The 72,089-nt window shown below is 40.5% G+C and overlaps 1 protein-coding gene, 1 non-coding gene and 1 pseudogene across 3 annotated transcripts; 1 reads left to right on the top strand and 2 right to left on the bottom strand.

Moving 5' to 3' along the window:
- Positions 1–90: 90 nt before the first annotated feature.
- LOC142434444 (elongation factor 1-alpha 1 pseudogene) lies at positions 91–1,620 on the bottom strand (annotated as a pseudogene).
- Positions 1,621–33,607: 31,987 nt separating this feature from the next.
- Positions 33,608–58,786, top strand: RLIM (ring finger protein, LIM domain interacting). 2 transcript variants are annotated; one of them, XM_075539296.1, is made up of 5 exons: positions 33,608–33,814; positions 35,637–35,701; positions 48,702–48,894; positions 50,224–50,307; positions 52,022–58,786. In XM_075539296.1, exons 3-5 carry the CDS (start codon positions 48,726–48,728, stop codon positions 53,596–53,598), a joined length of 1,830 nt encoding a protein of 609 aa, XP_075395411.1. In that variant the 5' UTR covers positions 33,608–33,814; positions 35,637–35,701; positions 48,702–48,725; the 3' UTR covers positions 53,599–58,786. The 2 variants fall into 2 exon arrangements, with proteins under 2 accessions (XP_075395411.1, XP_075395412.1); XM_075539297.1 differs by lacking the exon at positions 35,637–35,701.
- A 10,530-nt stretch (positions 58,787–69,316) lies between these two features.
- LOC142435169 (U12 minor spliceosomal RNA) lies at positions 69,317–69,428 on the bottom strand. Its single transcript, XR_012781283.1, has one exon. It is a non-coding gene; the product is annotated as a U12 minor spliceosomal RNA (small nuclear RNA).
- Positions 69,429–72,089: the final 2,661 nt, after the last annotated feature.

The following is a 72,089-nucleotide window of genomic DNA, read 5'->3' as shown; positions in this document are numbered from 1 at the left end:
AAACATACGGTCCACAAACATTCTTTTCCTTCTGAAAGTTTTACGATGCATTGTCGTCATCAACCAGTCTTTCACTATGAAACTTAAAAGGCCAATTGAGAAAAACAGTGCTGAGACCGTTCTTCCACCCCTGATTAAGACTGGAGTGGCAGGTGTGATGGGTAATATTCATTTAGCCTTCTGAGCCTTCTGGGCAGACTTGGTGACCTTGCCAGCTCCAGCAGCCTTTTTGTCCACTGCCTTGATGACACCCACAGCAACTGTCTGTCTCATATCTCGGACAGCAAAACGACCCAGAGGAGGATAGTCGGAGAAGCTTTCCACACACATGGGCTTGCCAGGCACCATGTCAACAATGGCAGCATCACCAGACTTCAAGAACTTGGGGCCATCTTCCAACTTCTTGCCAGAACAGCGATCAATCTTCTCTTTGAGCTCAGCAAACTTGCAGGCGATGTGTGCAGTGTGACAGTCCAGTACAGGTGCGTATCCAGCACTGATCTGGCCTGGATGGTTCAGGATGATCACCTGAGCAGTGAAGCCAGCTGCTTCCATTGGTGGGTCATTTTTGCTGTCACCAGCCACATTGCCACGGCGAACATCTTTGACAGAGACGTTCTTGACATTGAAGCCTACATTGTCCCCAGGCAGAGCTTCACTCAAAGCTTCATGGTACATTTCAACAGACTTCACTTCAGTGGTAACATTGACTGGAGCAAAGGTGACCACCATTCCAGGTTTCAGAACCCCAGTTTCCACTCTGCCCACAGGGACAGTCTCCGATACCACCAATCTTGTACACGTCCTGGAGAGGCAGGCGCAGGGGCTTGTCAGTTGGGCGGGTGGGTGGCAGGATGCAATCCAGGGCTTCAAATAGCGTGGTCCCACTGGCATTGCCATCCTTGCGGGTAACCTTCCACCCCTTGAACCAAGGCATATTAGCACTTGGTTCCAGCATGTTGTCACCATTCCAACCAGAAATTGGCACAAATGCTGCTGTGTCAGGGTTGTAGCCAATTTTCTTAATGTAGGCGCTGACTTCCTTAACAATTTCCTCATCTCTCTTCTGACTGTGGGGTGGCTCAGTGGAATCCATTTTGTTAACACCAACAATTAACTGTTTCACACCCAGTGTGTAAGCCAGAAGGGCATGCTCCCGGATCTGCCCATTCTTGGAGAGACGAGCTTCAAATTCACCCACACCAGCAGCAACAATAAGGACAGCACAGTCAGCCTGTGATGTGCCTGTAATCATGTTTTTAATGAAGTCTCTGTTTCCGGGGACATCGATGATGGTCACATAGTACTTGCTGGTCTCAAATTTCCACAGGGAAATATCAATGATGATGCCACGTTCTCGTTCGGCTTTCAGCTTATCCAAGACCCAGGCATACTTGAAGGAGCCCTTCCCCATCTCAGCAGCTTCCTTCTCGAATTTTTCGATGGTTCTCTTGTCGATCCCACCACAGTTGTAGATCAGGTGACCAGTTGTGTTGGACTTGCCAGAATCGACGTGTCCAATGACGACGATGTTGATATGGGTCTTTTCCTTTCCCATTTTGGCTTAGGCTTTTGCGATGGTTTTCACCAACACCTATATTCTGGCGGCAAACCCGTTGCGAAAAAGGAGTTAAATCACTTTTTAAAGAGTTGTGTATTTACCATCCCAATCAGTTCTAATTCTCCCTCTCCCTCCTGTATTCATTGTTTGCTCCACAAATGCATTCCTTGTTTACTCTCCAAATTGCCTCACACTCCTCCCTTTCCCCATATAGTCTCTATGCACCCACTCCTTCTGTGTGTTACAAACTGGAGAACCTAGAAGAAACAATATAAAACAAAAACAAACAGCAAGAAGAAAATAATAATATAAAGATAAAAATGAAAGTAGAGTGTCTGAAAGAAGAGACCACTGCCAATTATTTTAAAAGCTAGAGAAGAAATTTTTGTCATGGAACAAGCGAAATATATTTGAGCCTAGAGTACATCCAGGTTGCGTCCAGAGGGAAGCCAGCTGAGCAAGTATCATTATACCATTGTTCGATCAATCATAATGAAGTTTACAATAATCTATGTCTAACAGTAAAGCTTTTTTAGTCTCTCACCTTAGCTAGAGGGGATCCGCCAGGCACACAGTAATCTGACAGATGTTGGGTACCCACTGTCCTCCACAGCCTTCTACAAAATGGACGCTCACAATTTAAGCTCTGATACTTTCCCCCTCGTCATATTTGGATTTTGTTCTCATCATCTTTGGATCACATAAGTTGATGTGCTTCTTCCATGTGGACTTCATTGACACATCACTTAGATGGCTGCTTGTTTGGATTTAAGCCTTTAGAACCCCAGACACGATTCCATTTGATAGCTGGACACCATGTGCTTTCTTCACTACACTTGACTAATTACATGAAAGTAAGTATTTGGCAGGGCCATGTTATAAGAACTAACTGTTCGTAAAAGAAGAAAAGAGAAAAAAATGATTAGGGCAAAGACTGTACAGATGTGCTTTATACAATTGATGTATGTATATGTATGAACTGTGAAAAGAGTTGTATGAGCCCCAATAAATTGTTAAAATAAAAAAAAATAAAATAAAAAGAAACATAAAAAAAAAAGAACTAACTGTTCTTGGATTGGGGCTACAATTAAGTGGACGCCCAGAATCCATCTGCTTGTCTCTGGCAAAGTAAAGTCTTCTTTACTTTGGTGGTCATATTATGACAAAAATAAAACCAATACCCAACAAGAACAATAGCAACAACAAACAAAAGACAGAAAAACAAAGAAACAAAAAGGAAAACATTGCCAATCATTTCCCTGGGGTATAATGCGATTGCATTGATAACATCAATAATTTATCCAATGACATAGAATTTAAGATAAGGTTGAGAGGAGGAGTTTACATGAGTATAGCCCAACTGCTAGCTACAGGCCACGAGTTGTTCCCTTGTACAGATTGATTGCTTAATTGATGGAACTCTGTTTACATTGAGCATGGAGATTGGTGCTAGGAGAAATTTTCCTGTACTATTTCTTACAAGTGCAGATTCTTGCATTTTGGATTAGGCACAGACCCACGGGGTTTTGAGGGGCTGGAGGCTTTTGGCTTACCTCAGTGGAAGCTGGATGGGGCTTAACCATGGCACTGTCTCCGCTGGAGCCAGGATCATTTGGAGTCTGTAGGGGGACTTGGTCTCCACACAGCCACAGTTTGCTGCCACCTACTTGAGGGCAGGGAATCGACCCTTGAAGCTCCACAGGCAGAGATCAGGGTTCAGATACATTGTTACTTTTGGTTCCATCTCTGCTCTGTATCCCTCCCCCCCCCCCACAGTCGTGGAGGGCTGTGCAGGGGCTTTTTCTCAAGTCAGCCACAGCTTGCCGCCACCTTTGGGGAAGGGACTAAACAGTGGCAGCACCATGAGTGAGGATCAGGACTCAGCTACATTGTTGCTTTTGTTTCCCTCTCTTCTCTATATCCCCCCAGAGTCTATGTTGGCTTACTTTTTAATTTTTTTCTCCTCTTTCTCTCTTTCCTGTTCTCTCACTCTTTCCGGCTAACTTCCAGACCACTCCCCCTAGCCTAGGGGGATAGGAAAGAAAGAAAAATTCCTCAAGATAATACAAACTATATATGAAAAACCAACATCCAATGTGGTAGTCAATGGAGAAAAGACTAACACAATTCCACTGAAAAGGGGGACCAGACAAGAATGTCCCTTGTTCCCACTCTTATTTAATATCATGCTGGAGGTTTTAGCTAATAGCATAAGCCAAAGAAAATACATCAAATGTATTTGCCTGGTGAAGGAAGAAGTGAAACTACCATTATTTGCATATGATATGATTTCATATATGGAAAATCCCAAAAGTTCCGCAAGGGGAGTACTGGAAGCAATAGAGGAGTTTGGCAGAGTGGCAGGATACAAGATCAACAAACATAAGTCCATAGGACTGTTATACACATCAGATAAGACCACAGAAGGGGAGACCAAAAGGTGAGACCCTTCACAAGAGCCAAACACAAATTGAAATATCTAGGGATATGCCTGACTAAAAGAACAAAATATCTACATGGGGAAAACTACAGAACACTATTACATGAAACCAAGAGCGATCTCAACAAATGGAAGAATATCCCATGCTCATGGATTGGAAGACTCAATATAGTCAAGATGGTCAGTTCTGCCAAAGGCACTATATAAGTTTAATGCAATCCTGCTACAATTACTCTCATCTTTCTTCAAAGAAATGGAAAAGCTAATGACCAACTTCATATGGAGAGGGAAGAAGTCCAGAATTAGCAGAGAACCCCTCAAGAAGAAGGACACAGTGGGAGAGTTTGTTTCACCTGGCTTTAGCACATACTATACAGCCACAGTTGTCAAAAACGCATGGTATTTGTAAAATTACAGATACTCGGAACAATGGAAAAGAACTGACAACCAAGAAATAAAATCATCAGCATACAGACAACTGATTTTTGATAAGGGCCCCAAAAATATCCAATGGGAAGCAGATGCCCTCTATAACAAGTGATGCTGGAAAAAAATGGATATTTATGTGCAGAAAAATGAAGCAATATCCTTATCTCACTCCATGCAGAAGAATAAACTCAAGGTGGGTCACAGACCTTGAAGTTAACTCCAAACTATTAGGGCCATCAATGAGGGAATTGGGACCAACTTGAAAACTTTGGCACAGGGAATACATAGGCTAACAGAAATAGGGAAGGACACAAACACAGAGGAGGCACAAATTGACAAATGGGATATACTGAAGATTAAACACCTGTGTACATCAAAAGAATTCACCAAGAGAGCAATAAGAGAGTCCATGGACTGGGAAAACATCTTTAGCAATGACCCATCAGACAAAGCCCTTATTACTAAAATCTACAATACTCTGCTCACTTCCAAAAAGAAAAAAACTAATTGCCCACTGACGAGTTGACCAAAGGACCTGAAGAGAAGTTTCACGGGGCCAGAAATCCAAATGGCTGACAAACATATGAGAAAATATTTCTGATCTTTAGCCATAAGAGAAATGCATATTAAAACAACAATGAGGTACCACCTAACACCCTCAAAGGTAGCCCAATTCAAAAAACAAGGGACAAGTGTTGGAGGGGCTGGGGGGAGACAAGAGATCTTATCCACTGCTGGTGGACTTGTATCTACAGCCACTATGGAAATTGATCTGGTGATATCTAAAACAGATGGCTATCGAGTTACCATGCGACTCAGCAATCCCCCTATTGGGTATATACCCAGAAGAGGCAAGAAGCAGACCAAGTCTAGACATCTGTGCTCCAATGTTCATTGCTGCATGGTTCACAGTTGCCAGGAGTTGGAAGCAACCCAAATTTCCATCAACTGATGATTGTATTAACAAACTGTGGTATATACATTCAATGGAGTACTACGCATCGTCAAAAGCAGAGATGTTGCACATCCCTGCATGGGAAGAACTGGAGGAAATCATGCTAAGTGAAGTAAGTCAAGCACAAAAGGACAAGTATAACATGAGTCCTCTGAGGTAAGCTTTAATAAAAAGGCAAAAAGGGGCATAGGGAAAAAGCTACTGTATACAAACATTCCTGGGGTGAGGACCAGGTAACATGGCAAGAACCAGACCAAATACAGGAAGATACATGGTAGACAACTTAAAAAGGAGGTGGGGAAATGGAAAAAATAATAAAGAAATGGGTAGCGGGGGTACAGGGCACTGACCCACCCAAGGGGAGGGTATTGTTTATATCTCCACAGGGAACAAGGGACCAGACTTCAACACAGTGCTCCAAGATGTGAATGCACCATGCCGGCATGGAGTAGGGAACCAGTGGAAAGGTTTGGTGAGACTTGTCCCAATCCCAACTACTAAGTAGACACCTGCCCCTCCCCCCAGAAGAATTTATTTCAAAAAATGTCATTGAATCTGCAGCTCTGAGAGTAGGACATATCTCATCAGATCACACAGGAGCAGATGAAGGGGGAGGAGGAGAGAGTGGAGCACATCTTGGCCCACCAGGTCTTGAGGATGATGTTCCCAATTAGAGTCGCCAGTCCACAGAGAGGACCACATGGCCAGCCCCACTATGAGACATGATGCCCCTCACTGACCCATAGCCCTACAGAGGACAACACTGGAGACACAGTGTGGGAATTGCATCTGATCTGATCCCGCCACACCGAGGAAAAACACTAAGGGGGTGCAACAAAACAGCAAAGTAATGGAGCAGCAAGGTAACCAGGGAATGCTGAAGGTGGACTTCGGGGTCAGGGCATTGTACCCCAACAGACTGGACTGGAAAACACTCCTAAAGGCCAACAAACAATCCTTGAATGAATTACAAGCTTTTCTTTCTTGTTGTGTTTTGTTTTGTGTTTTTGTCACTGGCATGTTGTTGTTGTTTGGTTGTATATTGTTGCTTGGTTTTGCTCTGTCTTGTTTTTGCGCATGTTATTATCTCTGCAGGTATGTCTAAATAAGATAGGCTAGATGAATAATCTGGAGGAGAAAACAATGGGGTGGACAGTTCCGGGGGGACATGGGAGAGGGGGAGTTGGTAGGAAAGTTAGTGGTGTTAAAAATCCCAGGGATAAGGGAACAAAAGTGATCCAAATCGGTGGTGAAGAGGGTGTGGGAAGCCTGGTACGGCATGATCAAGGGTAATGTAACCAAGAGTAATTGCTGAATCACTGCTGGGAACTGAGCATGTTAGTAGTACAGGAGGAAAGTGAAGCGAAATAGAGGAAAGAACTGGGAGGCAAAGGGCATTTATAGAGGTCTAGATAAAGACATGTATATTCAAATGTATTTATGTATAAGGATGGGGAAATAGATCTGTGTGCACATATTTATAGGTTCAGTATTAAGGTAGCAGAAGGACATTGGGCCTCCAATCAAGTACTCTCTCAGTGCAAGAATACTTTCTTCTATTCAATTGGCATTCTGTGATGCTCGCCTTTCTGACACAATCACTGAAGACAAAGCGGGTAAATAAGCAAATGTGGTGAAGAAAGCTGATGGTGGCCAGCTATCAAAAGATATAGCGTCTGGGGTCTTAAAGGCAAACAAGCAGCCATCTAGCTCAGAAGCAACAAAGCCCACATGGAAGAAGCACACCAGCCTGTGTGATCACGAGGTGCTGAAGGGATCAGTTATCAGACATCAAAGAACAAAAAAATCATATCATTGTGTGCTCACCTCCATGATACCATCACTGAAGATAAATGGGTACATAAGCAAATGTGGTGAAAAAAGCTGATGGTGCCTGGCTATCAAAAGATATCGCATCTGGGGTCTTAAAGGCTTGAAGGTAAACAAGTGGCCATCTAGCTCAGAAGCAACAAAGCCTACATGGAAGAAGAACACCAGCCTGTGCGATCATGAAGTGTAGAACGGATCAGGCATCATCAGAACAAAAAATCTTACCATAGTGAATGAGGAGGGTGAGTGCTGAGTGGAGACTCAAAGCCCATTTGTAGGCCACTTGATATCCCCTTACAGAAAGGTCTCTGGGAGATGAGCCAGTCAGAGTGCGATGTAGCAAGATGAAAAATACAACTTTCTTCTAGTTCCTAAATGCTTCCTTCCCCCCCCCCCCGCCCCCAACTATCATGATCCCAATTCTACCTTACAAGTCTGGCTGGACCAGAGGATGTACACTGTTTCAGATAGGAACTAGAAACACAGGGAATCCAGGGTGGATGATTCCTTCAGGACCAGTGGCATGAGTGGCCATACTGGGAGGGTAGAGAGAGGGTGGTTTGGAAAGGGTGAACCTATTACAAGGATCTACATGTGACCTCCTCCCTGGGGGATGGACAACAGAAGAGGGAGTGAAGGAAGACGTCGGGCAGGGCAAGATATGACAAAATAATAATTTATAAATTATCTAGGGCTCATGAGGGAGGGGGCGGGGGGAGGGGGAAGCGGGGAGAGAGGGGGAAAAAATGAGGACCTGATGCCAGCAGCTTAAGTGGAGAGCAAATGTTTTTAGAATGCTGAGGGCAATGAATGTACAAATGTGCTTTACACAATTGATTTATGTGTGGATTGTGATAAGAGTTGTAAGAGCCCCTAATAAAATGATTTTTTTAAGGAAAGAAGTTTGGCTGGAATACTCCTTAGAAGTGAAGAAGGCAAAACTTCACGTATTTGGACATATTATCAAGGAGGAACCAGTCCCTGGAAAAGGACATCATACTTGGTAAAGTAGAATGTTGGTGAAATAAAAGGAAGACTCTCAAAACCATGGATTGACTGCAACAATGGATACAAACCTTACAACTATTATGGGAATGATGCAGGTCGGTAGTGTTTCATTCTGTTGTACATCTCGATGGCACCTCACAACAAGGATATGGTTGTGCAACTAGCAAGTCCCACATCTTGGTGTGTCAGACATTAGGCTGGAGGCTTCTTGTGGTTTACGTAGCTGCAGGGTCTGACAAGTACAAGATTGACAGGTAAAATGGTAGCTGATAGCTCAAGTGCAACGATCCAGGGGTCAGATGATGATGACTCAGAAGCAGAATTCAATTCGAAAATAAAGCCAGAGAATTTTGCTAAAATGTCCATATGTATTGGATGCAGGTCAAATTCATGAGGGAATTACCTTTCAATTGCTTAGCTGTTTAAAGCAGACCTCATCATGGAAATGATACCCTATCTCATCATGGGGAATAACTACATCATTACATAACTACCAAACTATATCTTAACTTCCCCATCACTGAGAATAATGATCATACCAAGCTGACACACAATATCATACCAAGTAACATATGTGGGTTTTAACTCTGGATACACATACATACACACACATATAAATTTTATTGTAGTTTGGGTGAAAGTTTACAGAGCACATTAGTTTACAATTCAAAAATTAATATACAATATGTTTCATGTCAGTTGAAATGATTTCAATGTAACGGCATCTTTCTCACTTTCTCCCTAGGTTCTCCCTTTCCATTTGTCCTTTTTCCCCACCCCTACCTGACTTCTGGACTTTGTTTTTGGATAAACATTTCCATTTGATATTGCATGGTCTATTATTATGAGGCATTTTTAAAAAGTGTTTTTGGGTTTTTTTGGGAAACAAAAATTGTATTCACTTGAGGCCTGGCTTTGGGACTGGGAGACCAATGCTATTAGAAGCAGTATATACCTGATTCCAAACTTGTCTCCATTGACTAGTTGTCATGTAATCTTGAACAAAATTTACTTTTATTACTGGCTTTTCACTGCTTTGGGTTTTATTTTCCTCGCCTATAAAATGATCATGACATTTTCCAAGGTTCTTAGTGAGGATTAAATGACCTAATGTGCACCCAGTAAGGACACAGTAAATAGTTGCTATTAATGTTTTAAGGAGCCTTGAGGGTGCCATGGTTCAGCACGTAGTCCCTCAGCACAAGGTCAACAGTTAAACCCTCCAGCTGCTTGGTGGGAGAAAGATGTGGCAATCTGCAGCCATCAAGGTTTTAGCCTTGAGAACCCCACGGAGCTGTTCTACTCTCACAAGAGGGTTACTGTGCATCAGAATTGACTCCAGGACAATGGGTTGGGATTTTTTTGGTTGTTGTTGTTGTTGTTGTTGTTGTTTTTATCATTTATCTATGCCAAGAAATTTGGAGGATAACTACCTCACCAACTGACTAAAAGAGATACATATTTGTGTCTATTCTATATAAATATGATCCAACAGAATGTGAAAATTATCAATAATCAACCATTTAAGATGGAAAAGGCAACATTTACCCAGGGACAGAGGATTGGGAAAGAAGAAAGAACGGATAGAGGAAATTCAGGGGAGAAATGAGATAACTGATGGTACATTGAGGAGATAAAGGTGGATGAGGTTAAACAAAATGAATATAATTTGTTAATATAAGATTGAATATTGTAAACCTTCACCAAATCACAATTAAAATGTGGAAATTATCAAACAATATCATTCACATCACATTCAAGTAAAATTTTGCTAAAGATCATTTAATATGCTGTTGCAGCAACACATTAACAGGGAACAGCCAGAAATATAAATCATTGCTAATGTCAGATAGCTCTTTGCTGAAAGCAGAGAATAACAGAAAGGTGTTTATTTGGGGTTTTCCAACTATGCAAAGGCATTCAACTGGGTGGATCATAATAAATTATAGATAGCATTGTGAAGAATGTAAATTACAAGATACTTAGTTGTGCTCAAGAGGAATCTGCACATAGATCAAGAGGCAGTTCTTCGAAAAGAACAAAGAGATACTAAGTGAGTTAAACCCAAGAAAGATTTGGTTCGGGTTGTATCCTTATATCATAATTATTCAATCTCTATACTAAACAAAAAGGTAGATTATATAAAGAAGAACATGGTATCAGGATTTAAAGAAGACTCATTAACAACCTGAAATACGCAAATGACACGATCTTGCTTGTTCAAAGCAAAGATAAATTGAATTTACTGATGAAGATAAAAAATTACTGCTTTCAAATGAGCTGATACCAAGGACTCAAGTAGAAAGAAAATAATTTGAAAATGATTATGGCAACATATACACAAATGTGCTTGACAAAATGGATGTATGTATGGATTGTGATAAGAGCTGTAAGAGCCCCCAACAAAATGATATTTTAAATCACTGCTTTAATTATGAATTACATCTTAGCATAAAAAAATCATCACAACTGGATCAATAAGCAACATCATGATGAACAGAGAAAAGATTGAAGTTGTTAAGGATTTCATTTTACTTGGATCCTAATTAAACACCCATGAAAGCAACAGTCAAATGACATATTGCAGTGGACAAATCTGATGCAAAAGACTTCTTTGAAGTGTTAAAACTCACATCTCGCACTAAAGTGCACCTGATCTAGGCCATGACATTTTGAATCACCACATATGCATGAAAAGATGGGCAATAATTCAGGAAGACAGAAGAATCATAATATTGGCAAAGAATTTTGAATTATAGCATGGATGGCCAGAAAAATGAAAAAAATCTGTTTTGGAAGAAGGACAGTAATAATGTTCTTTAGAATTAAGTATGGTGGATCAGGCATCAAAGATCCAGAACAAAAAATTATACTGATGTGAAGGAGGGGGAGGGTGGAGTGGAGTCCCAAAGCCCATCTCTAGACAATTGGACATCCCCTAACAGAAGGGTCCCAAAGAAGAAATGAGCCAGTCAGAGCGCAGTATAGCATCACTGAAACATATAACTTTCCTCTGGTTCTTTAATGCTTCCTTCCCTCCCACCACCACTATCATGACCCTAATTCTACCTTACAAATTGGGCTAAACCAGAGCATTTACACGGGTACAGATAAGAGCTCACAGCAAAGGGAATCCAGGACAGATAAACCCCTCAGGGCCAATAATGAGAATAGCAATACCAGGAGGGGAAGGGGAAGGGGGGGAAGGAAGAGGAAACTGATCACAATGATTGACATATAACCCCCTCCCAGGGAACAAACAACAGAAAAGTGGGTGAAGGGAGACAACAGTCAGTATAAGACATGAAAAAAATTTATAATTATCCAGGGTTCATGAGGGAGAGAGGGTGGGGGAGAGGGGAAATGAGGAGCTGATACCAAGGGCTCAAGTAGAAAGAAAATGTCTTGAAAATGATGATGGCAACATATATATAAATGTGTTTGACACAATGGATGTATGTGTGGGTTGTGATAAGAGCTGTAAGAGCCCCCAATCAAATGATTTCAAAAAAAAGAATTAAGTATGGTGAGACTTCATCTATATCATATGAATATGGTATCCAGAGGGACCAATTCTGAGAGAATGACATAATTCTCGGGAAAAAAAGAGGGTCAGTCAACAAAGAGGAAACCCCTCAAGGAAGTGGATTGTTATAGGGCAGCAACAGTGGGCTCAAGGATAGCAGCTGTGTCAGTCTGGGTAAACTATGGAAATAAATCCACAGAAACATATATATATATATGTTTTATATAAAGGATAAGTGTACATTACGAAAGCATCCCAACCCAGTGCTGTCCAAGCTCCTAAGTCCAACATTAACCCATATATCCACACTGATCTACAAAGTCCTCCTCAATCTCACAAAACTCACGCAATGACTCCGACTGTAGGAGGAAAGCTAAATCAGTGAATGTGTAAGCATCTCAGCACTGGCAGAGGTCTCCACCGGCTGCTCCAGCACCCAGGCCTGCACTGTGGCTTCTCCTTGGGGGTGTCTTGCAGGAAGTTATCCTTGCCAGCTGAAGTGGGGAACTGGCTAAGGCAGCTGACCCTGGTCCTACCCTCAGAAAGCAAGAGACTCGAGAACTAGAAAGGCAAGCGAGGCTCACCGAGCCATTTATCTCTCCACCCTTCAATTAATCCCACATGTGTTTATCGGCCAGGTTGGCACAATAAACCTTAACTATCTCAGCAACAATGGAAAGGATGATGCAGGCTAGGTACTGTTTCATTCCGGTGTGCCTGGGTTTACTGTGAGTCAGAATCGAGTCGATGATACATAATAATAAAACCAAAAATGTTTTCACTTATGGTATGTCCATTTCCCAGGTTCTTCTTGCAGAATCTTCTGGAGAGTTTATTTAAAATGAAGAGTTCTGCCCTAAAACATCTGAATCGGAATCCTAGGGTGAGACCTAGGAATCTGTATTTTAATAAAGCCCCCCCCCCCTTTCTTCCTTCATCTGGAATACGAGGAATGCTTGAGAAGACGAAAAGAAATGCCTGCACTTCAGATGATTTTCTCAGTGGGTCTTTGAGGTAAGGGAGGTGCTTTGGGGAGCTGACACTTTTCAGTCAAAACGCTAATGAAAGACCGTCCTATGAAGACATCAAGAAAAGTAGGGGGATGTATTAGTCTTGAATATGAGGTCCTCGGGGCCTGGTGGGAAGTGGTTGGGGGTGTGGTGAAGAACAATGCATATGGAGGTGACAGTGGCTGTAAGGAAATGAGAGCACGATGGTGTGGGAGAGCAGCTGGACCTGAGGTTTTTAGGGTGACTGAGGAGGATCAAGGTGAGAAATTGGGACAGAGTTGATCCTGTCTCAGGCCTCCAAAGAGAAATGTATTATACCTAGTCTATTTCAAGCATTTTATTCTTTATAATTTAATTAAATGGAAGATAATCCATTTATTAAAGTAGATTACTAATTCAAGATGGGTTTCTCACTCACTGCCATCGAGTAGAAGCCAACTCATAGCCTCCGTCTAGGACAGAGTAGACCGCCTCTATGAGATCCAAGACTGTAACTCTTTACAGGAGTAGAAGTTCCATCTTCATTTTGAACTGCTGACTTTGTGATTCAAAGCCAAGTGTGTAACTACTACACCACCAGAGCTCCTAAGATGCGTAAACCTTCTATAAATACAAGCTTTCTGTCTCCTGCCTACTAATGCTGCTTTAGATGATTAATTTCTAGTTGTATTGGCATGCCCTTTGCTATCTAAATCAGACCATCTGAAATCTTTATGTTTGTATATGTAAAATGCTTAATTTTGCTTGAGTAGGCACATTAATTTTATATTCCCAGAAAGCATAGACTAAACAGAAAGGAGGGCGCTTTCCCTGCTGCTCTAGTAGCAGGGGAAAATCGGCATGGTAGTACATGAGTTCTGAGTTCCTCTGCTACAAATGCAATTAACCAGGTCCCAATACATATTTTGTTCCTACTATATGTGAGTGAAGGAGTCGTGGTGTCACAGTGTATTAAGCATTGGTCTCCTAACTCCAAGGTCATGATTCAAATCTACTAACTGCTCCATGGGAAAAAGATGAGGCTCTTTGCTCTCATAAAGAATTACAGTCTCAGAGAAGATGAATTGACACAGTGGGTGTAACAATGGGCTCCAACGTAAGAACAATTATAAGGATGGCACAAAACAGGGAGGTTGTGTCCTTCTATTGTACATAGGGTCGCTGTGTATTAGAACCAAATTGATGGCACCCAACAACAACCACAAGAGAACTGTGGGCATCACCAGTGCACTCAAAACCAAACTCACTGCCATGGAACCCATTCAGACTCATAGCGACCCTGTAACACAGGGTAGAACAGTCCCTGTGTGTTTCTGGTATTATAAATCTTTACAGGAGTAAAAGATCTCATCTTTCTCCTGAAGAGAATCTGATGGTTTCAAACTACTGACTTTGTAGTCAGCAGCCCAATGGATAACCCACTACACCATCAGGGCCCCTTTACTGCACTAATATGTGCATAATGGAAATCAAGAAAGAAGAAGAGGAGGAGGAAGAAGAGAAGAAAAAGGTGAAGACAGAATATTGGAAAATATCATTATTGAAAACAACCTAAATTTGATTAAAAACATTCCTCTAGACATCCATGAAGTTTTAAAAACTCTAGATTAAATTCAAAGATACTCAAGACACAGCATAATCAAATTGCAAAAAGCAAAGGGAAATGTTTTTTTAATTTTAAAAAAATGTAAAGTAACTCATCACAATTCATCTGTCTTCAACAAGATTAATAATTTACTTATCATCATAAACCATGAAGTCAGTAGCATGACATATTCCAAGTACTAGAAGAAAAACTGTCACCAAAGAATTCTATATCTGGTAAAACTATCCTTCAAATAATGAAGGAACATTCAAACAAAAGGGTGACTAGAAAGATGTCTTGTCTGAGGAGGAACACTTAGGGGAGCGCTTTCAGCTGAGATGAAAGACCACCAGAAGATAACTCCAATCCAGGAAAGAAAGAAAGAAAACATGAAAGGTAGTATTAATGTGTTTTTGTCTATTTGATTGGAAAAACAACTGCATAAAATAGTCATTGTAAATTTATGCTGATAGGTAAACAAGGGATAAAGATGTACTTTGTGATAATAGATATGAAGGGGCAGATCTATATGGGGACAGCATTTTTGTATGTTACTAAAATTAAATCCATATTAAAATTTTTTTTTAAGATTTACAGTTTCAGAACTCATAGAGCAGTTCTTTGTCCTATATGGTAGCTATGAGTTGGAATAGACTTGAGGCAGTGCATTTGGTTTGGTTGCACTTATTCTATTTTCAGAGTATATTTTGCTGGAGGATAACAACCCTAGTTAATTAACTTGTTTGTGTAAATAAAAAATATATTGCTGCCCCTCCCCTGAAAAGAATTTGTTTCAAAGGATGACATTGATTCTGCAGACCCGGGAGATGGACATATCTGATCAGAGCACACGGGAGCAGATGAAGGGGCAGGAGGAGACAGTGGAACACAGCCTGGCCCACGAGGCCGTGAGGATGATGTTCCTGAGTAGAGCAGCCAGTCCACAGAGAGAACAACATGGCTGGCCCTACTATGAGACATGATGCCCCTCAGTGACTAAGGGCGATACAGGGGACAGCACCGGAGACACAGTGTGGGAATTGCACCTGACCTGATCCCACCACACCGAGGCAAAGCACTTGGGGAGTGCAGTAGAACAGCAAGGGAATGGAGTGGCAAGGTCCCCAGGGAATGCTGAAAGTGGACTTTGGGGCCAGGGCGTGGTGCCCCAACAGACTGGACTGGAAAATGCTCCTAAGGGCCAGCAAACGATCCTTGAACAAACTACAAAAAAATATATATTGCTACAAAATCCCAGAAACCTTTATTAAAGAAAATATCATATTGTGAAGCTATTGTTTCTCAATATATCCTTCATCGAGTTCTATACATCTCTGCAGGTCATATTTCTGTCTTTCTAATCTTTACTCAAAGCATTCTGTATTCTTTGATTTACAGCAGATCAACATGACAGTTTTGGCTTCTTTGAGAGACTCATGTCATGTTCTTTTAAAAGTGCTCTTTGAATTTTGGGAAGAAAAAGAAGTCTGAAGGGGCAAGATCAGGAGTGTAGGGAAGGGGGGGTAAGGTTTCCCAATGAAATCCTAATGCAACAGTCCTTGCTATCCCCAAAGAATGAGCAAGTGTATTGTTGTGATGGGGGAAAATCTCGGATGCAACGTCCCTGGCTTCCCCCCACCAATTCAGGTTTTAGTTTTCTTAAGACTTATTTCATAATAAGCCTCAATGTCCTTTGAGAAAAATCTATCAAAATTCTTCCCCCCAAAACAGTCAGTGTAACCTTTTGATCTGAACTCTCTGGCTTGAATTTAATTAGCAACAGATGCACTTGGAAGTCAGTTTTGATTGGACTTTTTAAATAAACAGTTTTATTTGTGCATAATCCATATATCATACATTTTAATAGTTCAATCATATCAAGAATTATACAATCAACACCACATTCAATTTTAGAACATTGTCTTCTTTCCTGTATTCCTTGCTATTATCCCCCAACCTCCCCTACAGTAACCCCACCCCACCCCTGCCAAGAAACCATCAATTACTGTCTCTATAGATTTACCCAACCTGGGTAAATTTGTGTACTGAAAATTATACAAAAACAAAGAATCAAAAAGCTAACAACAATAACAAAATAAAACAAAGACAACCCCAGTTGCAAAGAAAGCAGGAGCTAGTGAAACTAGAACAGCCTTAAAATGTGTCTAAAGGGAGCACTCAAATAAGACTCAGACAAGTTAATACATGGAAAGAACCTATCTGCAATCTTCCACTGATCACAGAGACATTAATTTTTTAAATAAACCCTGCCTGTATGAATTGGAGCCCCTCATATAGGGCAGTTGCGGGAGGAACAATATACAAGTTTACCTTTTTCAAAGGCAAACAATTGAGTTCTAGAGCAACTAAAAGGTTTTGAATCACAATTCTAGTATAAACATGACACTGAGAATGAAAGATAAAAACAATTCTAATCTTTTTGACAAGCCTCAGTACTTCTCTCAGCAACTAATAAAAATGAGATTATACAAGATGTTGTTCTTAAAGCTTTTGGGTTTAAAAACCTTGAACTGATGGCCAAGATAAAAGGGTTTTGCTATTATGCTTGGTGTGTTTCACTCCCTAACCTTTTCTTCACTGTGGAATCACTAAGTTTAGTGTCCTGCAGGATGGTCATTCCAAGTGTCATCCTCCCCATGGACCTCCTCTCATATCAGACAATACAGAATCCTTAGCAGTGCCTATTGGCAATTTACCAATAGAATAATATGTGATAAAAATTGTTGCAAATTACATAAATACAGCATTTATTAGATTGTATGAATATTAACAAGATTCTTTTGTAAAAATCTTTCTACATTGAATTACAATATTATTGCTTACCTTACTAGGAACGCCAGAAAATTTGGCAAAATGAGTGACTATAAAAATACCTGAAGCAAGAGATCCAAACCAAAGTCCAACGAGCACCAATTCCATAACTTTGGGATAGCAGTCTCACCCTAGGATAGTCCCACATGAGGGTAGCTTCTCACACTAGGGATGTTCCGCCTTAAGTCCAAGGGAGTATGTCAGTTCCCCAAATCTGCTGCCTTTGATTTAAGGTAAAGCTCAGTTCACTTAGTGAAATTTTGACATGAAATTTTTCTGATGTGGCCTATGATGGATGTGGTGTACCTTGAAAAGACAGAGGTCTAAAATCTAATGAAAAGGAGGAAACAGTATTAGGGCTTACACTTTGAATACCCGGTTTGCAAAAGGCCATGATGATGACAAGGGAAGCCCCAAATCCATTTGCAACTTCCCCACATGGATGAAACCTGCCATGAATTCCCTCTGACCACAGGCCAAGGATGTGAAGAGCCTCTCCATCAGACAGAGAACATTGTAAAGTGGAGTATGGCCGATGTAGGTAGGTTAAAAGGTAATACCTTGATCATGTGATCTCCCTTTTGACCCATTTTATTATTTTATTTTTAAATCGTTTTCTTGGCATATAATTTCATATTATACAATGCAATCGTTCCGTCATGTTAAGAAGAAAGTTGTATGATCATCACCACAGTCGATTTTAGAACATTTTCTTCTTTCTTGTACTCATTGTTATTTTCTCCCCATTTCCCCCGCAACCTCCCCTGCCATAACCACAAGAAACCATTAATCCAGGTACTGTCTCTATCTTCGAATTCATATATAGAAAAACAGACAAACAAACAAAACAATAACAAAGTAAAACAGAGGAAAAAGGCTGAAAAGAAAGCAGAAAATATTTTAAAATAGAACAAATTTTTAAATGGGTCAAAAGTGAGATCAAATGACAAGGTGTTACATTTTAACCTAATTGCATCTGCAATTATCCACATTCTGATGCAGTCTGCATGGTCAAGGTTAATTCACATTCCTAGTCTATGGTTAGAGGGGATTCACCTGAGGCTGAATCCAGGTGTTACGTTTTAACCCAACTGCATCTGCCATAAGAGACTTTCCAATGCTCTCTGATAGTGAGGCTAGTCACAACCCGCGACTATGATGGACCCAGTTTGTAATATTTTCTGCTTTATTTTTTATTGAGATTTTTCTCTATTTGTTTTAGCATTGTTGTTGTTGCTTCGTTTGCTTCCTGTTTGTGTTTTGTATGGTTTTCTGTTATGAAATCCAGGATAGGTAAATCTATAGACAATAACTGGATTGATAATTACCTGGGGGCATGGTATGGGAGGTGGGGAAAATGGGGAGCTGACAACTAGTAGGAAAAAGAAGAGCATGTTCAGAAACTGATCGTGTGATTGCACAACTCTTCTTAATATGATCGAATGATTAAATTGTATGCTATGTGAATTATATGCTAATAAAACTATTTTAAACTACCTGAAGCAATGAAAACAGTAGCACATGCTTGCAGCATTTTGTACAGTGAAAATGTGTTGAACGAATGATTTAATTAAATGAATGAATCACTTATTATAGTACACATATTTTTCATCTTGCCATTCCTTTCCTCAGGCGAAATGAAAAAAAACATTTGGAATTCATTCAAATTCTGAATTTTGTTGTGAACTCCTAAAGGATTGAACTGTGGCAAAAGAGAAGTATGGAGACAGACATTAGTTTTCTGATTAAATTCATTTTGGCCAGTGATCTTGTTCAAACAATAAAAAGATTAGACACTAAAAAGAGACAATTTCTAAAATAAATAAGCAGTTATTATGAATGTCATTTTCCAGTTTCTTAAGGGTAAAAAAAGCATACTGAGAGCAGTGAGAAGTTAAATTGAAAATTTTGTTTTGTTTTTGAAGAGTTTTAAAAAGAGAAGGCATGGGGGAGTAGTGGGGAAGAAGGGGAGGCAATGAGGAGCTGATACCAAGGGCTTAAGTGAAGAGCAAATATTTTGAGAATGATGAGGGCAACGAATGTAAAAATGTGCTTGACACAATTAATGTATACATGGACTTTGATAGGAGTTGTATGAGCCCCCAATAAAATGATTTTTTAAAAAGCGAGAAGGCATATATGGCTTAATATATATATATATATATAAAGAGCTTTATGACCATTATGTGTTTGACTATTTACAGTGGATAAGCTTACTGTTTTAAGACTGATAATATAAAAAGTTATCAGAATTTCAAAACAGTAAGCTTATCCACTAAAAGGGAAAGTACAGTTTCAAGCACCATGGCCATGAAGATCTTTAAAATTAAAAATAAAAGGACAATATATGGCTCATCTTTTTTTAAAAACATTTTATTAGGGGCACATACAACTCTTATCACAATCCATACATATACATACATCAATTGTATAAAGCACATCTGTACATTCGTTGCCCTAATCGTTTTCAAAGCATTTGCTCTCCACTTAAGCCCTTTGCATCAGGTCTTCTTTTTTTCCCCCTCCTTCCCCGCGCCCCCCTCCCTCATGAGCCCTTGATAAATTATAGATTATTATTTTGTCATATCTTGCTCTATCCGGCGTCTCCCTTCACCCCCTTTTCTGTTGTCCGTCCCCCAGGGAGGAGGTCACATGTAGATCCTTGTAATCGGTTCCCCCTTTCCAACCCACTCACCCTCTGCTCTCCCAGTATCGCCCCCTCACACCCCTGGTCCTGAAGGTATCATCCACCCTAGATTCCCTGTGCCTCCAGCTCCTATCTGCACCGGTGTACAACCTCTGCTCTATCCAGACTTGCAAGGTAGAATTTGGATCATGGTAATTGGGGGGGGAGGGAGCATTTAGCATCTGGGGGAAAGCTGTATTCTTCATCGCTACATCGCACCCCGACTGACTCATCTCCTCCCCTAGACCTCTCTGTGAGGGGATCTTCAGTGGCCGACAAATGGGCTTTGGGTCTCCACTCTGCACTTCCCCCTTCATTGACTATGGTAAGATTTGTGTGTGTGTGTGTGTGTGTGTGTGTGTGTGTGTGTGTGTGTGTGATGATGCCTTATACCTGATCCCTTTGGCACCTCGTGATCGCATGGGTTGGTGTGCTTCTTCCATGTGGGTTTTGTTGCTTCTGAGCTAGATGGACGCTTGTTCACATTCAAGCCTTTAAGACCCCAGACACTATCTCTTTTGATAGCTGTACACCATTAGCTTTCTTTGCCACATTTGCTTATGTACCTGTTTGTCCTCGGCGATCGTATCATGGAGGTGTGCAGCCAATTATATGATTTTTTGTTCTTTGATGCCTTATAACTGATCCCTTTGGGACCACGTGATTATACAGGCTGGTGTGTTCTTCCATGTGGGCTTTGGTTCTTCTGAGCTAGATGGCCGCTTGTTTATCTTCAAGCCTTTAAGACCCCAGACACTATCTCTTTTGATAGCCAGGCACCATCAGCTTTCTTCACCACATTTACTTGTTCACCCTCTTTGGCTTCAGCAGTTGTGTCGGGAGGGTGAGAGTCATAGAATGACAATTTAATAGAAGAAAGTATTCATGCATTGAGGGAGTGCTTGTGTAGAGACCCAAGGTCCTTCCGCCATCTTAATACTAAACCTATGAATATAGACATATAGATCTATTTCCCCATCCTCATATATATATTTGCATGTACATCTCTTTGTCTAGACCTCTATAAATGCCCTTTGCCTCCTAGCTCTTTCCTCTATTTCCCTTGACTTACCTCCTGCCCACTATCATGCTGCGTCTCCACCTGGGTTACAGCTATACCTCTTCTTTATGTAACCTTACCCTTGATCATTCCCTACCAGGCCTGCCACTCCCCCCTCACCACCAATTTGGATCCCATGTTTTTCCCTTGTCCCTGGGTTTGTTAACACTACTTCCTTACCCCCCCACATCCCCATATCCCAAGTCCCCCTGGAACTGTCGGTCCCATTGTTTTTCCTCCAGATAGTTCATCCAGCCTGTCTTATTTAGACAGACCTGTGGAGATAATAACATGCACAAAAACAAGATAGAGGAAAACAAAATAACAGTATACAACCAGACAACAAAACAACAACAAACCACTGACAAAGAACAAAACACATCAAGAAAGAAAAGATTGTAGTTAGTTCAAGGATCATTTGTTGACCTTTAGAAGTGTTTTCTAGACCAGTCTGTTGGGGCATCATGCCCTGGCCCCAAAGTCCACTTTCAGCATTCCCTGGGGACCTTGCCGCTCTATTCCCTTGCTGTTTCGCTGTACTCCCCCAGTGCTTTGCCTTGGTGGGATCAGGTCAGGTGCAATTCGCACACTGTGTCTCCGGTGCTGTCCCCTGTAGCGCCATTGGTCACTGAGGGGCATCATGTCTCATAGTGGATCCAGCCATGTTGTCCTCTCTGTGGACTCACTGCTCTAATCAGGAACATCGTCCTCATGGCCTGGTGGGCCAGGCTGTGTTCCACTCTCTCCTCCTCCCCCTTCATCTGCTCCTGTGTGCTCTGCTCAGATATGTCCCTCTCCCAGAACTGCAGAATCAATGTCGTCCTTTGAAACAAATTCTTCTCGGGGGAGGGGCAGGAATCCACTTAATTTTTGGTGCTGGGTGGCTCCTCTTTTTAAGATATTTCAAAAGCAACAACAAAAACCCAACTCTGACAACCTTCCACTGCTCTTAGGGTAAGATCCAAAGTCTCTTATATCAATTATAAACCAATTTATTGATTCATTGAAGAAATATGCATTGATCACCTATTATGTATTTTAGGCTAGGCAAATACAGCAGGGAAGGAATTGTGCAAGGTTTCATTTCTCATGAAGCTTACAATGTGAGAGGTGAGGAGGGCTAGTGGTGAAGAGCACTGGTAGATATGTACAATCGGCAAACTGGATAACCAAAAGTAAAACCCAAACCATACTTACTGTCATCGAGTTGAGGTGGACTTATAGTGACCCTATCGGACAAGACAGAGCTGCCTTCCAAGACTGTGATTCTTTTTACAGTAGAAATCCCCTTCTTTGTCCTTCAGAGAACCTGGTGGTTTCAAACTGCAGACCATACCGTTCTCAGGCCAAGTCCTAACCAGTATGCCACCAGGGCTCCTAAATAGCCAAATAGACATGTTACATTCCAAAGTGATGAGTGCTACAAAGAAAATAAAGTAATGTGATTTGTTAAAGAAAATTAGCTATTCTTTAGCCAGGCCCGACCTTCTCTCCCAAGGAATATCCTTCCAGAGTTCCTTCCCCACAGTGTTTCCTTCCCTAACCATCATTTTCCTGTAAGTCTCAGCTACACAAAGCAATGGTATCTTCTCTAGATTAAATGTTCCCCTCCCCCTCCCCACCCCATAGCACTTAGATGTCTCCTTTGTTCATGGCATTTATAAGGATGTAGTCACTGAGTGTCTTCTTGCCTATAGTCTACTTGGTACATTCCCAGAGACTAATACAATTGAGACCACTCCCCATCCTGTTTAGCTCTGTGTCACTTGTAAATTCCAGACCTTGCCCCAGGATATGAACTGTGGTCACAGACTGTTGGAATGTAAACATCATGTATTACCCATAATTAACTTGTACTTTCCATCCTGATAACCTATCTTTTTGAGTCTTTTTTTCTACCTGGGAAAGTATTCCATCACAGCCAGTGAGTCTTGATTTTGACCAGATGTGGCCTGCCAAACATGTGCCGAATGGACAGTTACAACCTTCTGATTACCCTGGAACAAATCTACTTTGGTTAAGGAACCAAAAGTTAGTGTAAAACACCACTAGACCAACTGGAAATACATTGAAGGCAAGAGGTCCAATAAGCCATATCCTGTCAAGAATCATAACCCCATCCTAATGCATATTCTTGACCATGCCTGAGAGGTCTATTACAAATTGATAATCCCGTTGATTTATTTCCCTGTGTTCACATATACAACTGTACACCGCCTTTGCTCAGCGGCTTGCCTTAGCTACTCCTTGCTTGACCAAGTAAAGTAACACTGTCCCCTTTCACTCTGCTTCTCGGCCACGCCAAGTGAGACAGGGGTTGGGAACACGCAGTCATGGGCAAATCGTAGGTGATCGCTACATTTTCTTGAATACATAACCAACAGGAAGACTGGGACATTATCTTACTTTGTTCTTTCAAGGTCCGCGCTACATTTTGTTGAAAACATAACCAACAGGAAGACTGGGACATTATCTTACTTTGTTCTTTCAAGGTCCATGTGACCAAGAAAGCTAGAAAAATAATCACTGATGATTACAAACCCGTAAAAGGCACCTGGGAGGGAGATTGAATGAGGTCAGATGAAAACCAGATGGGAAGGATTCAGCAGTTGCTGCAGAGGTTGCTGTGGGAGCACCGAATGCCACCAAGAGTACATTTTTTTGAGAAAAAACAAGTCATCTCCTAGATATTGAAATAAGCAAACCCAAGCTTAGGAGAGGAAACATGTAAACATGCAAGGGCTGAACTAAATGAAACATGGATGGAATAAGTGCACAGGAAGATAATGTGTTGTTGTTTTCAAGATTCAGACACACTTTTCTTCAAAATGATTTTGGCTTGTCACCTCCACCTCAGTCTCCCAAATGCCACGCATTACATATACATTATAAAATATTTAAGATGATATAGGAAGGGATAAAAAAGAAAATTAAAATGACCACTAATACTGCCATATATGTGTGTATTTATCTAGATTTTTCTATGCGTATACATATTCATAGTCTTTTGCAAAATTTTTTTCATTAGAAATACACATACAAGCTAAATATATTTTGAGGTCTAGTCACTCATTTTTAACCAATGTATGGGAGTCCATTATGTACATGTACGATATAAAGTATGTAATTCCCTATTGTTGACTTTTTCTGAACTTTTAATGTTATAAATCACATTAACATTTTTCTGATTTCATTAGATACATTTTTGCAAACTTGTCTACTTTCTTTAAACTGAATTCTTGTATGTGAACTTGCTGGTAAAACAATGTTGCGTGTATTGAGGTTTTTGATACACATTGTTCAACTGACTTAAAAGAGTTCTCTCGATTTGCAGTTCTACCCCTGGCGTCCATCCTGTCTGCCATTGATTGAATTGTGTCTCCCAAAAGTATGTGATAACTCGGCTAAGCCAAGATTCTCAGTGACATGACAGTTGTGTAATAATGCAATTTGTAATCATATGCCATGAAGTGATCTGATGGGTTCAGCCAATCAGTTGTTTGGGGGTTACTTCAAAGGGTTAAACCCTTACTCAAATCACAGCCTTGATCCAACGTAAGGAAAGTTTTTCTAGAATGTGTCCTGGATCACCTTTTATCTTACAAGAGATAAAAGGAAAGAGAACTGAGTCGTGCCACCAAGAATAAAGAAGTGAGAACAAAGTACATCCTTTGGACCCAGGCCCCTGCTCTGAGAACTTCCAACACCTAAGGGAAGATAGAAGACAAGCCACATGCAGATTACCCAGAAGCCTAGGCTAAAAGAGACAAGGACCTTCTAGAGCTACACTAGAACTAGCACCCTGGATTTGTACTTCTAGCCTCCTAAACTCTGAGAAAATAAAGTTCTGTTTGTTAAAACCTCCCACTTGTGGTAATTCAAGGGCCCTGGTGGTGTAACAGGTTGTGAGGGGGGCTACTTACTAAAAGGTCCGTAGTTTGAAACCACTATTCACTCTGAAGAAACATGATGAAACGTTCTACCCCCCCACCCAAAAGATTTAAAGCCTTGGAAATCTGAAAAGAGCAGTTCTATTTTGTCCTATAGGGTCATGGTGAGCTGGAATTGACTCGATGGCAGTAAGTGAATAAGTGTGATAATTCTCTTATGACAGCACTGGAAAAGAAGACAATTTTTTTGAGTCAGGTAAATTTTAATCCTCAAAGTGATATGTTTGCTCTTTAATACTTTAAATAACTTTAAAAAATCATTTTATTAGGGGCACATACAACTCTTATCACAATCCATACATACATCAATTGTATAAAGCACATTTGTACATTCATTGCCCTCATCATTCTCAAAACACTTGCTCTCCACATAAGCCCCTGGCATCAGCTCCCCGCTCCCTCCTCCCTCATGAACCCTTGATAAATTATAAATTATTATTTTGTCATATCTAACACTGTTCGACGTCTCCCTTCACCCACTTTTCTGTTGTCTGTCCCCCAGGGAGGAGGTTCTATGTAGATCCTTGTAATTGGTGTGGGCTGATACTTTAAAAGATACCCAAAATGTGGAAGAAGTTTTGGAATTGGCTAACAGAGGTTGCACCAGTACTGGGTGCTTAATAGCAGAAGCAACCTTATAGGACCGAGTAGAAATGCTCCCTAGGGTTTCTAAGACTACAAATCTTTACGGGAACCGACAGGTTTCTCTTTCTCCCACTGAACTTATTGTTAGAAGCCCAGTGCTTAACCCACTGCACTTCCTGGGCATTATAAGGTTCCTATGAGTTGCATGGGACTCAAAAGAAGTGCGTTTTACATACAACTTTCCTCTAGTTCTTTAATGCATCCTTCGCCCCACCCCCACCCCCACTCTCATGATCCCAATTCTACCTTACAAATCCGGTTAGACCAGAGGATGTACACTGGTACAGATAAGAGCTGGGGACACAGGGAATCCAGGACAGATAAACCCCTCAGGACCAATAGTGAAAGTAGCGATACCAGGAGGGTAAGGGAAAGATGGGGGGAGGAAGGGGGAACCGCTCACAATGATCAACCTATAACCCCCTCCCTGGGGGACAGACAACAAAAAAAGTGGGTGAAGGGAGACATCGGTCATTGTAAGACATGAAAAAATAATAATGATTTATAAATTATCAAGGGTTCGTGAAGGAGGGTGGGGGTGGAAGAGGGAAAATGAGGAGTTGATACCAAGGGTTCAAGTAGAAAGCAAATGTTTTGAGAATGATGATGGCAACAAATGTACAAGTGTGCTTGACACGATGGATGGATGGATGGATGGATGGATGGATGGATGGATGGATGGATGGATGGATGGATGGATTGTGATAAGACTTGTACGAGCCCCCAAGAAAATGAAGTTTTTTTAAAAGAAGGGGGTTTTAATAGGAATTACCTTGAGTTGTCTTTGGGCGGTATTATGGGAATCAAAGACTATCATCGTGAGGACTTAGAAAGAAGCGAGGAAAGCTGTAACACTGAGAGCAAGGCCTGTGATAAGAAGCAGTGGCAGAGAAACAGCACTACCAAACCCCAGAGACTGCTGCAGGAGCCAATGCGTGAGTGAGGGAACTAAGCGCCTTTGGGCTGAGATTGTCCAGTGGAGTGGGGTGCTTTGTAACACTTGGCCAGCAAGCCAAGGACCTGGATGACCCAAGAGTTTCAAGGGGTAGAGGGGCCGAGAGATCAAGGATCCAGGAAGCAGAGGCTGGAGAGATGAGTTTAGAAAGCAGAGCTACCTCAATCTCAAAGGGTAGGGCCTTAACCTCTGGGGTCTCAAAGGATGGGATCATGACCTTTAGGGCTCACAGGTTTCAAGGAATTAATTCTTTGCCAACTCAGTTCTAGACTGTGGGGCGGCCACTCATAAGTGCCTGGGAGGTGGGGCCAGACCTGCTGCCCAAAGCTGAGGGGGTGGGGCTGCCATGTCCCAGGGGCAGAGAAAGAGTGACTCCTAGGGCCGCGGGGGCTGTGACCACCGCTCCGTTGTATTAGGTGCTGTTGAGTCGGTTCTGAGCCTCTGTACAACAGAACGCAACGCTGCCCTGTCCTGTGCCTCCTCGCAATTGTCACGTTTGAGCCCATAGCTGCGGTCCGTACCCCAATCTCTCTCATGTTTTTGGCCACGTCCGTCAGTCTCTGACAGTGTTCCTCTGCTATTTGTAAGGTTTCCAATAGCCAATCCCTCAGAAGGGGACAGCCAATTCACTCTTCATGTTGATGTTAAATGCTGCTGAGTCCGAGTTCTTTTCCAGGGTCTGACCTCTCCTGATAACATGTCTTTCACTTGTCTGTCAGTTTATTGCTCTCTAGGGGCTTGTGCGCTGCTCGAAGCCTGCAACTACTATTTCCAATACCAGCAGAGTCACCCAAAGTCATGAGGGCTCAGCAGAGTTTCCCAAACCAGAGACTACAAGAAAGAATATGCTGTCCACTTCTGAAGAATTAGTCACGGAAAACCTTATGAACAGCAGCAGAGCGTTATCAGATAGATACTTGAAACCACATGAGTCTCTCCCCACTATGCAGTTGACTCAGCAGTGCTTCAGGCGGGGTAGAACTGGCCCTGTGGGTGTCTGAGACAGTAACTTGCTTTTTTTTTTTTGTTTGGTTTGCTTTTTACAGTTGTATTGGCACATAATCCACATTTCATACAACTCAATCATATCAAAAATTGCACAATCATTACCACGATCAATTTGAGAACATTTTCCTTCTCCCCCACCCCAATGATTAAATCACCTTTTATATGAGTTGTGCAATCACATTCCATCCTAGTGCTCTTCCCCTTTCCCTCCTTCATTGTTACCTCCAGAAATCCCCTCATCTTCCACACCCCCTACCCGCTCCTCCCCTACAAAGCTTTGCATCCACTCCTTCTGCGCTTCACAACCTGGTAAACAGAAACAGTAAAGAACAAAAATGAAATAACATGGTAAGACAAAGCAATAGTGATACAAAGATAAAAATACAAGCAATGAGTAAGAAATAAAAGCCCATCATCAATATTTTAAAAGCCAGGGAGAGATCTTTGCACCTAGAACAAATTCAGGCTGGGTCTAGGGAGATCAACAGGCCAACTATCAAGGTTGATCCAGTCTCATCAGGATTACAATGATCTATGTTTGATAGTAAGGTTGTTCCAGAACTTTGCCTGTGGCTAGGGAGATCTGCCAGAACCTTAATCTGACGAGATACTCTGCAGATGGGTTTTGGACTCCCACTCTCCGCCATAGCCTTCCATAAATTGGGGACTGTAACCTTATGGGAGTAGGAAGTCTCATCTTTCTCCCTCAGAGTGGCTGGTGGTTTTGAACTGCTGACCTTGAGATTAGCAGCCTAACTTGTAACCACTGCGCTACCAGGGCTCTTCCAGGGACAAATTGATGGCAAGTAACATGAACCTCACCCAGGAGGAGAAGCAAACCATTTATACTCGTGTATAAGCCGAGTTTTCCAGCACATTTTAATGAAGTTTTTTTGGTAAAAGTAGGTGCCTCAGTTGATATTTGGGTTGGCTTGTAGTCGATTATGTACAGTAACTATTTTTCTCTAGATCCAAGTCAAAAGAAATAAACAAACCAAACTCATTGCCATTGAGTTGATTCCTTTATGTATTTTGTGCTACATTTATGAATTTTCTTTTATGTATTTTGTGCTACATTTATGAATTTTCTTTTATGTATTTTGTGCTACATTTGGAAAGTCTTTCTGCAACTTCAAGAACACAGAAACATTCACCTATATTTCCTTTGGCGTCTTTTATGATTTTGTATTTTACATTGAGCCACATTTGCTTAAAAAATATTTCAAGGGGTGACTCTTGAGCATTAACTTGAAATATGGTGCAAACTAATTGTTTTGGAAATCTGATTGTTTCTCTCCTTATAGAATCATATACATACACATAATATGGTCTCCCCCCTGTTTATGGCTTTCCTAGCAATTCATACAACTTGTAATTATTATTTGCTTTTTGTATTTTATTTTGCTGTTGTTGAGAATACACACTGCAAAATTACACCAATTCAATCATTTGTACATGTACAATTCAGTGACATTGACTACATTCTTTGAGTTATGTAACTATTTCCACCCTCCTTTTAAAATTGTTCTTCCTCAGAAGAAAAACTATTTAATATATAATTTACAGGTTGAGGGACAGGCACACAGGCAGGTGTCAGGCCAAGCCCAATGATGCATGCAGCACACCAACATAAAGAAGGGAAAAAGAAGAGTGGGGGTGAGGGACAAGAAAAAAAGGCGGGGAAAGATGAAGGCATTAGGGGAACAGGGCACTAACTGACCAAAGGGAGGGTATTGCTTATGTCCCCATGGGAAAGGGAGAGAGGAACCAGACCTCAACCTGGTGAGCCAAGCCTTTAGGACATGAAGCAGTGAACTAACAGAGAGGTCAGCAGGGCTGGCCCCTATCCCAGCTATGTCAACCCCCTCCCCAGAAGATTGAACTAGAGAAGACAGCACAGAAGATACAACCCAGACCACATGGCATCAAACTAAAAAGGAAAGAGAGAGAGAGAGAGAGAGAGAACACAAACAGCATCCTGGCCCACCAAGCTTTGAGGATGACATTCCCACTCAGATCAGTGAATGTACAGAGAGGATTATAGGGTCGGCCCCAACACAAGGCAGGAAGTCCCCTTATTGACCCACACTTCTATGGTGGGGGCAGCACTGGAGACAGTGCAGGAATTGTGGCCGATCTGACCCTTCCTCACACACCAGGGTATAACACGAAGGGAGGGCAACAGAGCAGCAAGAGGAGCAAAGTAGCAAAGTCCCAGAGGAATCCTGAAAATAAACTGGGGGGGGGGGGGGGGAGGAATGCTAGGGGGAAACAGGGCTTGGCACTGCATTAGACTCTATCAGAAAACATTTGTAAGGGTCAGCAGATAGATCTGGAACTATTCATAGGCTTTTTGTTTGTTTGTTTGTCTTTCATGTCTATCTACATAAGATAGGCAGAATAAACAATCCTAAGGAAAAAACAATGGGACCAAAGGTTCTGGGGTGACAGGGGAGGTGGGGGGAACAGGAGGGGGTAGCCAACAAACCCAGGGAGAAGGGAACAACAAGAGAACTAAAATCAATGGCAAGGAGGGAGTAGAATGCATAGAATGATTTATCCCTAATATTCCTATTTATCTGTTCTTGCTCATTTGTTTGTTTTACTAGTTCATTGTTTAGGGCTCTGCTCCTCTCCTCCTTCATACACTCTAGAGCAGTGGTTCTCAACCTTCCTAATGTCGCAACCCTTTAATACAGTTCCTCATGTTGTGGTGATCCCCCCAACCTTGAAATTATTTTCGTTGCTACTTCATCACTGTAAGTTTGCTACTATTATGAATCAGTCAACCCCTGGGAAAAGGTCATTTGACCCCCAAAGGGGTTGTGACCCACAGGCTGCGAACCCTTGCTCTAGAATGATACACTGCATTAGGGCGGGCTTAGACTTGTTCAAAGCTTTGTGCCCAGTGCTTAGCACAATGATTGGAACGCAAAAGATGAGCAATAAATACTTCTTGAATGAGTAAATTTGTTTTTAAAACGGTATTTTATCTGTCCATGCCGCACCCTTAAAATCACACTTAATAGTAGTTGCAGGGTATTGAAGAAGTCATTTGTTTTATGTGTTGTAGGCAACCTTCTAATAATATATATTATTATAATCACATTCTAGTATGTGATTATGTAAAATCAGACAAAAGCTGAGTAGAGACACAACACTGAAATTGTGTACAAATATTGTAAAAATTATAATTTTTTATAAGTAAGCCTGCTGGGAAGTTGAACAGGTTTTTTGGTTTGTGTGTTTTTAATACTTTTACTGGTATATATTCACATATCACATAATTTAGTAGTTTGAGCATATTAAGAAGAGTTATGCAATCATCACCACAATGCATTTCAGAGCATTCTCTTCCTTCTCAGACGTTGTCAGCTCCCCGTTACCCCCAACTTCTTATGTCATGCCCCTAGTTGATTATTAATTCAGTTACTGTCTCTATAGATTTACCTATCCTGGATTTCATACACAGAAAATCATACAGAAATAAGAGAAAGAAGCAACCACACACACACACACACACAGACACACAAATGACCAAAAAGATCTGAGGAAACCCTCAATTGAAAAGAAAGCAAAAATATATATATTAAAAACGGCAACAACTTTAAAATAAGTCAAAGGGGAGATCAAATGATAACAGATTGCATTTTAACCTAATTACATCTGCCAGAATCGACTTTACACTGCACCCTGTCTGACAGCAAAGCCATTCATATCCCTGGACTATGACTAGAGGGGATTCACTGGGGTGTAATACATGTGGCGACCCTGCAAGTGGATTTTGGCCATCCACTGTCATCTATAGTCTTCTGCAAACCAGGTATTGAGCATTTAAGCTCTGATATCATTCCCTTCTTTGGTTTTGGATTTGATATTTATAATTCTTGTGTCACACAGGCTGGTGTGCTTCTTCCATGTGGACGTACTTGACGTCTCACCTAGATGACTGCGTGTTTTAAGACAAACCTTAAGATCCCCAAAGCTATTCTTTCTGATGGCCAACACCATCTGATTTCTTTCCTACACCTTACTATACCACCCAGATCATCAGTGATACCGTAATGAGGGTGACTCTTGATAAGGCCACATCATAAGAATTGTTTTTACATATAATGTACATAAGTCTTTGGTGCACTTTACAGACATCATTATCATTTAATGATAGAGAACATTATAAATCATTCCCATGAGGTATAAAGTAATTCTATTGATATTTCTCTTAGATGCTGTCGAGTCAGTTCCAACTCATAATGACCGTATGTACAACAGAACAAAACAATGCCTGGTCCTGTACTAAGCCCAGAATTGTTTTTATGTTTGAGCCCCACTGATACAGTCACTTTGTCCATCCACCTTGTCGAAGGTCTTCCTCCTTATCACCGCCTCAGTACTGTACTAAGCCTGATGTCCTCCAGGGACTAGTCTCTGACAGCATGTCCAAAGTATGTGAGATGAAGTTTCGTCATCTTTGCCTCTAAGGAGCATTCTGGCTGAACTTCTTCCTAGACAGATTTGTTTGTTCTTTTGGCAATTCGTAGCACTTTCTCTTCACCCCAGCCCCCAAGTATTTTCAATATTCTCCATCAGCACCATAGTTAAAAAACAACAATTCTTCTTGCGTCTTCCATATTCACTATCCAACTTTCGCATGCATATGAGGCTACTGAAAATACCCTGGTTCGGGCTAGGAGCACTTTAGTTCTCAAAGAAATATTCTTGCTTTACAGCACTTTTAAGAGTTCTTGAGAAGCAGATTTACACAGCGCAATGCATCTTTTGATCCCTTACCTGAGGCATTGATTGTAGAGCCACGCAAGATGAAATCCTTGATAACTTCAATCTTTTCTCCATTTATCATGATGTTACCTGCTAGTCCGGTTGTAACGATTCTGGTGTTCTTTAAATTAAGTTGTAATCCACACTGAAGGCTGGGATCCTTGATCATCGTTAGCAAGTGCTTCAAGTCCTCCTCACTTTCAGTGAGAGGTTGCGTCATCTGTACAAGTCTTCCTCCAATCTTGCTGCCACATTCTTCTTCATATAATCCAACCTTTAAGATTATTTGCTCAGTATATAGATCGAACAAGTGTGGTAGGATGATGCAACCCCCAACACACATCTTTCCTAATCAGGCAAGATGTTCAATAATATTCATTCACAGAGGCAGAACCATGCCTAGCAGTCTATCTAATACATGGCATTAAAAAGCAACGAGAACATTGATGGAGTGGGGCATTCTCTCAAAAAGTATTTCAGGACCGACTACGATATAGTACTGATATAGCAGTGAACAAAACAAAGAAATAGGGTTACTACCCTTAAAAGGAGGAGTAAACAAATAAATAATATATTTCCAAAGTAAGTGCTTCAGAAAACATAAAGTACGTAAGGGGAGGAAGTCATTATTTTAGCTAGGAATAGTAGAGACGGCATCTCTGCCGAAGTAACAACTGAGACGAGCCCTAGATTTGGGGGACCAGCCGACTCATGGCGAGCCTGATGGATCGGGTAGAACTGTCCCTCGGGTTTTCGAGGCTAACTTCAGGGAAATGGAAAGCTTCACCTTTCTCGCGCTGATGGGCTGGCGGTTTCAATTTGCTGACCTTGAGGTTAACCGCCTATGCATAACCACGACACCCACCAGGGCTCTTGAGAAACTATTCAGCCCACGGAAAATCGTTGAGGTGTGCAGAGGCCTGTTCGAATTTCTGATCTACTGTTTCTCCAACACTGCTCTATGTGGACTAAGAGATGAGGTGCTTCATGAGGTGGCGTGCACCGTGTGCCTGAGTGGCTGCTAGGTGAGCCTCGCATCGCATTGCATACTCTCATGAAGGCTCGGTGGTGACGTTTCCCAGTTCCCAAAATGGGAAAGCGACGGTTCCCACAATTCTCAGGCTGGCATTAGCAGCCACAATTCAAAATGGTGGCGAGGGTGGGGCCAGGCACGATGTGGGCGGTACAGCAGCTTTCCTTTTCCAAACGTCCGCCCGCCTCGATTGCGCCGCCCGAGATCCCCCACCCCCCACCCCTCCTCCCGCCAAGCATTTTCGAGGAATCGGCCGGGATTGGCTCAGAGGCTGGGAGTGGGGCTTGGCGTGGGACGCCTCCTCATCACTTCCTGTTGTGGCAACCGTTTCCTGTCGCTGCTTGGTAACAATGGGGAAGGTGATGGCTGCTTGAGCAACGTCTGCGAGTCGGCGCTGCGCTAGAGGCGGGTGCTCAGCCGGGACTCCTGGGAGGCGGGCTTCGGAGCGGCGGCCGGGGAGGCGCCAGTCACCGCGGCGGCGGCGGCCCAAGCGACGGGGTCGGAACCCAAGGCGCAGATCCAGTAAGTGCAGCCTGGGGATTCCCGGGAGAAATGGGTGGCGAGCGTGCCGACGGTCGCGGCGCCCCTGCTGCCGCGTTCGCTCAAAATGGCCCGGGTGGGGCGTCGAAGCAGAGGCTCCGGGCCGCGCGCGGTCCCCGGGGCTGGGTGCTGCGGGGGTCGCGGCGGCGCCGCTGCCATTTTAGTCCAGTGGGAAAGTCGATGGGTGCTCCGAAGAAGGGGAAGGAGATTCGTCGGGCTTCCTCTCCGTGGCCGCGGGGGCCGCAGCCAGGACCTTTCCCGAGGCTTGGGACTTTGGGGTGGCTCTTTCCGAGGGTTGATCTCAAGCGGGAGACTCTGATTATATCATGTTTTTCCCCTGTGTTCTTTGGAGGCTTCTCACCTCTGCCTTCTACAAGGCGGCCTTGGGTCTGGGCAGGAGGAGGGGGGAGAATCATGCCGTTGTAACTTAGATGCTGGGAACTCTGGGAGCTTTAGATTTCCCAGGACTTAGAATCCCAGAGCCCCGTGTCGGGCCCTTCTGCCGGGCACTGCCCATTAGGCGCTCCCTGAGGCCACGATGACATCTTCCTTAGGGATCTCGAGCAAGTGTGCCTTACTTCCTTATTCGAATTGAAAATCCTCCCATGTCCTTTTCCTGAAAGCGCTCGAAAGAACCCCCCCAAAGGGAGGGCAAAGCCGTTGCATGTGTGTTGATTTTCCCAGGCTGAGGGTGGGAATTGGGCCCAATTATTTTTAAGTTAATTTCCGTCCAATCCGCCAACAACCCAACCCCACCCCATTAAAGAAGCGGGTGGGGGTCCGGCAAGTCAGAGGGGTCTCCGCTTCTTCGGGCGGTACCTGCCACGTACGCCTTAGCTTAGTAACTAGTATTAACCGGTTGGGCTCTGCTTCCTGAATACTCGGTCCCTTTTTCCCTTATGCTGATTAATTTCAAGATGGAGGAAACAGCCACGTTCCCTTCCCTAGCAGTTACACACCATACTTATTCCACAGGTTAGCGTGGGAATCGGAGGCCTAATGTGGTCTTGCTTGTTACTTGGGTTATTTTTTTCGTATTTGGACAAGACGAAGTGTTTATATCAGATTCTCATCCACTATTTGCAAGGCTCCACTCACTCTATCTATCTGTATCTACTTCCCTATGAGATGGATAGATAACTTTTTGGCTGTAAATAGAAAGTACACATATCCTGAATTATTTACCTAAAGTGGTTTTGGATGATTGCCGTTAAGGGGAGAAATACTAAACAACTCTGATTAAACGGAAAATCAGGTACAAGTTTTGTCCATCCTGGGTAACTTGAGAACACACCATTACAACTCAATACTCCAGTTCGTTTTCTAAATTGTAAAAATAGATTAAGTAACCAGGAACACCAGTCTAAACTCTCTTGAAAATCTGATTTCAGAACCCACTTAGGTGACTGTAAAATGTTTTCAGACATAATTTGTGTAGCAGAAGATGTTCTGAAAAGAAAGTATGACTTTTAAACAATTTAGTTTGTGTCTTTGGCTAGGGTAGCGTGCAGAGGAAGTTCTTGAAAGTGATGATCAGAACCTGAAAGTAATTGCTGGTTCGATAAGGAAAGGCTTGTTTTAAACAAGCTTATATTAAAAGATAGATTGACTCAACTTTTAGAAGTGTTAAGTGTAACTCCTGGTTCCCTCTGACCTTCTGGGTCTCCCCAAGTATTACAATGCTAGTAGTGAACGAGCTTGGATTATGCGGTATGGGGTGTTTGTTTGTTTTTTAGGATGTGTATGTCAAAGAAAATGTATATCTTATAAAAGAAGAAGAATAATGGATTCTTTTTTTTTCTAGAGCAGAGAGTGAAGAGAACTTAAAATCCAGTTTATTGTATTTCAGTACTATGTCATAACAGTCAGGTAATTTACTTTTTGTTGCATCTCCTGATGATTTATGTATAGAATGCATGTTTACACATATTTATTGTTCTGCTTTGCAGGCTCTGTTGTGGGGCGGCTCATTGATATGGTAGTTGATGTTGGGCATTCTGCATGATGAGAATGAGAACTTTTCACTGGGATTTCAAAGGGTCATGTTTTGAGTGGCTGGAACTCAACCATTGAGTTGTCTGACTTTTTCTCTCTCAAAATACCTTAAGTTTGCAATACCTGTATAGTATAGAAAGAACCAAAAAAATGCTCCTCTGAATTATCGTTGAAACGAGATAGGTATGAATATATAAACTATAGTGTTTAAATGTTCATTGAATAAATAAAAGTATCAGTAGACTATCTTACAGGAGTCTTCATTCGTGTGGTGCTTGATATTTTTCGATATATGATTAAGACAATTGGTATATAGTCTAATTAGTATTAATTATGTTTCTCATCATTGTGGTTAAAGTAACCATGTAATCTATTGCCCTAACCAGGACATTTTTTAGGAGCAAAAGAGACATTGTTACTAATTATGTCAGGACAACAGCTGCAAAGTGGATTTTTCCCAGGCCGAAATTCATAGCTAACTTGTATTGAGTTCTCATGTTCTAGGCCTGATGCTTTATGTGCATGATTTTATAATACTTATAACAAAGCCTCATGAGTATATTGACTTGTTTTACAAAGTAAACTGGGACTGAGAGGAGAGATAAGTAATTTATCCTCAGTTAAATAGCTCGTGAGTGGTGGGTCCCCATTTTAACTTAGTTAAAATGACTGAAGTTCCTAAACTTTATAACTTCTAGAATTGATTGTTCTCTAATTAAATCGGGGATATAATAGAAATAAAATGACCACGGTTGTAATGAATCTGCATGTTGTTAGATCAAAACTTTAATACTTACAGACATTGGAACAAGTGAGACTTTCCAGCATTTGTCCTGTTTTTTGTCTTTTGTAAGTTCTGGTACTGGCTGTCATATTCTTGATATAATTTGATAACTTTAATTTCAAATCAGCAATAGTTCTAGTAAATGACTTAATAATCAGGTGGTGTCTAAATTTATTGGGCGGAATGAGTGTTCTCTCCAGTTAGTGAATCCTTAGTGTGGTCTTAAGTAATGTAGTAGATAAGATGGGGCTTTATTTGAATTTTCTAGTACTGCCCATTACTTTTTTCCTTAGCATTTGTGCATTGGGAAATAGACTAGCCTTTTGTTCCCTTGATTTATCAGAGTGGATAACAAATTGGAAAGCGAAAAAGTTCTCTGCCAAGCTCAGGCCTATGAGGTACCTACGATTGGGGCCTGTTGCCTAGGATGGTGACATGCTTTTCTTTTTAAGTTCAGTTCCTTAATATTTCTAGATAACATGAAGATCCAAACCGTTGATTAAAAAAAAAGTTAGCCAGTTTATATAATCCCTTAAAATTTTGAAAACCAGGGTAAGAAAACAGTAATACTTCTATGGCTGTCTTTGCCCCTTCATTTTCCCTTTTAATCTTGAATATGTAAGTTTCCCAGATAATTAAGCAGTTTATTTTTCCTTTCAGCACTTGAGGTATTTGATATTAAAATTTTGGCAATTTCAAACAATTGGGAATATTATTTCTGAGTGTGTGTTTCCTCACGAAGCACATAGTTGATGTTTTTGCTATGGATTTCAGATTTTAATTCGGTCATAATGATACTTACCTATATGTGAAATGACTCTACTCTGTGTTTTGGAGGATATATAGATTCTTGGACCTCTTATAATTTCAAAACTACAAACTGAGTTTCTATTACAGCGTTTGAAATATCTCATGGTGTTTTCACAGTGGTGAACATGCTTCCTTTGAGGGAAAGGAAATAATTTGTGTCTAAAGTTTTCTCTGGAATGAAAAATCCTTTCATTTGACAGAAGTTATTTTTTTGATAGAAAACTCTTCTGTCCTTAAGGTAGTAATTGGTGACCATCCGCATTGCTAGTACTTTCCCACGAGTTCCTTTGCCTTTTATAAACATGAATCCTTTGGATTTTTGGAATTTTTCCCCCACCCCTGTGAATGAGAGAAGTTGGTCAGAATTGAGTTTGTGGATAATACCAAATCCTAACTGAGTGATGACTAAATCTAGTCTAAGTTAACGTACGTGAGTGAAATGAAATGTCACTGGGCGACATTCTTCCTTTTATGCTTCCTCTTTTTAACTTGATTCTCTAAATGGTTAGCATTTCACATTGTTTTCTGTCCTTTGATAACATCTTTAGGAATCTTATTTTGTAACTGTTTTAGAGTTCTTAGTAGTTTTTCAGCTGTTAAGTCAAATTCTTACCAAGAGATTACACCCTTGAGGAGCCTTTCTGAGTTCTTTGTCTTTTCCCCCCTCTGTGGTGTTCTTTTCAAGAAGTAAAACTACTGCTATCAAGTTGGTTTGGACTCATAGCAACTCCAAAGAACAGAGTAGAACTGTCTCGTGGGTTTCCACAGTTGTGCTCTGCACAGAGGCAGGCTGTCGCATCTTTCTGTCACCGAGTGGCTGGTGTATTGGGACCACCGACTTTTTGTTTAGCAACGGTGCCACCAGGTCTCCTCTCATTACATGGCACGAACAATGGGCCGGTATTAGAAATAAATGATGTGATTGATGAGAAGGAGCTTACCCAGTAGATAAAGGCAGCGTAGCCACCCTGCCGGTTTTTTAAAGACTGCTGAGTATTCTTCCAAAAAGGTAATATAGTCATGAATAGGGAGGTAGTACAATGGCAATGAGAAAAGAAAATCCCATGTCTAAGCTTACATCCTGGGACTTGGATTATGTATTAGTCACAGTCACAGATTCATAAAACTGAAAGATACCTTTTAGATGATTTAATCTGATCCAGTGTCAATCCAATTCATTGGAGACCCTGAGGCACAGGAGTTGAGGAAACTGGCTAAATTGGTATATAGCACCTTCTATTTTCTGCTTTTATCTTTTACAGAGGTGAGTTTCAACCATGCTACTCAAGTATGACTCATAGCAACCCCATAAACAGGGTGGAGCTGCTCCCTTTGCGTTTCTGAGACTGTAAATGTTTATGTGAGTAGAAAGCCCTGTCTTTCTCCCCAGGAGCAGCTGAGGGGTTCAAACTGCCGACCTTTTGAATTGTAGCCTAATGCATAACCCCGCGCCATCCTTATAGGGTCACTATGAGTTGGCATCAATTTGATGGCAATGAGTTTGGTTTGAGGAGGGGTAGGGCAGGGGATACCTCCTCAGTGTGAAGTTAAACAACTTTTATTTATTGAATATACCATATTTTTAAAAAGCTTGATTGAACTATAACGACAGCATACTCATTAAACTACAATTCAGTGATTTTTTTTTTAGCATATTCAGAGTTCTATGGGAGCACCACCATTTTAGACTGTTTCATCACTCAAGAAAGAAAACTCAACCCATTTGGCAGTTACCCCTGCCTTTCCCCCTACAGATCAGACCTGAACAACCACTAGTCTTTCTGTACATTTGCTTATTACAGATATTTTATATAAATGAAGTCATAAAACTTCGTTCTTTAAGGATTGACTTCTTATGCTTACCTGATTTCACAGTTCATGCATGTTCATCCTTTTTCCCACTTGTAGTGAAATCTATATAATGAATGTGCCATTTTACATGTATAATTCAGTGGTATTACATTAACCATTATCAAATGCTTCACATCCCCCTAAAGGGACACCTAGGAGGCCTAGTAGTTCAGTGGTTCAAGCCTTGAGCTGCTAACTGAAAGGGCGTTCATTCGAAACCCCCAGCCGCTCCCATGGGTCGGAATTGACTCATCAGCGATGGATTTTTGAGAACTCAACCCTTTTAAGTAACAACTCCATTTCCCCCTTCTCCTCAGCCCCTGGTAACCACGACTAAGCCTTTGTCTTTTCTGCAACAAATACCAGGACATTTCAGTTATACATTTCTGTGTGGTAAGATGCCCCAACGTTTTGGTGTCTGCACGCATATTGTTAGGGAGTTGGGGTGCAAATCACTTAAAACCCTATTGTTCAGTATTATTGTTCATTTCTTTATCCCCTGACCTCAATTGAGCGCTACTTTGTGATTTAGTGTTTTAAAGCTCTATTAAGTACTTTTCACTTGATGCTGATATTACTGAGCTAACATTTTCTTTGCTCTGTTGGCAAGGATGAAATTAAATTAGTTTTCTTCTCCTTTATGAGGTTCTTAATGAAGCTCTTGCCAATGGGTGATGGTGCTCTTCTCTTCAGTGTGATGGATTTTTGTGTTGGTACCTCGGGTTTTTAAAAACTGGCACGTTCTGCTTTTGTACATTATTGAGTTTGGAGTCTGCATAAATGTGAAAGTGAACAGGACGCTTTAGTTAGTGGGCGGTAGGTTGCCTTGCTGCTTTCCTCACCCCGCTCCTCTAAAGAGGTCGTTTCTTTCAGATTTGGTTAGATGAGGTTCTTTTTAACGCCATATTTACATAAGCATTTGATGTGATATTTTAGAGTTCACGTTGATAAAGTCGATGTCATTCGTAGTGTGCTGGTGCCTTGTCACATACTCTTGGGTTGGTTTCTATTCATAGCTACCCTCTATCCAACAGACCCAAACCCTGCTCGGTCTGTGCCAGCCTCCCCCAGGTTTTGCCTCACAATGCTGTGAGCTGCGCACTGTCATGCAGTGTGTCCATCAAATTAAAGCAATATGTGTGCTTACACTTAGCATCGGGTCTCCTGGTCATTATTACTGAACAATAATGGAAACTCATGATAAAATTCTGTTTGGCTTAGGAAAATTACATATGACACACCTGTTAGCCCAGCAGCACTACTACAGAGTCAATTCCAACTCATTGTGCCCCTCCCTCTGTAGGGTTTTCAAGGCTGTATACCCTTAGCTTTCCTGAGATACGGCAGGTGGGTTTGAGACAGTGACCTTCAGAGTTAGCAGTTCAGTGATTACCCATCAAAATATTAGTACACCGTGTCATTTGTATTAATATATGATGATGATGAAAAGATCACCAATACTACTTTGAAATTCTTGAGGCTAATGAAATGTCAGGGTTTTTTCCACTGGTTTTTCCTCCTCAGAGTTAGAAACAACTAGGCAGGAAGAATATTAATTTATGAATTATCAAGGGTTCATGAGGGAGGGAGGGCGGGGAAGGGAAAGGAGGGAGAAAAGGAAGAGCTGATGTTTGTAACATAAGCTATGATGGGGGCCAGTTGTTGTTTAGTGGATATAGTTCACTAGATTTGGAATCTAGAAGTTTTAGATTTAATTACTGGCTCTTTTCCCTTTACCAGCCTCATGACCTTGGGTAAATATCTTACTAATCTTTGCTTCTATGTCTGATCTTTAAAATAGCGGTGTAGATTTCTACTTCATAGGATTGTTGTGTGGATTAAATGAACTATAAATAAAGAATAATGAATATTGCTTTTAACTAGGGAGAGACCTAATTTATTTTTTAAAAATAATTATATATTCGTATTCTTACTATGCTCTATTGGAAAGCTTTTCATAGAAATATGTAAGTTTAAAATGGCTGATGTTGATTTATCGCATGACTATTTTTATTTGAGAGTAAAATAGCTAAAATAAGACTTTCTCTTTTTAAATCATTTTATTGGGGGCTCGTACAACTGTATCACAATCCATATAGATTTTTTCCCCTTAATTTTGAAGGAGGTCTTTTTTTCCTTTCATGTTAATAGTTAAACTGGAAACCCAGTTTTTGTTTTGTGTAGAGTAGAATCTGGAGAGCTATTTTGTTACCATTTCTTCCCTCATCTTTTCACCAAAAAATAAGGATCTGTATTTGAACATTTGGACTCTTGTTCCCCCGACATCTTTGATATCTTTGAAATAGTCATTAACTCTATGGGGGAAGGGTTTTGTGGTTTAAGTGTAGTTTGTGTATGCCACATAGAGGGAAAAATCACATTCACTGCCATCGAGTTAATTCTGACTCATAGTGACCCTATGGGACGGAGTAGAATTACTCCTTCGGCTTTCTGGCTATAAATCTTTATGGGAGCACAAAGCCTCGGCCTCATCGTCTCACGGAGCAGTGGGCAAGTTGGAGCTGCTGGTCTTGCCGTTAGCAGCCTGATTAATGCACAGGGGCCACTGCCTGAGCAGGGCTCAGTTGAAAATGCATGAGCCGACCATCATCGGGTCTGTGACAGTTTGCTTTGTTCATATTGCTTGCATGATTTGCCTTTGCCTTTCAAAATGTAAGCACCTTACATTCAAGAGGCCAAATCCGTTTCTGTCAAGTTTATCTTATCCTCTGTGCACAGAGAAGAAGTGTACTCTGTAGTGTTTTAAGCGTATGGCCTCTGAAGTAGATCATAAGGTCTTTCTCCCACGGTACCTCTGGGAGGCCTCCAGCCCCTACCCTTTCAGTTAGTAGTAGTCAGCTGCCCGATTGGCCGAGTTGCCAAGGAGCTGAGTGCACAAGAGCCGAAAGTATGAAGTGTTTAGTCAAAAGTAGGGAAGCAGATTGGAATGTGTTCTGCTCAGTGAAACTTAAACTGCTCCGTTGCCGTTTTGAAGTTAACAAATAACTGTGCTGTAAGGATATCTTGTAGGAAAAATTGTCTTTGCTGTTTTCTATATATGGGAGGGAGCTTGCTTGTATGGAATCATGGAACTACCTCCAGGCTCATCAGGCAGCCACTGTTCAGGATGGTAGAAATCATGTGGCCAGAGTTTTGAATAGAGGTATAATGCTTTGTCTGGTTCCTGTGTAGGAAGTCAACAGAAATTCCGAAAGTTGGTGAGCACAGGAAAGAATTACTTACTTATACATATTTTTATATCATACTCAACACTATTGCTTTATTTTCAAAAAACATACAGGGAATATGTAATAAATCCCTTTATGGAGCGTGTGAAATATATTGAGAACACTTTGAAAAGTGTTTAATGATTTCAGCCCAGTGTCAGACTACTGAGAATTTAGTATATATATATTTTTACAATTTATTAGGGGCTCATACAACTCTTATCACAGTCCATACATATACATACATCAATTGTATAAAGCACATCTGTACATTCTTTGCCCTAATCATTTTCTTTTTTTTCTCCTCTTTTCTTTTTTTACATTTTATTAGGGACTCATAAACTCTTATCACAATCCATACATATACATACATCAATTGTATAAAGCACATCCATACATTCCCTGCCCCAATCATTCTCAAAGCATTTGCTCTCCACTTAAGCCCTTTGCATCAGGTCCTCTTTTTCCCCCCTACCTCCCCTCTCCCCCCTCCCTCATGTGCCCTTGGTAATTTATACAATTTTATTTTGTCATATCTTGCCCTATCCGGAGTCTCCCCGAATTTAGTATATTTATCATATACATCTTACATGCTAACTCCTGGCTTTGACTTCTCTATAGATTTGGCTATCCTGTGTGACAGATTCTTCCAAATGATTCACTTAGAAAATGTACAGGCTCTTTGTAGGCTGACATTGGTCCATAATGATATTTGAGGGTGATATTCGACAGCTGAAACGATTTAACAGTCTTGTTATTACACTGAATTTCAGGGAGGCTTATACCCAGCCTAGAGCTAGTAAATCAAGAGTTTGTATTTTCATCCTTCAATGAGCAAAGAGGCATACAAGGGAGTTTCGAAAAGTTAATTGGAAAATGGAATTGAATGATAATGGAATTTTCGATGAATTTTTTGTAGCCCCCTTCTATAGTACCTATCGATATTTTCCACCAGTGAAGTTTAGTGGGAAACATCTGTCCCAGTTTTTATGTGTGCTGCCCTCTGGTGGGAGCCTATATAATTGAATCTGAAGAATTTCCTCATTCTTCCATCCCAGACCTTGAGCTCTCACTATCTGCCCCACCAATTGTATCAAAATCCACATTACATCAGATAAATGGATTTTTTCATCTAAAATGCTTTCCAATACTGAAAGCACATAGGTTCAACCAAAAACTTCCATCTTGAAAGGGTTGTTAGCAAGATTCCCAGGTGATGCTATATGTAAGGAAGTTCCTGGGTTACTAAACAAGATCCAGTCTGCTGCTGGCTGTGTTAAGTCGAATTTGTAGGTGGACCAAGTGCATACAGTTCTTATTTTGTTTTTGTTTTTCAATATTTTTAAAATTATATTGATGCATGTTTCATGTCTACTAGAAAAGAATGCATATTGCACTTTTTAAATTGTTTTATTAGGGGCTCTTACAACTCATCACAATCCATACATAGATCAATTGTGTAAAGCACATTTCTTATTTTGCTTGTGTAAGAAGGAGGACTGATGGTATAGATTGTGTTGGGCTGTTAAGCTCAAGAGCAGCAGCACTTGAACCCACTAGCCGCTCCACAGGAGAAAGATGAGGCTGCTCCCATACAGTTCTACTCTATCCCATATGGTTGCTATAAGTCAGAAGTGACTGGCAGTGGGGTTAGGCTCCAAGCCTTTTCACGGATTTAAAGCTGCATGTCTAAAACAAGTGAAGTTGGTTATGATGGTAAATATTCGACATTTGTAAATTTGGAACTTATTTATCCTGAAGTTTGGGAAGCAATGATCTAATCCAAATTTCTTCATAACCCTTGAAGGAGAGCTTGTTAGATCTCTGAAGAAACCAAGCAATATTATCCTGATGCTTCTCATAGGTTCTGAACTCCCAACTGCACCATAGAATGTACTTGTGGCGTTTTTGATTCCCTGTGATTTTTCAAAGACTATAATTAGTTTTGCTTGCTTGTCTCTTCTCTCACTGAAAAGTTTAATTTTTCTACTTTTTCCAGTTGGAAAGGGATTCTGCTGTGGTCGCTCAGGTAGAAAAAAGATAGAAGTTCTGTTACTAAGCAGGGTTCAACAAATGAGTGGGAAATGGACTTAATAGTACGGCGAAATTACATAACAGTGTTTGCCATTTCATGTGCAAAATCCAGGAACATTAATTCACCATACTGTACAGCCATCGCCATTCTCTCCCCATGATATTTCATGTAAGTGGGATCATGTATTTGTCTTGTGCCTTATTTCACTCTGTGAACGTCACAGGACTCATCCATGCTGTCGTACGTATTAGAACTTCATTTCTTTTCGTGACTGAATAATATTACATTGATGTGGATCAGTCACAATCTGTTGGTCTATTTTTCCTGTTCATAGATGCCTGTTAATTAGCTATTTGCTACGGCCAAATTTGTAACTTGAGATACACGTTGAAAAGTTTGATTTTCTTTTGTCTTTATTAAATGCCTTACCCATAAAACTTGAAGAGTATATTTTCTCTACGCTGCTGATTTCCGGTATTCTAAAGATTTCAAGTTACAGTGATACCTTAGTTGGGAAACTCTTTCGTTTCATGTTCGAACACCGAAAAGGTAGAGACTGAACATAGTTTTCCCCATAAGAACTAATGGAAAACCAAGTAATTGGCCTGAGGCCCCAAAATTACACTTAAACATTCAATGTCCAGGACTTTGAAGTTACTGTGGGGCCTTTCAGCCTTCTGCGATGTCACTGTCTCGAATGTGCTCTTGCCGTTGAGTTATTTCTGATTTATCCAAATTAATAGTAACTTTTCAACCTCTTCAATGGTCTGAGTTTTTTGTTTCGTGGTTATCGATTTCACACTTTTGGCTACATTCGCTGCTTTAATCACTTGCCTCCCCCCCCCCCCAAAAAAAAAAAAAACCACAAAAAACTGTTGATCATGTCGACTTAGTCCTGTTGTATTCAGCCGCCATAGCAGACCAGTGGCGCCCTGATTCCAATTTTGTAGCGATTTCTTTCTTTACCTCTTAGCGTGTTTCTCTTGGTTGGCCTCTTAGCTTTACTGCTGCCATCATTAACTTTCTGTGGAGCCCTAGTTGTGATATTTTACATCGTTAAAGTGCCCCCAAAAGCCACACCGACGAATGATGTAATACACTAGCACAAGTACTGTGTGCTGTCTGAGCGAGAGCTGTCTGAGCAAGACTGCACCGTGACACACTCTCATCCCATACAGGTTTAGTCAAGTCAGATTTTCACTGTGGTTGTGCAGCAAGGTCACAGACACCGAGCAGGTGTTTTCAGACTGCTGTCTGAGCAGTGGAACGTTTGGACTTGGAGGCATTTCAGAACCAAGGTGTCACTGTATCATAGAGCTGTCTTTCAGGGATTCCTGAGTCAGTATTTTTTTTTATTTCCTGAGTCAGTCTTACAAGCATTAAGGCATCTTACATAGGGTACTCAAGAGCCTGGTGGCGTAACAGTTATGTACTGGGCTGTTAGGTGCCAGCTCGGCCCTTTGAAACCAGCAGCCATTCCACGGGAGAAAGATGAGGCTTTCTACTCCTGTAACCTCTTAGAAAACTGGATAATTCTACCCTGTCCTATAGTATCATTCAGAGTCTGAATCGACTATGGCAGGGAGTTTGGTTTTGGTTTGGAGTTAATGGTATTGGCACAGGTAACACATTTGGCTGCTAACTGAAAAGCTTGAAGGGTCGAGTATCCGGAGGCACCTTGGAAGAATGGCCTGGCAGTCTACTTCAGAAAAGTCAGCTGTGAAAAGCCCTGTGGAGTTTTACTGTAACACCTATAGGGCCATTGTGAGTCAAAATCAACAGCAACTCGTTTCTTTCTGTTTTTTTTTCAGTTGTCATTATTGACTTGTGAGCATTCTGATAATTCACATACGTGATCGTGAGGTGGGGGTTATATTTAGCACCAATCTAGATGACCTATTTTCCATACATCTCATTTTCATATGTCCATGGAATGCGTTTATGTTATATAATATGAAGGAAACCTGGTGGCATAGTATGTTTGTTATGCATTGGGGTGCGTTGAATATTCTCAGCCATATTGTGGCTTTTTATCCCCATAAAGATTTCTAATTGCAGAAACCCACAAGGGCAGTTTTACTCTGTCATAAGGGTCGCTATGAGTTGGAAACAACTCAGGGTTAGAGCCTTTTGAATTATGTTGATCTAAACGTAAAATAAGGTGAATTGGGTGGGAAAGAAAAAATGAAGAGAAAATGTTTTAGCCATAATTTAGATTCTTTACCATTGCTTTTTATATGTGTAAGTACTTGAGAATGTATGGAAACATGCCAGGGTTGTAATTCGCTTAAAGCTATACAAATAGTGAATGAATGGTAATCAATCATTTGGGGCTAGTTTTATGTATAACCTAGAGCAGGGGTTGGCAAACTTTCTATAAAAGATCATACAGTGAGTACTTTAGGCTTTATGGGCCAGAAGGTGAAAGTAGGAGAGTATTATAAGAGAGAAGCCAGCAAACTTTGAAAATATTCTCACCTATTATTGGTCGATGCACACTGTTTGTAGAAACTAACTTCAGTTACTTCGAACTCCTAAGTGTGCGGGTTGGGGTTGGTATTAGTCACATTTGTCGACTCATCAAAAATCAAGGCAAAAACACTTAAAATAATTTGCCTTGTTTGTTTGTTTTTGCTTGATGTTACTCCCAGGATCCTTAAGTTTTAAGCAACTGTACTCAAAGGCTAATATTTATCCAGTGGCCTTTTCTGGACGCATTTCCTCAGCTGTTGTGCACTTCAGCACGGTTAGATCACTATTGATAAATGACTCTCTTCTCTTGGCTAACAGAAGCCGCTTAAAACTTAATTTGATTGACGTCTCAGTGTCATTCTTTTTAGAGAAAAATATTTTTGATGAGCTTTTAAAATTTTATTTATAATTATATAAATAGGTAATTATAATTTCTGATTAGACTGTATAATTAGACGTATGAGTTAAGAATATTGTCATCAGTGCTTAGTCTGGTGCTGTCAGTGCATATTTATTATGTTAGCACAGTTCTAGTGTCATTGCATAATAAACACCATTCTTTGTCGTGCAATATGATAAAACGCATCCACACTTCATATTGTACCTTTTAAGTGCAACGTTCAAAAGCTCTTTCCTTTAGACGCGATGAGCATAGCGCTCGTAGTAAACTACACGTCCCAGCGTGTACTGATCACTCTAACAGGCATTGTAACTGCATCACCGCAGCGTATGGCGCACAAGTCCGCGACGCAAAAAAAGGAGAGCGCTACACCTTTCACAACTACTGCGCTCGGCCATTGTAGCACAAAAGTCGACGCGGTTACGTGAACATGTGACCGGGAGGAAGTCACACTCTGGATACAAATTAGAGTTTCATATCGTTTGCTCGTGTCACAAAAACATTATTTAGCCCTTTAAAAGTGTAGAAAACATTCTTGGTTAGCTAGAAGTTGTTGAAGACTGCTTTGTTGTGCCTAATTTTGCCAAGCTTGGAAAAATTAATTAGATGAATAACAATGAGTACAGGGAACAAGAAAATGTGCTTAAAATTGACTGTGCCAATGACTGTACAACTCTTCTTGATATGGTTGAGCTGTGGAATTATATATGTGGATGAAGTGCCAATAATACTTTTAAGAAAATTTTTAGGTTGCAAGCAATAAAAGCAGACAGCAGGGCTGAGTTTGGTATGTGAACCAGAGTTTGCCGACCCCTGGCCTAGTCTTCTCCTAGTGCAGCTAGTCCCTGTGTTACCAATAAGATTCCTTCCTAAGTCTACCTTTTAAGTCAAATCCGTTGGCTGGTTGGAGCAAGTGGGTATGTTCTTATTTAGCATAACTGTTGTGCAGGGAAAAACTCAAAGCCTTCTCAGTGATTTAAAGGTTACTTTCAATCATGGCCCAAATTTTGAGAACCAGGTGTCGACTGCCTTCTTTCAAAGTCAGGGCAAATCTACATAGTAATATTAGAGTGGAAGTATGAAAGTGTGCTCTATGCATAAATCGGAGGTTTATAACCCAGGGACTTGCTGTCTAACTGCCTTTTCAAGAGCTTTACTGTCATAATGGTGCATTCATTTGCGGTCCTAAAATCCACATCTCAACGTGCACGCTGGATGTGCACATAATTAAGACTGTTAGACAGAATGCGTATTGAGTGTTTTACTTTTAAGATTGGTCTCTTTTTTGCTTTTAGATAATTTTCCACTTGTTCAACAAGATGGAAAACTCAGATTCCAACGATAAAGGGAGTAGTGACCAGTCTGCAGCACAGCGCAGAAGTCAAATGGACCGATTGGATCGGGAAGAAGCTTTCTATCAATTCGTAAACAACCTAAGTGAAGAAGATTATAGACTTATGAGAGATAACAACTTGCTAGGCACCCCAGGTATGCTACATGTAATTGAGGATTTTTGCATGCAAATTCCTATATAAAAATACCTGTCTGTTTTGAAAATCTGTTGCTTTATGAGATAATAATTTTATTGCAGTCATTTGTTGTCACACTACTATTCATGTTTGGAATTATCCTAAATCAGACAATTCTTTTAATTAAAAAAAACCTTGTTATTGTGAATTGGGTGAAGGTTTATAAAACAACAAAAATGAGCCGCCCTCACCAGTCCCCCCCCTTTTTTATGTCATTGATTACAATCCCCACAATGTACCATCCCTCCTCGCACTTCGTCCCTGTTTCCTATTTCCATACCTTCTTTCCTCACCTTCTGAATTTTGTCCTTGGAGAAATGCTACTCTTTTGAGCTGAAGTGTTTGATTGAGTCTACGGTGTGCTTACCTGCCTAAGTGTTGCCACTCCTCTTAGAGACCTGGCTGTGGTTTGGCTGAAAATTGAGCCATGGGGATGAGTTCATTAACAGGCTTGAAGGTTGACTCGGGGCTATTGGCTCAGGTGTTCTACCGGTCTCTGCCTCTGCCTAGTAGGCCTAGTCTTTTTATCACTTTTGTCACTGGAGAAAATTTTTAACTCTGAATTCCATTTTGAGTTAAATTTCAGTGATTTCAATGGAAAAGAATAGAGCTGATTGTTTTGTTGTTGCCATTTATTTTACTTATTAGACATGAGTCCGGTGTGGATGGGAGCTTGCTTCGTAGGATAGAGTTAAGTCTATTAGATGTCATTGGTGAGACCCTGAATATTTCTCAGGTACGATTCTGCAGGGTTAGCTCTGGCTGAAAGAAGCAACTCTATCGACTTGTGTTCTGGTGATCTTTTTACCCCTTTCGTTGCCACCTGATCGTGGTTAAAACTCATTCTCTTCTCTTCTCCCTCATTTCTGTTTAATTCTACATAACTTTGGGGTGGTTGCTTACATTTTATAAAGGTAAGGTATGACTTTCATGACAGTAAGTAGAATTTGAGCCAGCCGTACCAGGCTTGAATGAAAATGCCTACGTTAGATTTCTGACTTCTGGGAAGTAAGTCTATCCCAGTTGCATCTTAAAAAAATTAGATTCTGTATGCAAACCCACTATTTGAACAGGAAAGAAATGTAGACAGACGTGACTTAGAAAGTTCATTGGAAACAAGACAATTTTACTGGAACTTTTGGAAACCTTTATACGTATAAGTTATAATACTATACTCCCAAAGGAAGTAAAGTTTACCCAAGTTGCTACTCTTTGATTTCATATAAGGGAGGTGAAGAATTGCTGGTTTTCATTTGTAATTTGGTAAACATTTAAAAACTGCTTGCAGGTGAAAGTACGGAGGAAGAGTTGCTGCGAAGACTACAACAGATTAAAGAGGGTCCGCCGCCACCGAATGTAGTCGAAAATACAGGTATGATTTGCATTGGGGCGGGTAAAGGATAGAATGGATAAGGAATTTGTAATCCTCAGTGGTCAATCAAAACTCGCTCAGGGGACACATTAAATAGCTTCATAAAAAGCCATTTGCCTAATATATGGTAAGAATGTCTATGTTTTTATTTCACTTGACCATTGGTTGCTGATAATTGTGACATAATGAAAAATGGCTTATTTAAATTTTCTTTTGTCGTCCATCTTTGTTCAAGTTTCCTTCAGCTTACTGAATTATTCCTTCTGTAGAGACATGTCGCTGTGAATCAGAATCAATCCCCTGGCAGTGGATGTGTGTGTGTGTTACACATACATACATATATTTATGATTTCTTCACTAGAAAAAAGAAATGCTGCAAACTCTAACCCAGGTGGTTCCTAACAGGCTGCAATTCCGTCTCTTAGGGGCTTTTGGCAATGGCCGGAGGCAGCTTTTGACTGACACAAACTGAGGGATGCTATTGGCCAGAGGTGCCGCTAAGCATCCACAACCCAACCCCGTCCCCCGACAACTGAACATGCGCTTGCTGGCTGCAAATGGCCTACAACGGGGTTGACAAACTTTGGAGATGGAAGAGCCAATACTGTCCCTCACAACAATTTAAGAATTATTTATTTTTACAAACAAATGAAATTGCCATTATCTGAAGAATATCCTTAAGGTTTCCCCCCCAGTTTTCCTCAGAGCCACATGTACATGCTTACATACCTGCATCTGGCTCTCAAGCTGCAGTTTGCTCGCCCCTGCCATAGAAGTAGTGTAGGCTAATGACACGTCACCGGCACCACCCCAGAAGTGTTGTGTTTACTAAAATGCTAGTACTATATCTTAAGCTATGTTTACTTTATTTGACTGCAGGATTCCCCAAAGCGGTCAAACCGGCCCCCTGGGGGATACTGGAAAGACACCGCAGTGGGGGGACAGGTGCAAAAACAGATACCTACATTTTATCCTGGATTGTGGGCTATACGATTTGTCTTCTGACAGCCTCATAGTGATATGCTAGGCTCTGTGATGAAAGACCTGGTTGCACAGTGGTTAATCACCTGGCTGCTAAACCAGAAGGTCGGTGGTTCAAACCTAACGAAAGACATGGCAGGCCGCATCTATCAAGATTACAGCCGTGGAAACTTTGGGGGATTTCTGCTCTTTCCTCTAGAGGATGAATCAGAGCCAACTCATTGGCATTGGGTTTGGGCTTTGGGTATATTGATGAGGAACCTTCCCTGATGGGTCTAGAAGGTAGGCGCTCCGCTGCTAACCAAAAAGTCGGCAGTTTAAACCCTTCAGCCACGCTGGAAGGAAGATGTGGCACACTGGTCCCACAAGGGTTAAAGCTTTGGAAATGCTATGGGACCGTTCTAGTCTAGTCCCGTGGGTTCTCGGTGACTTGGAGGCAACTCAACAGCAACAGGTGTAGGTTTGGTTAGCTTGATAAGGGGTAAAGTACTGAAAATAGGCTTCCTTCATAGTCCCTCAAAAAACAATTTTCCACGTTTCTCTAGCTCTTCAAGTGGAATTGAAACTTTAGCTGTAATTTTATGGAGTATAATTTGCAAAAATCTGCAAACGTGTGAAATCTCTTTTCAATGACTTTTGATAGATAATATATTCAAACTTTCAGAGTACTGTTTTGTGATTGTTCTAATTTTGGAAGTTCTTTTTCTCCCTGCTTTCCCCCCCCCCCAAACAGGTGGAGACTCTTCCGATGACGTGTCCAATGGTGACTCTATAATAGACTGGCTGAACTCTGTCAGACAAACTGGAAATACAACACGAAGTGGGCAGAGAGGCAACCAGTCCTGGAGAGCAGTGAGCAGGACTAATCCCAACAGTGGTGATTTCAGATTCAGTTTAGAGATCAATGTTAACCGTAACAACGGGAGCCAGAATCCAGAAAATGAAAATGAGCCATCTGCAAGACACTCTAGTGGGGAAAATATGGAAAACAACAGCCAACGGCAAGTGGAAAATCCACGACCTGAATCGACATCTGCAAGACCGTCCAGAATGGCACGACGTGCAGCTGAAGCATTCGCCGGAGAGGGCCCACCTGCTAGAGGTCAGAGAAGAGCCAGAAGCAGAAGCCCAGGTCACCGGACACCCAGCTCAAGAGCGGAAAGGAGTCGGTCCCCTCTGCACCCAATGGGAGTAAGTCCACCGAGATCATCTCATCATCGTATCTCATCTCAAACGTTTGAACATCCTTTAGTAAATGAGACTGAAGGAAGTTCTAGAACCCGCCACCACGTGACACTGAGACAGCAAATATCTGGACCTGAGTTGCTGAGCAGGGGTCTTTTTGCAGCTTCTGGGACACGAAATGCGTCTCAAGGAGCAACTTCTTCGGACACAACTGGCAATAGTGAATCTACAGGATCGGGACAGAGACCACCTACTATTGTCCTAGATCTTCAAGTAAGAAGAGTTCGTCCTGGCGAGTATCGCCAGAGAGACAGCATAGCTAGCAGAACTCGATCAAGGTCACAGACACCAAACAACACTGTCACTTACGAAAGTGAAAGAGGAGGGTTTCGGCGCACGTTTTCTCGTTCTGAGCGAGCGGGTGTGAGAACCTATGTCAGTACCATCAGAATTCCTATTCGTAGAATTTTAAATACCGGGTTAAGTGAAACTACATCTGTTGCCATTCAAACCATGTTAAGACAGATAATGACGGGTTTTGGTGAGCTAAGCTACTTTATGTACAGTGATAGTGATTCAGAGCCTGGGGGCTCAGTCCCAAGTCGAAATTTGGAAAGAGCAGAGTCTCAGGATGGGAGAGGGGGATCAGGTGGTAGTGGTAGTTCTGGTTCACGTTCCAATTTAAGTCCTAGTTCCAGTTCTAGTGGCGAAAGTTCAGACACGAGCTCGGAGTTGTTTGAAGGCACAAACGAAGGAAGCTCGACATCAGGTGCCCGGCGAGAGGGGCGACATAGGGCCCCCGTAACATTTGATGAAAGTGGCTCTCTGCCCTTCCTTAGTCTGGCTCAATTTTTCCTCTTAAATGAGGATGATGATGACCAACCGAGAGGACTCACCAAAGAACAAATTGACAACCTTGCAATGAGAAGTTTTGGAGAAAATGATGCGTTAAAGACCTGCAGTGTTTGCATAACAGAGTATGCAGAAGGCAACAAGCTACGTAAACTACCTTGCTCCCATGAGTACCACGTCCACTGCATCGACCGCTGGTTATCTGAGAATTCCACCTGTCCTATATGCCGCAGAGCCGTCTTAACTTCTGGTAACAGAGAAAGTGTTGTGTAATTAGGATGCGAACTCTCAGCTGTATAGCTGGCGCAGCGATGGGCAAACAGAAATCATCTACTTTATGTCCACTTTTTGAGTGGTGCCTAAATATAAAGGAGCAACCTGAATTGAGTCATTGCTTTCTGAATGGATTGTCTTCGATTTCTGTTGCAAAATAAAAAAAAATTTGAAGAGCAACGTTTTAGGGCCTACAATCTGATTTCAGTACCAATTGAATCAGTAGCATCTCTATTACTGATAATTTATTACTTGTACTTGTTTACCCTGTGTTATGTTAAAGATCTGCCTTAGCAATGGCTATCTGTTTTGTGTTGATCTTTAAATTTCCCATACCGTAGGAAAGAGGGACGAAGGAAATTCTCAGTTTAGACTTAAGTTGCAGTACATGTTTCATAAGTGAGTAAAGCTGTATCATTTCCGGTTATTAGTTTGTCATAAATTCAACTACATTCTGAGTCTCATTTGTTCACCTTTCAGTCCAGGTGACATTGGACATGTCCGTGTAAATAACACTAAGGTTAGGGTCTCCTACGTGTCTGTCTGCGAAGCCCATCACTTGTGGCGTACTGTAGAGTGAGCTTTTAGTTTGCGATATTTATCTTGTGGAAATATTAAAAAGCCTATACTTGTGTAAGTGAAAAAAATCACATTCATTTGTTTAAAACTGTAAAGCTATTTTGTAGAGGCTCTACTTCTTTCCAATGCACTATTGTATTGATGCATTAAAAATTGTAAAGTACCATGCTTAGAAATGAAAAAAAAAATGCTTTTTGTGAGCCCGCAGAGTAAAGCACACCAAACAAAGTACAGTGCTGCTTCCGTGCGTGTGTAGATGTCAAGAGCAGAACATATCTAATAATACTTAATGTATGTGAACACTTAACTGACCCGCAAAAGGAAAAACCTGCAGAGTTAAACTTCATTGGAGACCAAGAGAAATTAATATATTTGATCTGGATTTTGGTAGGAAATGAAAGCTGGGAAGAATAAAGAAACCTGCTCTGAAAAAATTTAACTTTCCCTAAAGACTACTAATGCAAACAAAGGTGAGGAGGTGCGATGAGACATGGGGTCCAACCTGAGTGGGTGAAACAGATCAGCAGGTGTGGCCGAGCTTTGGTGTAAGAAACCCACTGTTACCCTAGCACAAGTAAATTGATGGTTTCACCCCTTAGAAAGAATTGAAGTAAACGGTGGAGGGAGAATAGACAGCCAACCACTTTTAGCATAAGACTTGACCTTGGTACAGATGTGTGTGCTTAACGGGCAAGGCTCAGAATTGTTTTTGAGGTTTGTAATTTTAAGGTACCCATGCACACTTGTTAATATTTAAAGGCCAGCTGCGGAATTAGGGCACTTTATCAGTCTTTGTTGAAAGTCAGTTATCTGGGTTTGTTTTAAATTCAGATTTTAATTGTGCTGTGCATCTATGAAAATGAGATTGCTGCCCATTATTTGGGGGACATGCTCTTTATATTGTTTTCTTAGTAGGAAGAATAGATTTGGGAAGAACCCTAGTACTCTTGACTAGTTTCTCTTTGAAGCTAGTCGGGAGTAGAATTCGTCTGTGAAGCAGATGTTTTGTGTGTCGTCCGGTCCCGTCCACCCCACCGTCCCTGACCCCGTGCCCCTCCCCTCCCTGACTACCCTGGGAAAAACTTAACAGGCCCAAAGAGAGATTGAACACATCCTTGACCTTAAGGAAGGTAGCTATTAAATAGACATAGTTTAAGACTACAAAGGGAAAAGGTTGACTTGAATTCTTGGGCTACCTTTAATATTTAGATGTAAAGATTTTCAAAGCTTGTTCTTTCTCTGGCTTTCAATCCTACCTAAGTATCAAGGAAACTAACTTGTAACTATAGTAGTTGTTTACTAAGGATATGCACTGCTCTTGCAAAGAAGTATGTTCAAAAAAGCTTTACTTATTTTTTTTAATATAAGCAGATTTCATGTTTATGGCGCTTATGTAACACATTTTCTCCTTTAAAAAATGTCCACGTAAAAGTCAGGATTCTTTTGTGTTTGTGAGCCTCTTTGTCTCCTTTCCTAAGGGTGTAATCTAGAGTTTTCAGATCAGCAGGGTAGTCCTGATAGGCTAAAAACAAATCCATTTTCCTTTTGATAAAAGATGTTCCAGTAATACAGAGGTATTCATTTTAAATAGCTTATAAGCAACTACAGCACATTCTAAGCATAAAAGAAAATTGACAACAGTTACCTCCCTAACCTCCCAAGTTGTATTAGCCATTTGTCAAGTATTACAATAATAAGGTAAATAATGCAGAATGTTACGAATGTACATATTGAAGCTGTTCATAAACACTGGAAATAGAATCTTAAGTTTGTAGCTTTGGGGAGAATGCACATATTTGACAAGTGCCCGTGGACACCCTTTTCAGTAGCACTCGATAATTTTCATGGGATTGTATAGGACAAAGAAATATTTTAGTGGAATTTGCTACTTAATGTTTGCTTTTGAAAGTCCATGGCTAAGACATGCTTCCTAGGGCTGTGGCCACAATGAAGACGAGGCCATTGGTAGCTGTGAGATGTATAATGGAGAGCAGAAATCTTTTTCCCCCCAGCATCCAGCACAGCATCTTGAGGGAGCATATTTTTGCAAAAGACTTTACATTTCATTTTGTACCTTTGCACTTTTTCTATTATAGAAAGGTTCTGGTCTTTAAGACTTAGTTTGAACTTCATGCAGTAACAACAATAAGAAAAAAAATGCTAGGGGAGATTACATTTTGGAAGCGTAGGGAAAAGTACTGAAGGCAAAATTTCCCTGAATATTTAGATATTTTTAGAAATTCACTCACTAGTCTGAAATGGTTGAAGTGTTTTGTCTTAACGCTGAGCAGCTGACATGATCTGTTAGCACTAGAAACAAAATTGAACAAGATAGGTTCAGAGCCTGCTTTCATCTGTAGCGACACAAGAAAACAAGCTATGTTAATTTGGAATATTCACTCTAAAAAAGAAGACATAAGTTAAACCTCATTGATGTTATTGGAGGTGGGGTTTGAGGAAAGTGTTCATATTAGCATTGGAGTGTAGGGTAATTGTACAGTTAAACATTTTGCGCGCGTGCGCGTGTGTCAAGATACATGCATATAAATGCACATATATTTCTTTTTGTACATTATTAGAATTCAACCAAACATTAAGATTAGGAAGTTTCTCCACTATTAGTGTTGCTGACAAATAATGGTTGATTTTTATCCTCGTAAGGGAAAACATGTTCTTTCCATGCCAACTATTTTCCTAGTCTCAAATTATATGTATGAAAAGTTATCACTTAATATGCTTTGTATTTAACGATCTTCCCAAATGTCCATGATATGAAATGGGTTGAGCAATAACCATGACTTCTGGTCATTTCCCCAAATACCCATATGATAGGGAGGTGAACGTTGCTAACTGCCTCTTAACAGGCCGTTTTTAACAACTTGCTAGAATAGAATGGCACCTAGTGGTGGTTGATGCTTTTAAAGATAGAGAATTGCGCCGCCCCCCCTTGTTCTTTTGTGAACAAAAAGTAATTTTTCTTAAGTTTTATCTTGCTGGCTTCCCTTCCAAATGTGTACTACAAATAGTGCATAGAAGCCACGTGTGCAGGGCACTTTTACTCTTGTCTTAGAAGACTATGCTGATGGCTACTTTTGAAGAAATCTGTACCTTAGTAATGAATGATGATAAGGCAAACATTAAATTGCCAGGCTTTTTTAAAGTATAGTATAATTCTTCAATATGTTTAATATTCCATTATAGTGTTGTAATTCATTGAGTAACTAGGAAATTACGCTTTGGGGGGAAGCTTGTTTGGGAAAGTACATCAAGCAAACCTTTCTCTGGGAAAGCTACAGCACCGTGTAGGAGGAGCTCCTGTCTCATTTTAATTAGCAGCTGAAAAGCTGGTTTGGGTGCCTGCTCTTTAACAACTCTGTGTACTTGGTTCAAATCCGGGTGCCCCCTCCAAAAAAAATCTTTGTACTAACTGGACTATTTCTAAAACACCATCTAATATTCTCAAAAAGTCATTGATCTCACTTGATTTAACCCCATTTTGGATATAAACATCTACAGCATGGAGTAAAATAATTATTGAGGTGTTAGAACTTTTAAAGGAAAAATGATAGAATAATTTTTTATGCTTCATTTCACACACAGGTGTTCTGATTATTGTAGGAAAAGAGGCATAACTTCCAACACCCTAAATACTACAGTGAAATGTGGCTTTGATTAGGATTTGTTCTATAGTCACTTAGGGGTGCGTAAGTGATACCTTGAGTACACACACTGCAAACATTAGCTCCTAGGTATTTCAAGGCTCCTCTTAGCAGTTTTTTATCTTGCTGATTATTTTTAAATACCCAGGCTGAACCAACTCCCTGGCCTTAATGATCTAATGCCCCTTTAATAGCATTCTTTTCACTGATTGATTTGTATATGTTTTAACTGTCCAATGTTTGGATTTTACCTCTTGATAGCTTCATTTGTCCCTGGTGCTGCTCTTAAAGATGTAGGGCCATGTGATCAGGTATCAAGTTGAGTAGGCACGAGGTTGGCCTGGTTATGTACCTGTATTCTCTTCTCCTGGGAAGAGCTACTTTGGTATAAATGTTTACTTGGATTCATATACATAGCTAGGCAGCAATCATGGAATCTTTCTGAAGCCTCTTTAAGAACCTGATGTGATCTGAAGGGAGAACAGTAATAAAGGCTGGTTTTATGTCTTCGAACATGAAGCACATAAATGTATGTTCTATAAAGACTAACGTCGATTGTTATACCAGGGCTTCCTGACCTCCAGGAGAGACTTTCAAAAATGCAGAGGGGAGCACAAAGTGAAGTGAATTTGGTTGGCTGGCTTGACCTGGTTTCTCAGTTGCGTTCCATTTCAACCTGGACATGACTCCCTTCTCCAGCAGACTCAGACTCCTGGTTGGGAAGCCCTGAATTAAAATTTGAGAATGTACCCAGTTTGGTTTTTTTTGTACAGTGCTTTACACCTGCTAATATAATTTGTTAATGCAAAACAAGACCTTGAAAGGTCAGTCATATTAAAGCTGGCTTGATTATTACTAATAGTTATCATTTAGGAAGAAGCTTTTTCCCTATGTAAGATGTCATACTGCAGATTTAAAATATAGACTATCAATAAAATGCATGAAGTGATCATTTGTGCTTGATCATCTCTCCTTGGGCATTTCTTTTAAAGGGGTAATCTGATAAAAGGGCTGTTACTTCAAACCAGTGTCAAATAGACTTGACAAGTGGGAGAAACTTGATTTGAATTCCCCTCTACCAAGACTGGGCAGGTGCCGGGTTTACAAACTCCATTTTATCTGTGTTCTGTAGTTTAACAGTTTGATCTTTGTTTTAAAAAAGTAAACTTTCAATACAAGAATCCTGGAAAGGTTTATGTAAATGACATGTTAAAGAGGAGCACTTTTGTGGTTTCTTATATTCTCCTCATTTCCCTGACCACTCCTTGCTTGACATCTGCATCCCCAAACTTTAGGTATGCATGTGCAATCAAGGCAGGTTCTGCCTTCCACCTTGACCAGCAACCTCATACATGTGCCCTAAGTCACCAAGATGTCTTTGTAAATGGATTGTCACACACTGATACCTTCATGAGACTTCCACTTGGCTTACTCAGCTCCTGGTAATAATTTTTATATGACTAACTTAAGACCCATGGTTTTTATTTTAGAGTCTGATACACAGACCTTCACTGACAATAAAGTAGCCAGTGCACGTGCCTGGGTTTATTTGGGTTTTTTTTTTCTTTTTTGAGAGAGAGAGATGGTGCAAAAGACCCAGATACCAAGAACAGACCCCGAGAAATCAGGGTGGGTTGCCAACAGGCCTCTTCATAATCATTTTAGAAATATTAAATGAAACTACAGGCCCAGTTTTGTTGTCTTTGAGTCGAGGCAACGTGTAACCTTCCAAATAGATTGCTGTGAGTTAAATAGTAATAGCTAAAATGTACTCATTGCTATCAGGCAATTTCTATGATTCTATATAAATTAGTCTTCCGTGACTGAGGTGTAAACACAACGCCCTGCTTTACCGATGATGGCGGTGAGAGAAACGTGTTAGATTGTTTACCCAGTTACATATTAAGTGGCATTGTAGCTCCACTCAGGTTTCTTATTACAAATCTCATTTTTGTTGTGCGCTGAATAAACCTATTTAGGCCGGGTTGCCAAGGAAAAGGGCCGATAATTTCTCAAAAGAGATCCAAGATCACATCTCGTACATTAAGTATCTTAGGGCCGTCACCAAACACCCCTCAACGCTCTGAATAATGGGAACAACGGGCATCTTGTAATGAGCCTGAGCGAGAAAGATATGTCCGAAGAGTGGAGGTAGGCTACACTAAGAGGACGCTCTCGGGTAGTGCAATTGCTACGTCCTCAGCTGCTGAACACGGAGTTCTTTCCACCTGCCCAACAGCTCCATGGGGTAAAGGCCTGGTGATCTGGCCTTGTCAAGATCATAGCCTAGGAAACCTTATGGGGACAGTTCTCTGCCCAGAGTCAAAATTGCTTTGATGGTAACCAACGACAATGGCCATCTCAACACGTAACTACTTGCTCTTGGCCCCAAATAATTGAATTTTAAATATGAAATGACTAGCCATAGCTGGTGACTTTTTAAAAGTTGTTTAAAAAATATTTGGCTAAACTTGACTGTGGTGATGATTGCACAACTCTTAATATGATTGAGCTATTGAATTGTATGATATGTGAATTATATGCCAATAAAAGATACCTTTGGGATTTGTTTAAAATTGTTTTCAGAAATGACTTCATGAGCCACTGAAACAACCTTATTCCACTTGGTCCCTTTGTCACCCTTGAGGTGAATCTTGGCTGTTTCTAAAAATTACTTTTTTCCTGATGGATGGAGACTTAGCATTCTGAAATATATTCAAAAGAATGCGACATCAACTCAAAAGGCAATTATGAGCAAGGCATTTCAAATAATAGGTGCCGAATTTGCAAATGCTTGTGCAGGTGAATACATTGAAAAGATTATCATGCCTCATTCAATATTTGAAGTGGAAGGAAAAAGATAATCCCCACCCACAAGAAGCAGGCATGTGGCTCATTACAGTGGAGACATGCAAATATTACGAACCTAAAGAGAAATGCGCACTCTATCCATCTCCTTCCAAATATGTCTTCGCTGTCCGAGAGCTAGAAATACAATGCAAATCACTTAGGTCCTTTTAAGCTTTTTAGCAGACACACAAAAGGAGAAAAGATGCGAGTGAAACAAGTTTTAATATTTTTATTTAAGCAAATATACAAAGTGGTTCAACATGTAATCTATATAAAGATCAATGATCTTTTTCTCGTATTGGCTTTAAGCTCTGGTATGTGTATAATGCTTACACATCTCATTTGGACAACTGCTCACAGGTAGATAAGGATAGGTATACCACAGCTACCCACCTTAAACTACCCCAACGCTAAATATTTTAATTTTTATCAAAGGTCGCATCTATCCAAGCTTGCAAAACTACATTAAGTGAAAAATACACACCAGCTTACTGAAACTTGAAACCTAGTAGTAAGATTCAGCAAAAGACCTTACCTGGCAATGGGCGAGGATTCCATGACTAGAAGGGAAGCCCAGCATAACTGCAGTGCTCTGTAGCAGCCAGTAGAAAACAGCTGTGGTTGATTTCTTTCATGAATGAGCATCCGCAATTTTATGGGAGATACAGTTCCTCATATGAAGGAAGGCAAAAAGTATTGCTATCGAGTCACGGAAAACATTAAACAAAAATGTCAGACCATGAAGTTATTGTTTCTCAACATGTCTATAAACTTCTGGTGGTATTTCCCCTTTTCTAACAGGAAGAATTCGCCACTGTCCATTTTTTTCCATGTCAGAAACAATACCGGTTTTTTACATCCTCGAGGGATTCTACCTATTCCATTGAAATGTTCTTTGGGGAGCCAAAAGAAAGCTGAAGGTTTCCCAATGAAATGTTCCTACTCCAACCCTTGCTACCGTCCAAGAATGAGTAGGTACAGTGTGGGAAAACAATTCTGGGCATAACTTTCTTGACCTTTTTCTCATAAATGCAGTTTTCAATGTTCTTAAAACTTCCTAATATGCCCTTGTGGCTGTCCTGTGTCCTTTGAGAAAGTCTATCAATACTGCCCTTTCAGAACCCCCAAACCAGTCACTAAAACGTGACCTCACCTCTGCCATGAATTTAGTACTCATCTCAGAAGCTTGCTTCTGAAGCCAGTGCTTTGATTGGTTGAACCCTGCTCTCTGAATAACTAAAAACCCACTGCCATCCATTTGACTCTTACTCCAAGGCTATAAATCTTTTCACACAGCAGTGGTGACTCATAGCACCCCCACCTTTTGGTTTCTGAGACTGTTACAGGAGCAGAAAGTCCAGTTTTTCCTCCCTCGGACCTGCTGACCATGCAGATCACAGCCCAAAGACAAATAACCTTTATGGGAGTAGAAAGCCACATCTTTCTCCCACAGAGTGGTTGCTGTTAAGTTTGAACCACTGACTGACCTTGCAGTTAGCAGCTCAGAATTCCTTCAAAGCAACACAGTATTGGTAAATATAAGACGGCCCCCGAATTAGGATTTGTTTCATATTATCATTACTACCTTTACTCTTCCTTAAAAGACTAGTAAAAAGATCAGTTCTTTGAACTAGCTGATCTTTGTGCAATGCTTTTTGCATCCTTCCAGTTGAAAACTTGCTGAAGTCAAAATAGTGACTTAACACAGGGAATCCAGGGCAGATGAGCTCTTCAGGACCAGTGGTAAAAGTGGCAATACCGGGAGGGTGGAGAGAGGGTGGGTCGGAAAGGGGGAACCGATTACAAGGATCTACATATAACCTCCTCCCTGGGGGATGGACAACAGAAAAGTGGGTGAAGGGAGATGTCGGACAGACATGACAAAATAATAATTTATAAATTATCAAGGGTTTATGAGGTAGTGAGGAGTGGGGAGGGAGGGGGAAAATGAGCTGATTCCTAGGACTTAAGTGGAGAGCAAATGTTTTGAGACTGATGAGGACAATGAATGCACAAATATGCATGACACGATGTATGGATTGTGATGAGTTGTATGAGCCCCCAATAAAATTATTTTTAATGTAAATATTAAATCATGTTAAATCCCAACTTCTGTAGTTATAACATCAATGTAATTCTACAGTGGTCCACCAGTTTCTGGACTTCGGCCACCATTTTTTCATTCATCGAAGTCGATGGTCTTTCTACTCTTAGCTCATCTTTGAAGTCTTCCAGACCTTGATTCTTCTTAATGCTTGATTCATCTTAATAACCTTTGTTTTATGTAGGGCAGTTTGTTAAAAATTTGATCTGAACCCTAACCTCAAAACCATTTTTTTTCCCGTGACAAAACGTATCTTTTTTAAAAGTCACCCTAATGAGAAATAGGTAAGTGTTATCGCTGAGAGAATTTGTCCTCAGCCATGCATGGATCACAGGGAGATGTTTAAGAAGCACATTTTGTTTGGAATTAACCCCTGTCTGTCTAAACTGGAACCCTAGTAGCAATGCTTTTTTTTACTTACCCTTGTAGATGTTAAAATAATACAAATTAAAAATTTTCTAGTAATTCCTCTGTCATCTGAAATAGCCACACTTGAGTGTTCCTGGAATTTGTTAAAAACAATTCACTTGAATTACGTTTTTTTCTTTGTAATTAGATATAAGTGATAATATGTATGTTTAAAGGAGTTTCTTGGTATAGAGGGGGGAAGTTGACAAAAAGCCCCAATGAAAGCAAATATTTCCTAACTTAAATTTCTCTGATATTATTGCCGAGAGTGATTATTTTCTTGTTTTGTTTGGCAAAATGGAGTGAAATTTTAATAGCCCTGTGAAGAAAGAGCCCTTGGAGTTGAGGTTTTGGGAAAAGCTGATTCATTTGACTTGGCTTTGCTCTTATTTTCTGTGTGAGTATAACAACATTTTCTATGGACTTTTTGTAAGAGTGTAAGAACCAATTTAGTAGGAAGAGGGCAGATTGTTGGTTTGGACATTGTGTGACTCAAATCTCTCTCCAGCCAGCACATGAATTTGTGTATTTGGAAGAAGTAACCCTCCGGATTACAGATGAAGAGTTAAGGAAAAGGAATGGAACAGTGTGTGAGTCTGTGAGCAGAAAGGTACAGCTTCCAGAGAATGAGAGCTCAGCTCAGTAATAAGTCCCAAACTGTGTTGTTTCCATGAAAATAAAACTTTCTCCCGTAGAGTAAGATTTCTTCTCCAGGACTGGGCTAATCCATTTTCCACATTTGGAAATAAGCAGCAAAATATGTACAGAGGAATCATAATTCAGTTTAAACTGCTAAGTAGAAATGAAATACACTCTAAGTGTCATATTCATTTTACTATAAACCAGTGATTCCCAAAGTGGGTGAGCAGATACTTACAATTTTATCCTGGATTATGAGCTACAGTACGAAAACTTGTAATAGCCAAGGGTGCATTGAGTAACTTTTTTAAAGGAGGCGGTAGGCCAGATAAGTTTGGGAACCTATTCTATAAATAAACAAAAAGGAAGCCACTGCCATTGAGCCAATTTAAACTCATACCATCCCAATAGAGAGTTTCTGAAGTTGCAGATCTTTACAGAAGCAGATACCCCGTCTTCACCCCATGGAACAATTGGTGAGTGTGACCCACAAAACTTGTAGTTACCACCCCAATACTTACCTGACCATTCAACCACAGATGAGATTTAACAGCCCGTGTACAGGCATGGGCACTTTCTCCTTTCATGTTATTTGATTGAGATAAAAAACCACCTGGGTGGGGGTGGGGGCATGGGAAGCTGGGGAGGACCATATCCTTTGCCTCTATCATATCCTAAGACATCACTTCCAATCCACACTACTGGTACATTTGATTTTAAAATACTTATACGTTAAACTGTCCAGCATATACGAGGAGACTTCAAAGAATTCATGGGAAAATGGAATTAAAAGATTAAAAATTACCAAACAGATGTTATTTCTCAACATCTACTCTAACCAGTTGAAGATACTTTTAAAGCAAGTATACCAGTTATACGAGCCATCCCCAAAGAACAAAGGGTCCTGGGAGTTTAACCATATCAAGGTGGTCTTTTTTTTCAACTTATGAATTGAAAAACAGTTGTTGTCCTTAGGTGCCATGGAGTCGAGTGTCACCCATTAGCACCCTTAGGCACAACAGAATGAAGCATTGCCAGGGTCACCTTCACGAGCATGCCTCTGCTTGCACCCGTGGTTGCAGCCACTGCATCAGTCCATCTTGTTGAGAGTCTTCCTCTCTTTCGCTGCCCCTCTCCCAGGCATGTCTTTCTCCAGAGACTGGTTTCCCCTGACAGCCCGTCCAAAGTATGTGAGATGAAGTCTCAGTAGTCTTGCTTATAAGGGGCATTCTGGCCATACTTCTTCCAAGACAGAGCTCTGTGCTTTTAGCAGTCCATGGCTCTTTGAGTATTCTTCCCCAGCACCACAATTCAAACACAATTCTTCTTCAGTCTTCCTTATCCAGTGTCCAGCTTTCACATTCATGTGAGACAATGGAAATACCATAGTTTGGGTCAGGCACATCTTAGTCCTCAAAGTAATATCTTTGCTTTTCAATACTATAAAGAGGTCTTGCGCAGCAGATTTACCTCATGCAACTTATCTTTGATCTCTTGACTGCTGCTTCCATGACCATGGATTTTAGATCCAAGGAAGACAAAATCCCTGACAACTTCAATCTTCTCTCCATTTATCATAAAGTTACCAACTGGTCCAGTTGTGAGGATTTTTGTCTTCTTTACACTGATTTATAATCTATACTGAAAAGTGTTAGGGTCTCATCCAGCGAGACCCTCACGCGGTGACCCGGAGGGGCAACGAACCTGGATGGGAAAAAGAAACAGAGACATGGGGCAAGACAAGTGCTGATCAAGCCCATTTATTTTGCCAAAACTCGGGGTATATATTCACAACAGAGAAGGAAGTGGGAGGCACATATTCCAATGAAGCACACTGTATAACAACCGCACACTGTACAACAACCAATCAGCCACATGTTCCCAATAAGGTACAAAGGGTGCGCAACAGTACTCAAAGACGTCGAGGTGACATACCGGGTGAACTTATCACTATGTTCCTAATATGGTATATCTGCAGTTCAATGGGTGCTCAGTACTTTGACTAATGGCAACAAGGTCAGTTATTGCAACTGCCCATGCTACAGTAGCTTGGAATGTGGGGGCGAAGTTGGGCAGGAAACAAAGCCTTGCTGTTACAAAGCGGCCAAGTTTCTGCTACGTGTCTGAGGCCAGGGTCTTAATGGCTATCAGCTCCTAACAGAAAGGCATGATTCTTGATCTTCATCAGCATGTGCTTCAAGTTCTCCTCGCTTTCAGCAAGCAAGGCTGTGTCATCTGTATATTGAAGGTTATTAATAAATCTTCCTCCAGAATGGCACCAAGAAAAATGGGTGCACTTTAAATACTTTTTTCTTTTTGAGATTAGGAAAGAAAACCAAGTCAGAAGCAAACAAACGGAGACTATCAGGTGGGTGCCTAATGATTGTCCATCAAAACACTCACAAAACCGCCCTTCTTTGTCAGTGGAGTGTGCAGGAACATTGTCGTGGTGAAGAACTCACTGGTAAAATTTTCCCAGGTATTTTTCTGCTAAAGCTTTGGCGAACTTTCTGAAAATAGTCTCAGAATAAGCTGGTGTTGTCATTTTTTTGAACCCCCAGAGACTTAACAAGCAAAATTCGTTGAGCATCCCCAAAAATGCTACCATAATTTTTGCACTTGACTGCCTCATTTTTGTCTTGACTGAATCACTTCCATGTAGTAATTGCTTTGATTGTAATTTGCCTTCAGGTCATACTTGTAAAACTATGTTTGATCTACTACAATTCCTGGAAGACATGCTTGAGGATCTTGATCAGACTTGTTTAAAGTTTCCAGATCTGCAGTTGATCTGGGCACAAGAGTTTCAGCGCTCATTGAGCAGAAAGTTTTCTCAACTTTAATTTTTCAGTCGTAATTGTGTAAGTTGAATCAATTGAGATGTCCATGGTTTTGTTTATTGTATCTACTTTGACTAGATTAGCCCTTTCCTGTTATATCACTGCAAAATGCTAAATTCATTTGGATAGGAAGACAATATAGTGAAAATGTCAGTATTACTGAACACTCTAATAATTCAATGATATTATGATTCAAATAATACAAATCACTGCCAAATTCCCCAGATGGTAAAACTATCTGGTCCTGGGTTTTTTGATGTTAGCAATTTTTAAATGACCAGCTCTATATCTTCTTGTGTTACAGGTCTGTTAAGGGTCTCTATATTAATTTGTGTTGATTTAGGTAGGCAATGCACTTCTAGAAAATTGTCCATTTTATCTCGTTTTTAAAAATAATATTGTTCAATTTTCTTTCCCAATCTGTGAGATCTTTTTTACTCTGTTAATAATGTCTTTTTATTTACATAAACGTCATATTTTAAGGAGTTCCCAGTCTGTTATTTTGTCTTCTTTAGTGTGATTTTCATTATCTTTGGTAGGTATTTATGCCTTATATTAAGGCATTCAAGTTCATCAATGATCATTATAGTTCTAGGGTGTATATTTAATCCATCTTGATTTTATTTTTCTGTATGCTGTGAAAAATTGACCTTGTTCAATTATTTTGCTGATGGCAAGCCAATTTTTCAGCACCATTTGTTGAAAAAACTCTCTCTCCTCCCCATTTAATGTGTTTTTGTCCTTTATCAAAAATCAGATTTGTGTAGGTACTTGGTTTTACTTGTGGCTTCTCTGATCTGATCTTTTGGTCTACACATCTATTGTGCCAATGCATGCCGAGCTCTTTTGATTACTGTGAGTGTATAATAAATAGGTTTTGAAATTAGGGCATGAGTGGCTTCCTACTCTCTTATTATTATTTTTTTAGTAGTGTTTTGTTTCTCCTTTCCTTTCCATATGTCAGTGATTAGTTTTCCATTTCTTTGAAGAATTGTGCTGGGATTTGGATCATAATATCATTGAATTAATAGAGTGTTCAGTAATATCGACATTTTCACTATATTGTCTTCCTATCCAAAAACACAGGATATTCTTCCATTTGTGTAAGTCTCTTGGTTTCTTGAAGAAGTGTTTTCTTTATATAAGTCTTTTGTTTCTCTGGTTAACTTTATTCCTAAGTATTTTATCATTTGGGTGGTTACCATAAGTGGGTTTTTTGTTTGCTTGTTTTTGTTTGGGATTTTTAATTTTCAGAATCATCTTCCTTATCATATGAGTCTTATTGACCATTGTAAGAAATTCCTAAAGACTGCTACATTGTCAAATTTTTCGATTAGTTCCAGCAATTTTTAAATCAGGTTTGGGGAGTTTTCTATATATAAGATCATATCATTTGCAAATAGAGTTTTGCTGCTTCTTTACCCATTTGGTCTAATACTTCAGAATAAGACTTCCAACACTATATTAAGTAAGTGTGGTGATAAGGGCAACCCTGCCTGGTTCCCATAAAACTCAAACTCACTGCTGTTGAGTCAATGCTGATTCATAACATGGGGGTCTGAGACAGTGACTATTCATAGGAGTAAAAAGTTCACTCTTTCTCCCTGGGACCTGTTGGTGGCTTCGAATTGCCAACCATGCGGATTGCAGGCAAACTTGTAACCACGACACCCCCAGGGCTCCTACTTGGCATATATAGCTTTTATTATATTAAGGAATTTTCTTTCTATTCTATTGAATATTTTTATAAATATGGATGTTTGAATTTATCAAATGTCTTTTCTGCACCAATTGAAATAATCAATACTCTTTTCTTCTTTTACAGCACAGATTACATTGATGGTTTATGTGATATTGAACCACCATTGCATAACTGATATAAATCTCACTTGATCATGATGTGTGGTTGTTGTTGAATTCCATTAGCTAGAAATTTGAAGATTTTTGCAACAATAAAGGATATTGATATTCATAAAAGATATTGGTCTATAGTTTTCTATTCTGGTGAGGTATTTGCATGGATTTGGTGTCAAGGTTATAATTCCTTTATAAAATGAGTTTGGGAGTTCTTTGTTCTTTTGTATATTCTGGAATAGTTGGTGTAGAATTGGTGTTAACTCTTCTCTAAATGCTTGGTAGAATTCCCCAGATGGTAAAACCATCTGGTCCTGGGTTTTTTATGTTAGCAATTTTTTAATGACCAGCTCTATATCTTCTTGTGTTACAGATCTGTTAGGGGTCTCTATATCAATTTGTGTTAATTTAGATAGGCAATGTACTTCTAGATAATTGTCCATTTTATCTAATTTTTAAAAATAATATTGTTCAATTTTCTTTTTGTTTCAGTTAGTTATGTTGTGATACTGCCCATTTCATTTCTTATTTGTGATATTTTTCCTTCTTTCTTTTGTTAGGTTTGCCAGTGGTTTATCAGTTTTGTTAATCTTTTCGAAGAACCAATATCTTGTTGATTTTTTTATTGCCTTTTGATTCATTTATTTCAGCTCTAATCACCTTTTCTTGGTAACTGAGGGTTTGTTATACTAATGTAATTGTCAGATACGTTGTATTTGTTTTGCCAATCTAATTGTTGGAGATGTTGGGTTAAGGTGTTTACTTTTAATTATTCTTTTTTTTTTCGGGTCACCTTAGGGGCAACCTTTACCCGCTCAAAAATTCGTCTCACATTAGCAGTGAGGATTCGGGCATCACCCCGGATCGTTATTTTCCTTACTCATAAGTTTAAGGCATAATTATTCTTTTTTAATATGAGTGCTTATTGCTATAAATTGCCCTCTGAGAACTACTTTTCTTGTGTCCCAAAGACTGTGAGATGTTGAGATGTTATTTAATTTGAGGAATTTTAAAATTGCACACTATTTCTTCAATTGCTCTGTGGTTTTAAGTAAAGTGTTTGTCTATTTCCATGTCATTGTTCTTTGCTTAATACTTCTATTATTAATTCAAAAAATGTTTAGCCTTGTCATATGAAAAGGTATTCTTGTTGTTGTTGTTAGGTGCCACGGGGTCAGTTCATACCCACAGAGAACCTATGCACCACAGAACAAACCACTGCCCAGTTCGAATTCTGCTCCCTTCAATTTACACCACATAAAAAGTGCCACTTTTTACATCCTCCAAGGACTTACATTTTGTTCCCTTTAAATGTTCTTTGAGGTTTTGCTGTTGTTAGGTGCCTTCAAATTAGTTCTGACCCATAGCAACCTTATACACAACAGAAGGAAACACTGTCCAGCTCTATGGCAGCCTCACAATTGTTCCTATGCTGTTACATCCACAGTGTCAAACCATCTCAGTGAGGTCCTTTCCTCTTTCTTGATGCCTTTCTACTTTATCAAGCATGCTGTCCTCCGGGGAATGGTCTCTCATGGCAAAATGCCCAAGTATATAAGACAAAGTCTCTTCATCCTTGCCTCTAAGGAGCACTGGCTGAGCTTCTTCCAAGACAAACTTGTTTGTCCTTTTAGCAATACATGGTATTTTCAACAAGTTTTACCAGCACCACAATTCAAACACATCAATTATTCTTTGGTCATCTTTATTCAATGTCCAACATGCATGTAAGGTATTAGAAAAGGTGGGTCCGGTGCACTTTAGTCCATAAAGTACATCCCTCCTATAACAAGGTCTTGGGCAGCAGGTTTACACAATGCAATGGGTCTTTTGATCTCTTGACTGCTGCTTCCATGAGCATTGATTGTGGTTCCAACCAAGATTAAATCCTTGATAAGATATGAAAAAGTAGTTGGTAGTATCTCGCTTTTTATATTTATTGATGCTTGCTAACATGTGAACTATTCTGGCATACATTCCATGATTATTGGGAGAAATGCTTATTGTTCTATTGTTGGGTGAAGTGTTTTGTAGACATCTAAAATAAGAAATTAATTAATTATGTTACTTACTTCTTCTACTTCTTTGCTGATTTTCTTTCCAGTTGAGCTGTGTGTTAGTCTGGGTGAAAAGTCTTGTGGATTCAGTGGCAGTGGAAGCATCTCAGCGCTGCCAAGGGTCCTTCAGCTCCAGGGCTCTAGCGTAGCTCCATATGTCTTGTCAATGGGAATGTCTGACAGGGAGTGAGCGTGTGTCCTGCCTCTAGCAAGCTATTTATCTCCTTAGTGCCTCCAAATAAGTCACCAAGCTGTGACCAGCTAAACTCCACCCCTTCACTCTTAAGTTTCAAATTGACAACAGATTATGTAACTACCACAAGTTATCTTTTCTCTAAAGTGGCGTATTAAAATCTCCTACTATTATTGTAGTGTCTCTTTGGCTAATAAATATAAGATTTCAATTGATCTATTTTGAAGGTATTTCATAGGGTACATAGATGTTCATTATCGTTATGTCTTCTTGTTTGATTGTGGCTTTTCTTATCATATACTGGCCTTTTTTGTCTCTCATTATGGCTTTTACTTTGACATTTTGTCAGAAATCAATATTACTACTCCTGCTTTTTTCTACAATTAGCTTGATATGTTATTCTTTATCCTTTGATGTTCAGTCTGTATTTGTCTATGTTTCTGAGGTATGTTTTTGTAAGCAGTATATTAATGAGTCAGGATTTCTTATCTATTCTGCTAGTATCAGTCTCTTAACAAGTGCCCTTAATCCATTAACATTCAATGTTTTATTGCTGTCATTTTGCTGGAGATTATATATATATATATATATATATATATATATATATATATATATATATATATATATAGAGAGAGAGAGAGAGAGAGAGAGAGAGAGAGAGAGAGAGAGAGACGCTATACGGTTATTTGTTCATTGAAATTATGTGTCATGATTTCATTGTTTGTGGATTTTCTTTTTTGTTTTAAACATTTTATTAGGGGCTCATACAACTCTTATCACAATCCATGCATATACATACATCAATTGTATAAAGCATATCTGTACATTCTTTGCCCTAATCATTTTTTCTTTTTTTACATTTTATTAGGGGCTCATACAACTCTTATCTCAATCCACACATATACGTACATCAATTGTATAAAGCACATCCATACATTCTTTGCCCTCATCACTCTCAAAGCATTTGCTCTCCACTTAAACCCTCTGCATCAGGTCCTCTTTTTTTCCCCTCCCTCCCCGTTCCCCCCTCCCTCATGAGCCCTTGATAATCCACAGATTGTTATTTTGTCATATCTTGCCCTATCCGGAGTCTCCCTTCCCCCTTTCTCTGCCGTCCATCTCCAAGGGAGGAGGTCACATGTGGATCCTTTTAATCAGTTCCCCCTTTCCAACCCACTCACCCTCCACTCTCCCAGCCTCGCCCCTCACACCCCTGGTCCTGAAGGTATCGTCCACCCTGGATTCCCTGTGCCTCCAGTTCCCATATGTACCAGTGTACAACCTCTGCCCTATCCAGTCCTGCAAGGT

This window comes from Tenrec ecaudatus, chromosome X, assembly GCF_050624435.1.
Source record: "Tenrec ecaudatus isolate mTenEca1 chromosome X, mTenEca1.hap1, whole genome shotgun sequence".
NCBI lineage: Eukaryota > Metazoa > Chordata > Mammalia > Afrosoricida > Tenrecidae > Tenrec > Tenrec ecaudatus.
This window is presented reverse-complemented; position numbering and strand designations above follow the sequence as displayed.

Bases quoted from the DNA above. Each gene is read 5' to 3' on its own strand.
- RLIM (XM_075539297.1), top strand. From the start codon at position 48,726: ATGGAAAACTCAGATTCCAACGATAAAGGGAGTAGTGACCAGTCTGCA. The intron at 48,895-50,223 runs GTATGCTACATG...AACTGCTTGCAG, and splicing joins CAACTTGCTAGGCACCCCAG to GTGAAAGTACGGAGGAAGAG. The intron at 50,308-52,021 runs GTATGATTTGCA...CCCCCCAAACAG, and splicing joins GAATGTAGTCGAAAATACAG to GTGGAGACTCTTCCGATGAC.